This window comes from Carica papaya, chromosome 9 (genome assembly GCF_054855325.1).
Source record: "Carica papaya isolate Zhongbai chromosome 9, ASM5485532v1, whole genome shotgun sequence".
Classification (NCBI taxonomy): domain Eukaryota; kingdom Viridiplantae; phylum Streptophyta; class Magnoliopsida; order Brassicales; family Caricaceae; genus Carica; species Carica papaya.
The window spans coordinates 8254425-8325448 of NC_142317.1; the positions used below are offsets into that span (position 1 = coordinate 8254425).

The following is a 71024-nucleotide window of genomic DNA, read 5'->3' on the forward strand; positions in this document are numbered from 1 at the left end:
TTAAATAAATATTAATATTTAAATTTACTTTATATTTAAAAATAAAATAGATAATTATTGTAAATATTATCATTTAACTATGTATATAGTATATTAGAGTATTCAATTACTTTGCATAATTATGAAAAAATTTATCGATCAATTATATTATTTTAATAAAACATAAATTAAAATGTATTAAAAATAAAACTATTTAAAAAATGGAAAAAAGTACGATTTTCCTTCTCCCTCTCTCTCTATATATATATATACACACACACACACATATGATAAAAATTAAGATACATTGGTGTCTTTTTCTAAGTATATGGTTGATTAATTTTTAAAAATATTTATCTAATAAGAATATTATATTATCTAGTCAAATACTTTTACAATAATTTTTATTATATGTTAGTGACCAATAAATATTATATCCATAATTATTATAATGGCTTTCTTTATAGTTTCGTACTTTATGCATATTAGTGAACAATAAATATTATAATTATTAGAATGCCTTTTATAATGTTTTGTATTTAATTTTGCATAAATATAATAAATTGTTTACATCTACGTGGATGCATTAAAATTTTGTTAATAAAATCAAATTGTAATATTATTATTTTAATAAATAAATAAACAATGTCGATAAAATTAAATTAAAAACATTATGTCAACCTTCTCAATTTAGAACATGAATTATATATTTATAATGTATCATATCTCAATTTATTATTATTTGTAATGTCCTGCACACTGACCCTCAATTGCAAGCCGTACATTCTCTGGCCATTGCATGATTTTTCTCTTCTTCTCGTTTTGCCTCTCTTACGGCTCAGACTTTCTCTTCTATCTAAGAAAACCATAATCATGTTTCCTTAACTACCCCTCATGTTAACCGTTGAATCCCCATTCAACAGATATGGGTTGTTCATTATACCTCTTCATTTTGGTCATTTAATCCTCATACAGATATGCGGTGCAATCCTAACTATTCATTTCTTCGTATTTTCTAACTGTTATATTTTATACATCTCAACCATTCATTCACACATCCACTTAAACGATTTGTGTGGCTAAAATGGCCCCATCTTATTGATCCGTTTTGACACCTCATCGTTGAGGTGCCAAAACTTCCAGAAATTCAATTATGAACCCATTTTGAATATTTTATCCACTTTAGTCCTTTTTAATTGCAGAAAACCTTTAAAGATTTATAATTTTCATGTTTAATTTCATTTTATGAAATTTTATCACGCTGTTATAATTTTGATTTATTCATATGTGTTATAAATCTTTCCCTTAAAATAATTTAATCATCCAAATTGCACGTGCCAAAGAAATGGAGATATTTCACTCACCTGGGAGATTTTCTCCCTCTTGGGGGGTTTTCCTCCATTATGAGGGATTTCTCCAAGTTGGGAAATCTCCATACTAGGGGATTTCTTCCTTTAGAAATTTTTCCTCCTAAGGGATTTCTTTATTTAGGGAATCTCACAACTATAGATTTTTTTTTCTCTAGAAAATCTCCTTCCAAATAGATTTATCTCACTTAGGGGATTCTGTGACATCTCAAATGCTAATTAAAATATAAGGGTGCAAGATACAGAAACAGATTACAAGTGCATAATAGTTAAGTGTATGCAACAGAACAAATAATTATAAATCTCTTACAAAACATATGAGTTTTTAATTCCATATATAATTGAGGGTAGAACGACAACAAAATACAAAAAATGTCACTTTTATCATTATATAAATGGACTCATCAGAGTCCGAGATAAGTCATACACTCATAAAAGTTTATGAATCCTTAAGATCCTCAAATACTTCAAGGGGTAGGTCAGCGATCGATTCCTCATTACCTTCCTCATTTGGAGGGGACATAAAAAGATATGAGTTCTATATACTCAGTAAAAAAAATAATATTTAAATAACATCATAAGATTTTAAAAATAATTAAAAGTATCATCATTATTTACCATCAAAAGTCATGTCAATATCATTTACTAAATTATGAAAATAATTTATTTTATTCAAAGAAATCATTAACCTAAAGATATCATATCAACTAAATCAATCATGCTGAAAATAAAAAAAAACAAATAAATCATGATAGTGCGTCTTTTATGTTGTTCTTCGTGCGAAGTCATTCTAACTTTTATCTATTCAGGGCAATACGAATTCCTGACTACTCGTGTGGAATGACTAATTCATTTCATTTATAACAGTAATTTGCAGCTTGCCAAACCAATAACACATTTAAGGCTTGATAAATCATGACACGATCTATGATCACGACCGTGCCAACCATAGTGGTCCTACATGTTAACTATGGCCACAATTGTATTTCGTCAATGGTAATCCATACAATCATATCGCATCACCACTCTCTTCAGAGAGTACGCCACCATTCACAATAAGCGATCCTCTCACATCTTTTCATACCAGATAGGGGAGAAACAGAAACCTCTCAAAAATAAAAAGTCTAACGAAACACTATATGGATTATGCATGTCAATATTAATATATATTTCTCATGTTTATATATCATTTCATTTTTTTCACCGTCAATTGCATCACATATCCATATTTTTTTCGAGTATTAAATCATGTAAATTACACATGCAAATTAATAAGTTAATAAACGATCATAAAACATGCATCAAGACGTAAAATTACTTCCTTTAGGCATAATATTTAATCATGCAATCCTTAAATTTAAACTTTATAAATTTTACTCTAAAAATACTCATTAGGATATTCAAAAGTAAATATTAAATTCTTTACTAAAACCTCGATATTTTTCCTACGCATTTTCTTTTTCTCCTCCTCTCCCTATCTCTCTCGATCACTCATTCTCTCTATAAAGCTCTTAGAGGATAGAAGAATGAAAATGGAAGTGATGAGAAAATGGTGAAGGAAGAATCCCTATTTATAGAAAATAGGGACCGTCGTATTTGCGCTAGTGACAACATCTAGCAAGGAGAGAGAAAGTCAACGAAAAAGGTGAGATGTGATGATTGACGGATGGACAATACGACTTGACAGTAACACAAAAATCATAGGCACGCCACCCAAATGATGGTAGCACATTGCCCTAACGACGGTGGCACGCTGCCTAAGCCGGCGGTTCACAGGGCATTGTGCGAGATGAAATGAGATGCCCCGCGCGGACGGGACGTGCACACAGTATGCGTGCTCTGAGCTGGCTACGCGTGCGGCGTGTAAAACCCGTACAGGCAGGATCCTTCCCGCATGATTTTTCGTATTTTTCTTTGTTTTTTTTGAAATTTATTTAAATAATAAATAAAATATAATTTTCCTACGAGAAAATAAAATAATTAATTTTAAAAATCATTCAATCAAATAAAATACGAAATATGATACTCATTCAAAAAAATTAAAAAAATGAAGTATTAAGAAGTTTTAAACGACTTTAGGGCTCAAATAAATAGGGGTTCACATTACAAATTAAGCGCAAAAATTTTTGGAGTGTTACAAATTCTCCCCCCTCTCCTTCTTTTTAGGAAACTTCATTTCCCTAACTTGATGGAAATTAAATGTTTTTCTATGGTTTGTCCTAACAGTTGTTATGTTTGATTACTATTTTTGCATATTTGTAGATGTTTTAGAGGAGTTCCAAAATATCTCCTACAGTACTATTTTTAACCTCATATACTCGTAAACCTTATAAAGATCCTAAGTTTTATACGCAAGATATGGTTCTAAGGAACGGGTGCTCTGATACCACTAGAAATGTCTCGCACAATAACCCTTGATCACACGCCACACATCCTCTGGCCACCGCACGATCTTCCTCATCTTTTCGTGATGCCTCCCTCGCAGCTCGAACTCTCTTTCCTTTTTGGGTTTCCTTATATACCCCTCACACTAGCTGTTGAATCCCCCTTCAACGGATATGGGTTATTCATCGCACCTCTTCATTTTGTTCGTTCGATAGGCATCCAGATATGCTATGCAATCCTGGTCGTTCATTTCACAATGTTTTCTTACCATCAGATATGATAGATCTCAACTTCATTCACACATCTACTAAGGTGATCCATTGGCCAAAATGACCTCTAATTGGTCTGTAAATGAGATGTCAAAACTTCTTAAATTTCCACCATACACCCCATTTTTAAATATTTTATTTATTTTAGTTTTTTGTAATTGTAAAATGCGCTAAAAAATTTAATTTTTCTTTATTTAGGTCCATAAACCCTCAATTTATAATTTTTCGTGTCTAATTTAATTTTTTAAATTTTTTTTGTGGGTGTTAAATTTCTCCTCCCTAAAATAATTTTATCCCCCAAATTGCACATGCCAAATAAATGGGGATATTTCCCCGTCCTAGGGACTTTATCCCTCTTGGGATATTTTCCCCCTATTTGGGGGATTTTCCTCCCTCCTGGGGGATTTCTCCCATTTGAGAAATCTCCTTATTGGGGGATTTCTCTTATTTGGGGGATATTTTTCTCAATTGGGGGATTTATCCCTCTTTTTTTTTTTAGGAAACTTCCTTTATTTAACTCGAGGGAAATTAAATGTCATTCTACAGTTTGTGCTAGTAGTTGTTATGTTCAATTGCAGTGGTTACACATCCGTCTATGTTTCAAAAGAGTTTCAAAACATCTCCTACAGTATTAGTTTTAACATCCAAGGCTTCTAAACCTTATAAAGATCATAAACCTCATATACAAGGGATTATTTTTGTATTTAATTTAAATTGATTTTGAGAAAAAGGGGTGAACATTTGGATTCTATCGGTGTTTTTGAAAAGAAAATCAGAAATCGGGAGTCAAAACGCAATTTTAAAAAGTTGTACCAAGTCAGCAGTCCCGGCTAACTAGGACACACCGCGTGGCAAGGAACGCTGACGCGGGATGGGGCCACGTGGGTGCGATCGGATGGCCCAGATCCGTTCCCGCACGCACGGACGACCTAGATCTCACGCGTACGGACGACCCATATTCAATTAGGCACGAACAGCCCAGATCGCATCGCGATGGACGACCCAGATTTAATCCCAAATAAATCGTGATCGAACGGTCCAGATTAAATCTTGATGGACGATTGAGATTAAAAGAGAAAGGGTATAAATAACCTCACCCACACCTGACCACAAACCCTAGGCGCCAGTGCCTTGTTGGAGAAGAAGAACCAGACGTCGGAGGAGCTGGCCGCCGCCACCCGCAGCCGCACCGAAAAATTTTTTGACCGCCAAACAAGGTAAATTTTCTCCCCTTGGCTCGGTTTTCGATGCTGAATCCGTCTATGGCCAAATCAGAGCCAAACCACCGGCCAATTGGTCGGAAAACACCACTGAAGTCCAGCGGCACCGCGGCGGCTTCCCTCTGTTTTTACCTCCGATGAGGCCTCCGTTCGATGCAATTTTTATACCACTGTGATCACCGTTCTTTTCTCTACATGTTGACTGGAGCAAAACATCAAAACACAACTCGCGCCGGAGAAGCCACCGCACCCGAGAGCACCGCCGCCGGTAAATCTCAATTTTTCGTGATTTTTTGGTCTACCGAGGGCCCTAGGGTTGTTTTATTACAGGGACCAATGCAAGTTTGGCCGAATTCGACCGAAAACGGCCAACCCGAGGTGGATCGCCGCCAGAGCACGGCGGAGCCGCCGTGCCGGAATTCCGATATTGGCCGAAAGAGGCCCTAGGTCTAATTTGGAATTTTTTGGGACAAGTACAGGTATTGGTAGTGCGTTTCAGTTTTTCGGAAAAAAAATTAGGGAATTTAGGGACAACCCGTAGGTGGACTGTAGAGTCGATTTCAGACCCCGAAACAAGTAAGGATCTCTCACCCTACCTCCTATCACGGCATTAAAGCTTAATAAATAACTAAACGGTATTTTGTGACTTTATAGATATGTATAATTGATTGAAGTTACCAATGGAGCCCGAATCTGATACATTGTTGGTCAGTTGTTGTTTGATTTATTTTTCAGTATTAAATGCAGTATGATATTTGATGTATTTATTTTATGGTTTCGTATGCATGAATCATGGTTTCTTTTATTATGGTTTGTATTATGGTGAACCCGATACCGTATTATCTTATTTGGTGTCAATTACTGGTTTACATGTTTCTGTATGATTGGATGATTGAGACCAAGGAAAATGGCAAAAAGGTTATGTGGATTGATAAATGGATAATGTGGACAGCCTGATTAGATATCTTGGGAGATGGTGGACGGACCAGGTCCGTAGGGAACCCTACCGGGAACGTGGTCTCTCATACCGGACGGGGTATGGAGACCTTATGTGCTTTGGCGCCCATACTGGATGGGGTATTGGGACGGTCCGTTTCACCCTCATACCGGACGGGGTATTGAGGTTTATGGTTTTGGTGCCCATACCGGACGGGGTATGGGGACGACCCTATAATTAGGTTATTAATGTTAATGGTTCACGTGTAGCAGGGACCCCCTATGGATCCCCATGAATACTACTAGTAGGCTGGTAAAAGAGGAAATTTGTTGTCTGATTATTGAAGTGTAAAAGTATGACATGTGTTCTGTTACAAAGTCGATATGATTTTATGATGGTTATAATGTTATTATTTTCATTTGTTATTTTCATGAATCTCACCGAGGTAAGTGGACAGTAAAGGTTTTTATGTTAATAAATGAGTTTGTTATAAATTATTCTCCATTGATTGTTTTTGTTTTCTACCGATCTTTACTTCTATGGCAGTGAGATAGTGTGATGTCTTTACTGGGCTAGTGTAGCTCATTCCTTACTTAACCATTTCAGATCAAGAAGACGGGGTTCCCGAGCTCGTTCCGCAGGAAGATGGCGAGTTAGACGCCTAAAGACTTTATAGTTCTATTTATAGTTTTTATTTCGAGTATCTCTTTTAATTAGTTTATTCTCTCATGTTTTGAGTACGTTTTTAGTTATTGTATAAGAGATGTTAATCAAAATTTTTATTACACTTCTACATTTAAGATTTTTAATACATACATCTTCATTTAATTTCCGAGGCCATTACATCCTGCACACCGACCCTCAATCGTGCACCATACATCCTTTGGTTGCCGGATGATCTTCTTACTCTTCTCGCGCTGCCTCCCTTGCTGCTTAGGCTCTCTCACCTCTCTAAGGAATCCCTCATTTGTTTTCCTTACATACCCTTCACGCTAACTGTCAAATCCTCCTTCAACTGATTTGGATAATTCATCGCACCTCTTTGTCTAGGTCATTTGATCGACATCCAGATATGTGGTGCAATTCTAGTATGTTTATTTCTCTATATTTTCTAACCGCCAGATCTAATAGATCTTAATCATTCATTCACGCGTATAACTAAGCGATTTGCGTGGCCGAAATGACCCCTCTCTGATTAGTCTATTTTAACACCTCACCTGCCTAGGTTCAAAAGTTCACGACATTTCACTCATGTCCCATTTTGAATATTTTATTCAAAATAGTTTTTTTTTTAATTGCAGAAGACCCAAATTTTTTAATTTCCCTTCATTTGGGTCCATAAACTTAATTTATAATTTTGTTTGTTTAATTTATTTTTTCTAAAATTTTCTCGCGACCTCTATAATTTCGATTTATTCACGAGTGCTATATTATCAACTATTGATTTTTTTACATAATATCTATAAAATGCATAAATAATCAATGAAAAATGTAATCAAAAGTTTATATAATGCATGTAACGGCCCCAGAAATTTAAGTAAAATATATGTATTAAAAATGTCAAATGCGGAAGGGAAATAAAAATTTTGATTAACATTCCTTACACAATAACCAAAACGTACTCAAAACATGAAATAACAAACTAACTAAAAGAAATACTCGAGATAAGAGCTATAAATATAGTTATGGAGTCTTTAGGCGTCCCCTTCGTCGTCTTCCTGCGGAACGGGCTCGGGAACAATGTCTTCCTGATATGAAATTGTTAAATAAAGAATGAGCTATACCAGCCCAGTAAAGACATCACACTATCTCACCGCTACGGAAGTAAAGGTGGGTAGAAAACAAAAATGACCAATGGAGCATAATTTATAACAAACTTGTTTATTAATATAAAAACTTTTACTGTTCACTTACCTCGGTGAGATCCATGAAAACGACATATGAAAGCAATAACATTATCATCATCATGAAATCATATAAACTGTATAACATAACACTTATCACGCCTTTGCATTTCAATCATTAAACAACATATTTTCCTTTTTTACCAGCCTACTAGTATCCATGGGGATCCATAGGGGGTCCCCGCTACCCGTGAACCATTAACATTTCAACCTGATTCCAGGGCCGTCCCCATATCCCGTCTGGTATGGACGCCTAAATCATGAACCTCAATACCCCGTCCGGTATGAGGGTGAAACGCTCCGTCCTCATACTCCGTCTAGTATGGGCGCCAAAACACATAAGGTCTCCATACCCCGTCCGGTATGAGAGACCACGTTCCCGGTAGGATTCCCTACGGACCTGGTCCGTCCACCATCTCCCAGGATATCTAGTCAGGCTGTCCACATTTTCTACTTATCAATTCACATAATTTTTTTGCCATTTTTCCTTAGTCTCAATCATCCAATCATACACAACATATAAACCAGTAATTGACACCAAACAAAATAACACAGTATCGGGTTCACCATAATACAAACCATAATAAAAGAAACCATGATTCATGCATACGAGACTACAATATAATTACATCAAATATCATGCTGCATTTAATACTGAAAATTAGATCAAATAATAACAGACCAACACTGTATCAGACTCGGGCTCCATTGGCAACCTTAATCAATTATACATCTATAAAGTCATACAATACAGTTCAATTATTTATTTAGCTTTAATACCGTGATAGGAAATAGGGTGAGGGGTCCTTACTTGTTTCGGGGTCTGAATTCGACTCTACAGTGCGTCTACAGGCTGTCTCTAATTTTCTTGAATTTTTTTTGAAAAACTGAAACGCACTACCGGTACCTGCACGTGTCCTAAAAAAATCCCAAATCAGACCTAGGCCCCTTTCGGCCAATATCGAAATTTCGGCACGGCTGCTCCGCCGTGCTCCGGCGACGGCGGCGATTCACCTCGGGTTGGCCGTTTTCGGCCGAATTCGGCCACACTTGCATCGGTCCCTGCGATAAAACAACCCTAGGGCCCTCGGTGGGCCAAAAAATCACGAAAAATCGAAACTTACCGGCGGCGGTGCTCTCGGGTCCGGCGGCTCCTTCGGTGTGAGTTGCGTTTTGATGTTTGGCTCCGATCAACCTGTAGAGAAAAGAACGGAGATCACAGTGGTATAAAATTTGCATCGAATGGAGGTCGGGAAGGGCCTTATCGGAGACAAAAACCGAGGAGGGGCGCGGTGGCGCCGCTGGGCTTCGGCTGGGTTTTTCGGCCGTTTGGTCGGTGGTTTGGCTCCAGTTTGGCCATAGGCGGACTCAGCATCGAAAAACGAGCCAAGAGGAGAAAATTTACCTCGATTGGCGGTCGGAAACTTCCCTGGTGTGGCGGCGGGTAGCGGCAGTCGGCTCCTCCGGTGTCTGGTTCTTCTTCTCCGGCGAGGCACTGGCGGCTAGGGTTTCTGTGGTCAGGTGTGGGTGGGGTTATTTATACCCTTTGCCTTTTAATCTCAACCATCCATCAAGATTGAATCTGGACCATTCGATCGCGATTTAATTGGGATTAAATCTGGGTCGTCCATCGAGATGCAATCTGGGCCGTCTGTGCCTGATTGAATCTGGGCCGTCCGTGTGCGTGAATCAGGGCCGTCCGTGCGCACGTTTGATTTGGGCCGTTCGTGCGCACGTTTGATTTGGGCCGTCCGTGCGCGCGGGAACGGATCTGGGTCGTCCGATCGCGCGCACGCGGATCGCCTATGTGACCCGTCCCCTGGTCAGCGTTTCCTTGCCATGCGGCACGTCCTGGTTGGCCGGGGCTGCTGACCGGGCCGCTGACGTGGCTGCTGACAGGGTGCTGACGTGGCACAACTTTTTTAAATTGCGTTTTGACCCCCGTTTCTGATTTTCTTTTCAAAAACACCCTCATAATCCAAATTTTCACCCTTTTTTTTTTCCAAAATCAATTTCAATTAAATCCAAATAATATTTTTATCTAATTTTATCATTATTATTATTTTTATTTTTATAAAATTAAATTAAATTAAATCAAATTAAATTAATTAAAAATAAAAAAATTCAAATAATTACAAAATAAAAATAATAACACTTGGGTGTTACAATGCATAAGTTTTTTTTGTTTAATTTTTGAAATAACTAATTATTATATATTTATAATTAACTAAAATCTAAACTAATCTTTCCATATTTAAAGAATTTAAATAGACAACTTTTATCACTTGAAGTAAAATTTGAAGTATATAATTATTATTTTTATTTGTAATCAACTGAAAATTTAAATTATATTTTTACATTTAAAAATTTTAAAAAGATAATTATTATAAATATTATGATTAATTATATTTTTATATTTAGAATATTAAATAGATAACTATTAGATATATTATTATTTTAACTATAAATATAAAATTAAATAAAATAATTATTATAAAAATATATTTACGATCAATTAAAAATTAAAATTTAATTTAAAAATTTGAATAGATAATTATTATAAACATATTAATTTATTTTTATTTTTATATATAAAAATTATAAGTAAGATATTATAAGTTTTTTTATCAACATTTATACTAAAATTTAAAAAATTTAAAATTTACATGTAATTTTTTTTGGTTTATAAATAAATAAAATAGATTTGTTAATTAGTAAAACAATCAAATTTTTTTTTTAAAATATATTATATACTGTTCGAAAATATAGGAAAAAAAAAGAAGAGAAGTGCTAATTATTATTTTATTTATTTAGCTACAAGTATAAAGAAAAAAAAATAAATTATAGATATACCTCAGTTTTTCTTATAAATTATTTTGTCATCCTCTAATATGTTATTATTTTACTAATTGAAAAATCGGTGTGACAATTTTTTATATTTGTTTTATTTTCTATTTAAAAGCTTAATAAAGCAAAGCATTCCAAGAAACTTTTTATTTCCTTAAATTATAATGATCCAATTAAAATAGATATATATATATTTTAATTTCTAAGAATATGATATTTATTATTTTTTAGAAAAGAGAAATATGGGGTTAATAATAGAATAAATAATTCAATTAAAAACAATAAAATAAATAAGAAGCACAAATCTTAAAAGGAGAAAGAAGAAAGAAGAAAGAACTCTACTGGGCCCATTCAAATTATTTTAAAAGGAAACGTTTTCTTCTTTTCTTCAGTTTTGTTTCTGCTTCACAGAGCAACCTAGCAGGTGAGAGAGCTACCTCCTTCGCCATTTCTGTTTCTTCCTTTACTGTGTTTTTCATGGGAAAAATTGACGTGTTTGCCATTTCCGTATGTTCGGCTTTATTACGTGTTTGTTATTCATTGTTTTAGCATTATCTTCAGCGAATCTGTGGAGATGCAACATCGATGTGACAGCGGTGCTTCTTAGAAGTTAGATCTAGAATTTTACTGCTAGAAAGAGACGCTTTTCGTTAAAATGTTTCGTCATGGTCGTTTGTTGATCTGGTGTTTGCTTCCCCTTTTAACATATTTGGTGACGCAATTCTCGTAAAGAATTCAGCGAGGTTGTGTTAAGCATGTCTTGAGATTTCTTTGGAAGTACATGTTGAAGTCGAGGTAAAACTTTACCCTGTGTATATGCTGCTTTAGGGATTATTATCATGGGATCGAGAGAGAATAGCAAGTACACTGTTGTAGTCGCCGTTTCATTGTGACTGGGATTGGATTAAGAAGTTTGAGAGTGTCTATCTGTCACCATTATTCGTAATCTTATATGCTCCATCATCAATCCTAGTTTTCCTTGCGGTTATGGTTCAGTTAGGTTCTTCCTTAATTTCGTCGCTTTTTTTTTTTTCATCTTTTTATTTTTTCTGGTTTCTAGTGGTTTAAAAATATGATGTATGGCAGCTTTGGGCTCGTATTCTGGTAGTTATCTTATTTGTTGCTTTAATCTGTTGTGACAAAAACACCGAGTTATTGATGAATAATAGTTTGTATGCGGATGGTTATAAATGTTTGTAGTTTTTGATTGACACACTGCTGGGTGTTTCTATAAGGCTTCAACTTTAGAATTTTGGTTGAAGTTTATTACAAGTGGATCTAATAAGGGAAAAAGGCTGCAGACTCTTGTGTTCCTCTGCACTGGAGTTCAACTCGAGAATCATGGGTCGTGGCATCAGCAATGGTGGCGGACAGAGCTCTTTGGGCTACCTTTTTGGGAGTGGAGAAGCTCCAAATCCGAATCCCAACACAAACAAAACTGAGGCTCTTCAGAACCAGAAAGAGGTTGCAAAGCATGGACCTTCTCAGGATTCTAGTCCGGCTGTGCCACGGGCAGAGGTTGTGCCACGGGCAGATGTGGGCAAGGAGATTCCTGCTGGTGTTCCAGGCAACATGGTGAACAACTACTTTCGTGCTGATGGCCAGAATCGTGGAAACTTCTTAACGGTATGATTTTGGATTCTTTGTCAGTAGTCTCTTGCAATGGAAGCAGGGATTCTGATTTGATTTGGGTATAAAACTTTTCTCTTTTGTCTCTTAGAAAACGTAGTCTTTTTTATTGTCTCCGGAGAAAATATTTTCTACTGTCTTCCCAAAAAAATTACTGTTTCTATTTTGTCTTCCTATGCCACTAAACCATAGATTTCCAAATATAGCCTTTTGACATTGTTATTGCTAGATTATGTTGTAAATGCCATAACAGATCGGACTTTCGGATTTATCACCAGTCAGTCATTCTCTGCATATGAAAATCATTGCATTTTTTGGAATATCATCAGGTAGTATATTTTCATTGATAAATATTTCCTCATGCAATCAGGTTTGATGATATTTTTCTAGTTAACTAGCAACTAACTGTGTAACTCTCACTTGGTTCTATCTTCATTCAATTTTTTGGCTAATTTCTAGTTTTCGGATTTCACATTACAAAATTATTATTTTTTTTTAATTTGAGTTTACCCTAGCTAAGAAGTTCAAGATGGGGTTGGAGTAAATTGAAACATAAAGGATCATGTTGTGACTATATATATAAAGACTGAACTACAATTTAAAACTATGAATTAGCTAGGAATATAATGGGAAATGAAGAGAATATGCAATAAGTATTTGGTTAAGTGATCAATAAGTGTTATCAAAAGTGCCAAGCTTGACTAAATGTTAGGGCTTGATCACAAGGTTATGCAGTTTTATGAAAGCGCTTAAATTATACAATTGTGTGCTGTTTAACATTTCAAAATCAAGATAAATTCATCTGTTCCTTTTCTTGGTTTTTCCCTGATTTAACTTCTTTGGCAGAACACACCACAATAGCTTAGAAGTTTGTTTTCTTTTTTGGCATGTAGAAAAGCATCAAAATTGGGACTTGTTGAGCTTTGATTGCTGTTGGGGTACCACCCACTTCCCATATATGATATCCACCTATACAGGCCCGGAGTTGGACCCACATTAGCTTGCACCGATCTGTTCCCAGTTCAAGGTCTTTGCTGCTTTTTGATTTTTGTTTTATTAGCGTTGCACCAAGAATTCACCACCTATCTAGTTTGTGTTGCTCTACAATTTGGGGTCCACATTGTGAAGATGTGAGGAAACAAGCTCAATGGAGGACAATAGAATTGGAAGCAGGGAACATAAGCAAGTCATGGGGAGGAAAATGAAATCGGCAGTAGGGAACAAAGACAAGTTCATGAAGAAGGAAATGAATCGGGAAGCAGGGGACTAAAGCAGATAAGGGTATATAGATGAAGAGCCGCTGACAAACACGTGGCTCAATTTGATGCTTAAAAGGGGCATGTGTTGGCAATTGGCTTAAGCAGGGAATAAGTGGGTTCTGGGCTTCAATTGGTGAATGTTTGGGGTACATGGCAAAAATCCAGGATAGCTATTTAAGAGGAATTAGTGTTAGATAAAGGGTATCAGAGCTAAAGGATCATTTGGGTATTGAGTGGATAAGGTTTCATCTTTCCTCACTCTATTTCCATAGAGGGTTTTCAGGCAATATTCAAGATGATTCTAGCTTTCTTAGGTTTTAAGTACTCTGTATTCTTTGATCTATGTATGGTGAGTCTGAATATTAAGTATATCTTTTCGGTTCCAAGTACTTTCAAGTCTTCTTCCTCCCTTATTCTTTCCTTTTGCTCTTTTCTTCAATCCAATCATATCTTCTTCTTATTCTGGCACTCACAGTTACCGGGTACATTTCAAAAGTACTTGACAACTTGATATCAAATCTGATTGATTTTGCTGAGACACTTACCAGTTTTGTGACTATGGCAAAAAGGAAAGGGAAAGTAGTGGCTAATGAACCATTGAAACTGCAGACCTTGGAGGACAGTGTGAGAGAAGTTGACCAGAAGGGCTCTGACTTCGTGGTTATGATGCGCAGCGCCAAACCAAGGAGTTAGTTGACCAAAGATTTGAGCAACTCGCGGAGATGCAGTGAGTTGGAGCCAGGCTGGGTGAGTTGTCACTGCATGTTAATCATTCTTCTACTGTTCAGGCTCATGATCAGGGTATATTCCCCACCCCAAAGCAGCAAGACATTGAGGGTAGTTGCATGCAAAACCCACAGAATCAAACGAAAAACCCTACACCAAAGGTGGATATTCCCGTTTTCAAGGGTCAGAACCATAGATCTTGGATATGAAGATTTTTGAAGTACTTTAATGTGTAGAACATAGCAGATGAAAATAGGGTAGAAACAACAACACTGTACCTAGGTGATAAGGCAGAAATATGGTTCCATGGCTTGGCAAATTCGCCAGAAGTATTAGTTTGGGATACCTTGATAGAGGAACTATGTAGGAGATTTGGGGGGTTAACAGGAATTGATATAGTGGAAGAATTTAATAAACTTATACATGAGGATGAGGTGAGCAATTACCAAAGAGAGTTTGAAGAGATGAGATCTTTCTTACTCTCAGAAAACTCTGGATTAACTGAGAGGTATGTTATCTCTAGCGTTATTAGTGGTTTGAAGAAGGATTGAGACCTGTGATGAGGATGCATAAACCTCAAACTTCAAAAACCATGCCTTTGAGCTAGCCATGTGGCAGGAACAAGCAATAGAAGCCATGAAATGCAGCAAGGTATCTAAAACAAACAAGACTCCAACCTCCAGCTTAAGATCACAGCCTTCACCCTGCAGTCCCAAAACACCCTCACCCAACAGCAATCATGATTAAACACCCAAAAACAATTTCCAATCAGAAAATATAGAAAGGTACGTCCCGATACCCCCAAGAAAATAGACGAAACAATTCTTATTACCATTGTGGAGGGAAATTCTTTCCAGGCCACCAGTGTAAGTTGAAAACAGTCATAGTAGAAAATTGTGAGGAAGATGAGGAAGACAGGGAGGAGGAAAACCATGAGTTAGATTTACAAGAAAACAGAGATGACGCTGGAATCCTCTCATTACAAGCTCTTGAGGTATCTCCTCAGGTTGAACAGTGAGAATCTGAGAACTACTCAACAAAGAAAACCACATGATCGTTCTGGACAGTGGTAGTTCACATTCATTTTTGAACTCTGTGGTTGAGGGGCTACAAAAATGTAGTGTACCATAGGCCTCTCATGGTGGTGGTGGTGGCTAATGGTCACAAGCTGACTAGTGAATGAGAGTGTGTGGGAGTCCAATGGAGGATGGAAAATAATGTTTCCCGCTACAATTTTTGAATAATTTAAGTAGGAGGTTATGATATGATTTTAGGGGTGGATTGGGTGAGGATGCACAACCCTATAGTTTTTTATTTTGCTGAACTGATGGTGAGTTTCAAGATGGAGGGAAAACTAATAACATTAGATGGACCAAATCTTTGGGAGAAAAACTTAATAAGATGGTAAAAGGTGGAGACAAGCATAGTATCGGGACAGTTTATTGTCTGTGGTCTATAGAACCTGACTCAAAGAGAGTCAGGGAATTTCCCATGAGGATGGAAAACAAATGGAGCAAGTATTGTAAGCCTTCTGGGATATTTTTGAGGAACCAAAAGGACTCCTACCCTCCAGAGGCTTTTTCATGTTATTCCCCTGGTGAATGGCAGTTCTCCAATTAAGCTGAGGCCCTACCATTATCCACATTTCCAGAAAAAGGAAATTGGACAGCAGGTTAAAAAAATGTTGGATGCCTCAATCATCTAACTGAGCATTCTTCATTTGCATCCCCAGTCTTCTTAATCAAAAAGAAGGATGAAATTTGGAGATTCTGTGTGAGTTATAGGGAGCTCAGCAAGATCATAATCAAGGATAAACTCCCAATCCACGTCATTGATTTATTAGATGAATTACATGGCACAAAAATATTCTCAAAGATTGGTTTCAGATCGGGATACCACCAAATAATAATGAATGAGGAAAAGATATCTATGAAACAACATTTTGAACTCATCATGGGCATTATGAGTTCAGAGCCATTTGGTTTGACCAATGCACCCGCTACATTTCTGTTTGTCATGAACCATATATTTGAAGTTTATTTGAGGGAATTTGTTCTGGTTTTCTTTAATGACATTCTGGTATAAGGTCTTCACTGGACCAGCACAAGACCACCTGGAATTGGTGTTCACCCTACTTAGGTAGCATAAACTGTTTGCCAAACAGTTCAAGTGTTGTTTCACTAAAAAAAAAAAATTGAACACTTATGGCATATCATCTCTAAACAAGGGGTTAAGACCAACCCTAAAAAATTAGAAGCAATGCTGGTCTGGCCTCTTCCAACTACCGTAAATTGTCTTCGGGGGTTCCTGGGGCTCACAGGTTATTATAGGAGGTTTGTTCGCAATTATGCATAGTTACAAGCCCTTGACAGATATGCTAAAGAAAGTCGAAGATTGTTCGCAATTATGCATAGTTACAAGCCCTTGACAGATATGCTAAAGAAAGATGGAGTCAAACGGACGGAAGGAGCAAAGAATGCTTTTGAGATGCTGAAGGAAGCAATAACCAAGGCACTAGTGCTGCGGTTACCTGATTCTCCAAACAATTTATTCTTGAGGCAGACACTTGTGGAGTGGGGTGGATGTGTCGTTATGCAAGAAAACCAACCTGTTGCTTGTATTAGCAAATGGCTACACAAAAGGAATCAAGCGTTGTCAATTTATGAGAAGGCGCTGTTGGCCATATATATGCAGTAAGTAAATGGAGACACTACTTGGAGGGTGCTTCCTTCCTCATAATGACAGATCAAAAAGGTATCAAGCATTTGCTGGAGAAAAGAGTAACTTCCATGCTTCAACAGAGAAGTATTGTCAAAATGCTAGGATCGAATTACTCCATTCAATATAGAAAGGGTGTGGAAAACAAGGTGGCTGATGCACTTTCTAGAAGAGAAATTGACAACTATAAGAAGTAAGAAGGAGAGGCTACTGTAACAGCTGTTACCATCATTACTCCATCCTGGATTTCAGAAGTATTGACCAGCTATTAAGGAGGTTTATTCACTGAAGGACTAACAACAAAACTGTTAGTCAAAACAGATGGCAAACCACACTGCTAACTCAAGGCCAGGGTGTTAGGAGAATTAAGGAATAAACTAATACAAGGATGCATTGATACTGCAGTAGGAGGCCACTAAGGAATCCGAGGCATTTATGAATGCCTCAAGCGATATTTTTTTCTGACCGAGCATGAAATAAAATGTGGTGTACTAGGTGCAAAAATGTCAAGTTTGCCAAAGGTGTAAGTTCGAAAGAATGTCACTATCTGTGCTATTACAACTATTCCATTTCCCAAACCAGGCATGGTTGCACATCTCCATGGACTTCATTGAGCAGCTTCCAAAGTTAGGGAATAAAGACACAGTTATGGTGGTAGTTGATCGACTTACTAAATATGGTCACTTTATAACACCTATGCATCCTTTTACAGCCGTGAAGATAGCCCAACTATACATTAACAACATCCATAAACTCCATGGTATTCCCAAGGTGATGGTATTCAGTCCTGACAAAATTTTCACCAGTCTAGTTTAGAAAGAACTCATGAGATTAATAGGTACATCCTTGCATTATGGCTCTTCCTACGATCCAGTTTCTGCACTTGCGAGTCTTTCTTTTGGATACTTTACCCATCATCCCACTAGTGAAAATATGGCATCTATGCCTTTTTGGGAGGTAAAAGCTCTCCTAAGGTTAAGATGTTCATACGGACTGGTATTTTTTGAGCAGGTTAACACCAATTATCTGCTTTAGGGCAGCAGTTCTACTATGCACTTTAAGAAGCTTGAGTTCCGTGCCAATCTGCTTCATTGCAACTTGGCTTGGAGGCTAAGTCCGCAGCCCTTTGGTTTTTTGTGTGAGATGGGTTCTGTCCCACTTAATCTGAAGTTTCTATCACCTCTTCTCTGTGTGGGTGTTGAATAAGAAGCAAAAGATGTTAGAGACTAGTTTATGGGTTTTTGTTAGTGGAGATAAATGTAGTCTTTAAGAGTTGGCATCAACCTCTCTTGTTGTTATAGGAAAGGTTGCTACTTCTGAATTTGCTCTTCAGTAAGGCTGTTCGGAAGAAATTCTTTAGTTAATATTCGAAGGGACTGGACAACTATTTGTCAAGTGAAGTTTCTATAGAGAACCTGTTCCAAGTTAGATTATTTTGTGGTTTTCTATTTTCTATACTGTGGGACGACTGTATATATATATATATATATCTCCCCCTCTCCCCTCCCCCACCCCAAATAATATTTTTTCTTTTCATAAAAAACACAGGAAAAATAATGATAACAGCTTTTATGTAGTGTTCCCATAAAGCAATGGTCGTTTTCTTTAGTTTCAATTAATGTTGTGAATCAGCTGAGCACCTATTTATAGGATTTAGCTGAGAGTAGAGTTCTGGGCAACTAGAATTCTTCAAATTGCATTGGGGCTTTATTTTAATTTGGAATTTTAAATTCTTTTCCGATCAACTGGTTGTGGGAATGAAGTGATCTGGGCACTCTTGATTAGATGGAAAATGATTTATTCCATACATGGTGCATTCTATTCAGAAATGCAGGCCCTGAATAGGAATTTGCATTCAAATTTTTTATGTTGTTCCTTTTTTCAATGATGATGAGTCCCTATTGATTGTACAGGATCGTCCTTCAACAAAGGTTCATGCAGCTCCTGGAGGTGGATCTTCCCTGGATTACCTGTTCAGTGGTGGCGGGAAGTGAAGCCATTAAACTTTTGAGATTTGTAAGCGGCGATTTCTTAATACGTTAAGGATGAAGGAATTTGTATTTGAGTAATATGTGGGATATGGTGGGTGGACATCTAGGCTTTGAATCCTCAACTAATGTCTGATATTATCAAGCTATTTGTATAATGGATCCTTGTGGCCAGACTCAGCAGCTGCATATTGTTGGAACCTAACAACTCTTTAATGTGAAGTGTCTTATGAGTTACTACTACGCCTTGCATATTTCTTCAGATCTATTGCTCCTATGTGGTCTATTTAAAGAAAAATCATTTAGAGATTGAATAGTTTGTACTTTCTTTATTTAAACAAAAATTGTAGGTTTTTTCTATCTAATGAATTTTTATTAAAAATATATTTATATTTATATATATATTTTTTTTAAAAAAATTGTTTTTGAAAGGAGCTTTGTTTTCGTGGGGTTGACTTAGATTTTGACAAAGAAAAAGATCATTTTGATTCTTAATAATTTTCTTTTTTCAAAAAAGGAGAAAGAAAAACATTATATTTTGGTGGTTGATTAACTGGACTCAAAAAGATGTCGCCACAGTTTTAAAATCTGATAGAAAATTCATATTTTTGACTACTCTAATCAAAGAAAATTCACCACTGACAAAATTAATTATATTAAATTTAAATATATTGTAACTATTTCAATTGTTTTTTTTTTTAATATCATCGAATCAAACATATACATCAATTACCACCGATTCATACAATATAATTAACATATTGGTAATCAGAACGTACCCCCCTTGACATAGGCTTAGTGTTTGATGTTTGAAAAACTATAACTGTACTTGTAATTTTTCTTCTAAAATCTGAATTGTTGAACAATTTATGAATATATAAATTAAACAAATTGATAAAAGTTTCATATAAAATATAATTTTTAAAAGAGTATAAAAAATAAATTATTTATTTCAAACACACTCTATCCCAACATTTAGTTCTTTTTCCGATTTAATTCCTCTAATTCTTTACCAGTCATCGGGAGTCATAATAAAAAAACATGGTGTATAAAAAAAGGGAGAAAAATGAGAGAAGTAAGCTAATTTCCTTTCTTTCCCTCGAGCAGAAGATGACATACATCAAAAGAGTTACGAGCCTCAAAACCATCAAAATTCTTTTACAATCCACTTTCCATGGATGGAATTTGCATGTCATGATGGGTAAAATGAGCATATACCGTCCTAAAATCTGATAGAAGACCATAATGATGCATCTTTCTGTAAAGCTACCGAGTCTTTTGCTACATATGAAACATATAGTATATATGCTAATATGATCCATGGAACTTGCCAATAAGCAAAATCTTTCCCCCCTCATTCTACGAAGCACCTCAATCTGAAAACGTAATATCACTTCTAACATAACTACTGCACACAACTATGTCAATCATGCTCCCGGAATGGACAACTAGTGGCCGATGGAGGAAAGGAAAACGAAATCAAGAAACAAAATAGTTAGACTGGGTAAATGCATCTATAACCACTTTGATACGGCAAATGTACAAATGGCTTGTGGATTGTAATGTTTCGAAGTCATCCTGAACAGTCAAGTTTGTTTACCAATCATATTGATTTTGCTGGATCGTTGTGCTGTTCACTGCCTGCTATTCTCTCATCTGCCAATATGTTAAAGCAAGAAATCAATCAGTCTTCTACATGAATGCTTTAAAACTAGAGACTGTATAAATACCATAAAGAAAAATCCATAGGAAAAGAGATGGTAAAAAAATCATATCTCCTAGGAAGGGAAGCTGGATTTCCTCTGAGCCTTATAGCATTTAGACAAGTCCATTGACAGGACAGTTCTTACTTCTCATTAGACATTCCCTTTAGCAAACGGGTCGGAAGAGTGACATAAATAGTTGGGATAAACAAACTATTACATGATCTAGTCCAAAGCCTGAAATGATACGCTCGCATGCAAAGCAATCCATCTGTTGGACGGTAGAGTTCTGGTTTGAGATGGTTGGTTTCTCTCATTTTGGGTTCCCCTTTATATAGGCACCAACCAAACAACCAAAATTGCAAAAGAAAATACCAAATAGACTAAGATTTCATAATAGGAAACTAAGCTAGAAGACAAAAAGAAATAAATTTAATAATTCTTAGATCACCTTAACTACTAAAAAATACCTAAATAAGCTAGAAATTCCTAAAAATATATAAAGCATTTATGCAACTAAAAATCTTAACAATCACATTGCTAAGTTCAGAAAAGCAGTTCCTTTTCTCATAGGGATTTTCCCATTGCAGAGATGAAGAGAAAAAAAAAAGGAGCTTTTTATATCCCTTTTCTACTCCATCCAAAAACACAAATGGATGTTACTTCGGTTCATCGAGCTTTCTTGAGCAAGGCAGCTGATAAATCATCAAAAGCCAACTGAGAATAATGGAATGTCAATAACTAATTGTTTAAAACTTTCCCCCAGAAACAAACACAAAAATCAACAGTGAAGAAATATGATCTCTCTATATCAAAATATCAGTTGAAAAACAAAAATAAGAAGAAAATTGATAAAATACCCTGTAAGAAGGGTGGAGAAGAACCACAACAAAATGGTACTACCAACTTACAAGTGCTTTGCCACTCTTATGCACCTGTGCATTTTGCAGAAGATCATACAGAGAGAAGATTTAAAGAGAAAATTGTACTTTCGATCTGAAGAAGTATGCCTAGGCAGCTCCTTTAGTTAGCATGGCAACAATGTACTTTAGCATTAATTGGCAAGTGGAAACATTTCTCTAGAAGTGGAAAGGCCATCGGCCAATGCATAAAAATTACTCTAGGATAATAGGCTGATCTTTCCCAAGAGCTTGCATTCATGGGGAAGGTTTGACACACATCTGTGTCAACTTTTTGTCCCTTGGGGTTGTAGACTTCTCCAAAGGTTGGGTTATTAGCCCATTAAAGAGGTAACTAATTTGAGTTCAAAATTTTTCTAGATAGTTCAGTGGAGACTTAGTATGGTGAAATTAGACCATTAAGAGGATTTTTCCAAAAGAAATGAGAACGATGCACATACATGTACTAGTTTTTGTGCTTACAGTAAACGTTGGGTAGCCAATTGTAACAGATAATTGCTGAATGCATCTAGGTAATAAAACCACTGCACAACGAGTGCTCTCCTCATGATTGCATATTTTACAAATCTAGCTAAGTCGGGGTCTAAGCATAGGAATATTTCTTAACATTACAATCCTTTAATTTATTGTTTTCCTATTTTGTATTGTTCTCCTATCTGGTGAAAGCTTGGAACACACGGTTGAACATGGAAGATTTCAATTACATTAGGGCTTTGATAATATGTCTTAACATTGCAATCCTTTAATTTATTGTTTTCCTATTTTGTATTGTTCTCCTATCTGGTGAAAGCTTGAAACACAGAGGTTGAACATGGAATATTTGAAGCTAGCTAAATATGTGATTTTCTAGAGAAAACCAAAATGGTACCAAAAATGTGGATTTTAAGGAGCACAACTGAAATATGCAAGACAAAAGCAACATGAGTAAGAGTTTGCACACTTCAGCTATCAACATTTGATGCTGAGATAAATTTGGCTAAAATGATGTTTGTCACCCCTTTTTTTGTATATAATCCTTGCAAAAAACTTATCATCAACATACAGATATCTCCTGGAATTGTGCTTCATTTGCTGGCAGTTTGAGTTCACTAGACGTGTGATTCTTTACTTCGGAATTAATATGTTTGCTTGCCCTGAGGCATTGAATTTTCAATACTATCTTAGATTTTTCAAACAACTCTTTATGCTTGTGTTTTGATCTGTAGGATCCTCATTCCTCAGTATTATCTCCTAAAGTTCCTTGTTTGTACTTCTTAAATATTTTTGTTAAACTTCTTCATGATAATTTGCTCTGGGCTTCATTTCTATGTAAAACATTCTTAAGGGGCCTCCAACTACTTGATAATTTAAAAAACATGGTGCGTAGCAGGACAGTCAACCCATGGTAAATGAGAAACATGGGGCCATTCAAAAATCAGCTTCACATCTCTTTTTTGATATCCAAAATTCAAAAATAAAATTTCCTAAAGAGAAATAAGAAAATCAGACATCGAATTGGAATTGGCTTAGATTAGTCTAAATTGGATCAGCCTGAATCTGGCTCAATTTTGATTAAAATGGGTGAGCTTGACTTGAAACTATGTCTTTAGCTTGTCAAATAGCCTTTCCAAGTTATTAGGGAGTTTCTCATGCTCTAGCCTCTGATCACCATAAGGAGACGGGTTCTTGAAAAATGATATCTTTGCCAATTGTGGTTCCAAATAAGTGATTGAATTACAAAGGTTTTGCTAGTATTGGCATGTGTTATGTCCAGTCAAAGGTGAGGCATTTCCTGATTAGACACTGGCGGTTAAGCCATTGACTGTTCCAATAAAGTTGACAGTTTTGGGCATTCTTTAGAGACTAACATTACAAAATTCTTACTAAATCCAAAGGACATGAAACTATAACTAGTAGCATGATAAATTGATCATATTTTACCTTTTGAAACTACCAGATATAGGATAGAGTGAAGGTAAAAGGAAAAGGATAAATTAAAGAACAAAAACAAGAAAGAGAGATCGTACATCTCAATAATCAATTTAGTTTCTCATTAACATTCAATAGTAAACATACTAGGCAGGTGAATAACATACTAGGGAACTATCTTTTACGGGCAGTTGGGCACCAACCATACCAAAATAAGAAAAGTACCTAGCATAATGTGATTTCACAATAAGAGAATAAGCAAGAATGTAAAAACTAGATAGATTTCCTAAATAATTCTTGAGCTTATAAAAACTAATAAATATTTTCTAAATAAGCTATATATTCCTCATAATTATCCTTTCATCTTAGTGTCTTCCAGGTAATGGCACGGTTTATACTTTTTAATGCTTCTTATGTTCGTACCTTGGTTTGGCGTCAAATTGACAATAGCTGAAATAACATCAGCTGAAACTTCAAAGCGAGATTCTGGAGCTTCATCTGGTCTATCATCGTTCAAGTTCAGAGGAGCCAAAAATGCCTCATCGTTTGCAGGTTCCTGCATCAAACCAAACACTCTAAGAATTAAATAAACAGAACATTGTAAAATGACCCAGGGGAGGGGGATGACATTTTGGACAACAGAAACTAGTTAACGCAATCATTCAATAGCTGCAAAAAAGAGTTACTCACAAAAAGATTTATTATTATTTTTACTTTTTCAGAAAAGAAGGGAATATCATTGACAGACACCAAGATGAGACATGAAACCAGCTCATCTGTAAGTGGTTTATACTGAGTGACCTCGACTGGTACATCACTTCTGGTCTGCGTATTAGCCAAAAGCATATGTCATCACTGCAGATTAACCTAATTAAGCAGACTTTTGGCCAAGTCTCTTGCTGTTTACAACGAGACATTAAGCTATACCATGGCATTAACCATGTTATATGCTCTCTTTTAAGCAAATTTCAGGTACTGCCTAGGGAGGAAGCTCATCTATAATGCAAACATGAAGCAAGGTATGACCTTATTGGCCTGAGGGATGATGTCATCAGATATAATGCAAATATCTGCTGCTTGGTAATGATCTGCAGAGTTCTCCCTGACAATTTTAGAAGTTTTCGAATTTCTATTGCAATACCCATTGAACATGATGCCTGTCTCCCCAGGAGCCCTTTTCCTGATATAATGTAACCGAAGAATAAATTAAACCTATTTTAAGAAATGGTCATTGAGTAAAACTGCCAAACAAAAACATAAGCCAAAAAGACATTAACCTCACCTACTAGAATTGTGATTAGTTGCAGGGAAAGCGCTTGGCATGTTGGCAAACAATATTCCACGAAGAGGCTTCCCATCTATGATTGTCTCAATAGTATATCCATATGGAAGGGTTTCAGTAACCTTTGCTTGAAATGGTTTCTTTCCTTGAACCTGGGGTTGATTTAATGGGAAATTCTCTCTTCCTACATAGAAAGTACTAGAAATTTGAGTGATCTGCTAATCCCTGCACAAATGCAAACCTACTAACAATGCCAATGCTCCCCTAGTTCTTGGAATAACAATAGCAACAACATCAACAACAAATATAAATTGAGGCTATGCTCTAACATGATGCAAAGTTGATAATTAACAAAACTTCAATAAAGCAAATGCACTCTGGAAAGCATCTTTTTCCAACGGAAAGAAGTATACTAATAACCTGTGCATAAAAGAATGGGTTGCAGGTTAGTCGAAATGTCAATCAAGCCCAAGATTTTCTAAGAGAGGGGGTAACTCTTGAACACAAAGAAAATGGTGTGCAAAAACAAATCTTTCAAGGGGAATAAACCCATCAAAAGCCATTCTACTGCCCTCCAGCCCTCCACTTTGGAAAGCTTAGGCAGTAAATTAAAGCATTAACATAGAAATTAGACCATAAACTCTTCCACAAACCTTCATGATTTATTTTGATTTCTTTCTTTATTAATGCTAAATCAAAAGGGCTCAAGGGTGCAGCAGCACAAGAAGAACATATAATTCACACCAGAGAGACTTGGGTATTCCTCCCTGGTTGACATATTTCCTTCTGGGTATCCCCAATTTTAGTCTAATCTGCACTGTAACTAATGCTTTATGATACTGTGTGCTTCCCTGAGTCTCATCTGGCAATCTTTTGGGCATAAGATAAGCATCCTAATTCTGTGCTTTCTCAAAATCAGGATTACTTTACCACATACTTCTCTCACAAACAACCAATTGAAAGAAAGTAATGCTCCATCTCGTACATGAAAACACCTTCTAATTTTCATTTTCTAAACTTTAATGTGTTTATTCATGTCTATATATGGAAGCATAAAAGAGTTGTATATTTATGGAATAAATTAAAACACAAACGAAATAGCTTTTCTAGAACATTAAAACAACATTTCAAAATTTTCGAATTTCATCATTATTTTCAGTATTTTTCTCTTCATTGTTAACTAGCTTCCATTTTTTTTAAATGAATACAGATACAGTTCGAAAGTAAAAACAAAAAAACCGTTTTCATGTACTAAATAGAGACTACATTTATCCTTTTCAGGTTAAAGTTCTCCTATAGATATTCTCTCTCTGGATGAGCTTTCTGAGTGGTGAGTTTGGCACTGCAGAAATGATAAATTTAGTTAGAGATAGCACTGGGCTGAGCGAGCATGCATCGGTTCAGACTCAATATGATCAAAACTTGAGTGAAGAAGGTTTGACTTAAGCTGAGATCGAGTCTATTTTTAGGAATAATATTGACAACAGTCTTGCACTTTTGCTTTTATATCAACTTGGAACATATACTTTAAATTGTATCAATGTAAACGTCAAATAATCATATGTAAGAAATTATGCTTTCTATTAATAATTTTCGTAAACACTACCAGCAACTCTATTTTTATTTTATTTTTTTCTCTTTTTCCCTCTTCCTTCCACTCTCCCCTGCTGATGTAACTTCTTTTTCCCTTCTTTCTCCTCCCCTTCCTCTTCCTTACAAGCAATAATTTCTATTAATATCTTTTTGTTTCAGTATTTTTTTTAAAGGAGAAAAAAATCCAAAAGATAAAAGTCCAGATGGAGTCTTGAAAGTATAAAAAGAAAGGTAGGTAAAGAGCTATGACAATTTTTGAAGTCGAATGAGATAAACTGGTGGTTGAAGACCCTAATGAAGCTACTGTCGTGTGCATTCCTTTTTTTTTCCCCGAACAAGCATTTCATTCCTCAACAAGATGCATTAACCCGTATTCTAATTTTTCACATTTTCATTTGTTGGTAAAACCACAAGTCACTCACAGTACGAACTTTCTAATACTCTTTCTTTCCTTCTCTAAGAATTTCTAGCCCTTCACACAACTTTTCACCGGCAAACATTCATCTAGTTCACACATTTTTCACAGATTAATACATATTATCAACTAAAAGTCCAATCGGATATGTTGTGATAGTTTTAAAGTGCACATTGATATAGCTAAAGATGTAAGGTGCAATTTGATAATGAGACACAAAGTGTAACGATGTTTTTTGATATTATCCCCTGTTTTCAAGCTTGGTTTTACTAGGCCGAGCTTAAGCTCTTAGTTCTCAGCTCAAAATCTCATGAATATGTTGGTTTAACTATTAAAAAGTTAAGTAGAATCTTTGTATTACATGATATATCATATCATTTACATATATTAATTAATATCATAATATTATTATTATATTTTAAAAATTAAAATAATATAAATAAATACCTTCAGATTTCAAGCTCGAGGTCAACAGACTTGAATGTGTTTTTGAGATAATGTTTTAAATTTTTTTTGAGACAATAATAGACTTGAATTTGTCAAGCCTACTATATGTTATTTGAGCTGAGCTTTGGGCTCAAAAAGTGGCTTGAACTGAGTTTAGTCAAGCTCAAGCTCAAGCTCAATAAATTTGAAACTGAGCTCGAATAACCAAATAATTTGGTTCAATTTGGCTCATCTGCACACCACCTATAGGTTTTTCCCTTTTGCACCTTTTCCAAAATTGATTCAGAGGAATGAGGAAAGGTTTAATGCCAACCAGAAAGAAAGACAAACAAGAAAGACCACATCTTGACATTATTTTTTCTTGCATCATTGGGGATACCTACTAATCCATTAGAATATTCTCTGCAGACAAAATGTAAAGCGAAATAAAATTCAAGGCAGGCATCAATGCACAAATATCTCTTCATTGATATGCAAGGATGGTAACATTTGTAGGATGTGATCCCAGGGAAACAAGCAAAATTCAAAAAACAATTGGCCACATATCAACTGAGATATAGAATATCTAAGGTTCAACCAAAAGTATTATCTTCAATACTTCCTGAAATGTAACAACCTCTAAAGGAAACTCATTTTAAAAAATTATCATATAGAAACTGAAACAATGGTGGAACTCAAGAGTGGCAAAGCACTTTTGAAAATTGAAAGATAACAAAGTGAAATAGTCCTTACTAATTGGCAAGCCGTAACTTAATGCAGGCATTTGTTGGTCAATTCTAACCAATGCTTTATCATGTATCGGACTAGAAAGACTTTGCTCTTGGCATTTTAGCTTCAACTGTTTCCTCAGAGATAACTTCTCCAACTTCTGTAAGTCCTGTGCATTTTCGCTTGCAAGTCCTGGCATCAGAAAATAAGACTAAATTGAACAGCCTAGAATAAGATTTAGACTCAATAAGATTTACAGATTCTAATTCATGGAAAATAAGCTGTTTGTACCAACCTGTGTATAGAAAGTACATATCATCAAGAGCCTCAAGACTCTTATTACAACCACCTACAAATACAAGAACGCCACCCTTAAGAGGATCTAAACAATCCCCAGCAACAGAAAATCTAGCAGAAGGCCCTTCTCCAGTAGTCAAAATTTTGGTCCATATGCCCGTATCTGTACCAATACTCCGGGACGAAAGAAATGGATGATGAGAAAGCCCCATACATTATTACATCAAATACCACAAATATAGGGAGATGGAGGATGGAGATGACAACATAAGAAAACAGCGGTGGTGAATAGCACTTGCAAGCACGTACTCTGATTAGGACAAAAGATAATCACACAACACTAGAAAAACAAAAAGGCCAAGAGACACCGACAAGCATTGGTTACAACAACATAGGAAAATTTCAGGCACAAAAAAAAAAATCACCAGGAAATTTTCTGGAAAATGGAAAACGCATGCAACATATCTCACAGTTCCCATGTATGGAGACTAATAATAAATATCACTTACGTTCTTGAATTTCAATCATTTGATAAACAATTTTTCCAATCAAATTTTCATAATAAATAGAAACTTGATTGAGAATGCAGACTGGAGCCACTGAAAATCGGCAAGTAAGATGAGTGCCTTAAAAAGTCAATACATGCTTGCCCATGATTTGGGCACTCTACTTTCTGAGTTCGAACTGATAAACTCAACATGACGGTATACTTTACTCAGAGAAGAAAAAGAAATAATTTGAAAGACACTAGAAAAAATAATACTAATAACAAAACACGTACCAACATCGAGCATATAAAGGTCATCATATAAATTCTGGGCATCTGTAAACCCCCCAAAAACAAATAAGTTCTTGCCAAATGAAACTGTGGAGTGACCAGCTCGAGGTGGTAGCATCTGTCCAGAAGTATTCAGCTCCTTCCATGTGAGGGTATCTAATGGGTAAAGGAATAGCAAAATATAAAAATTAGAGAATAGAACATAAAATTGACACTTGATACAGTACCATACAAGATGCAATCAATTTTTACATGGTTAAAATGTGAAACCTGCATCAAGGATATGGACATCAGACAAATAATAATCATGTCCATCTTCACCACCAATTACGATGATTTTGCTCTTCCAAGAAGAGCAAGTATGGCTATCACGTGCAGATGGTGGACTGCCTGTTGTTGTAGCGCGTTTCCATACAAAAGTCTCTATAAGAGGAAACAAAATATGAGTGAATAATATCCTTATATCAGGACAGCTTCGAAATTAACCTAATAAGGCCAACTTGAATGTCCATAAATATGACTTTTTCCAAATCTATCTCATTAGATATTCTATCTCATCAGATAAACAAGCTAAGAAAAAGGTTCAACACTGTCCGATTCCACTCCTCTGATCTGGAAGGAGTCTATTCTTGATGCATAATTCAGCAGCAAACTGAATCAAAATAAGAGCAATGAGTAATAGCCTTGCGCATAGAAATTACCCGTATTCAATATGTAAAGATCATTGTAGTATACTTCGTCATTACTACCCAGAGACTTTCCACAACCACCAAATATGAAAAGTCGTTTGCCAACAAGTGCAGCGCTATGACCTTCCCGTGGTTCTGGTCCATCGCCTCTAACACTAGGGGATATCCATGTATTTGAAGCTGCAATTATTAATGGTTAAGAAAGAAATATGGTCTCGAATGCAAGATAATGAGACAAAATAATGCATGATTTACTGCTCACCAAATTAGCAAATGCATAAAATAACATAAGCATGAAACTGAGTTTCAATTCCCGGGTAGTCCCGGAACATAAAAGAGAAACATTATTCACACACTGATATGACAACAAATCAATTGGAGTCCGGCATACAATAGTCCAGGAATATTAGCACAGCAAATAAAAGGCAAACAGTCAAATAACTTACAAGTATCTAATATATGCAAATCCCTTAGAGGATTCGTCCCATCAGTTCCCCCAAAAACATAGAGATTATCTCCAACGGTAGTACAACTGTGACTGTCCCTCGGAGTAGGGGGTGTGCCCTTTATCACAGGCTGGCTCCATACCTGCGTAGCTGCAACCAGCAATCAAGAATGAGAGAACGAACAACGTCCCATATCCATACAAACAGACAGGAAAAATGTAAGTAACTGCATAAGCATAAATAATCAAGAGTTCTTCTATTTAAAGAAAAAGAAGCGGCAATCAACTTGCAATTACAGGGCATTTCCTTTACTCCGAATATAAAAGAAGAAAAACTCTTATGCATGTGTAAACATGATATATGGATAAATGAATTAGAGCTATTTCCAAAAATAGATCGTGGTCGGAGAGATGTATGGAAGTAAAGTCAATGTATCTATATATTTGAACATATCTATAGGGGATATGTGAAGAGAATGTTATTATGTTAGATCTAACTAATTCTATGAATTATATCTAAAGACTCACGTCAAAATAGTGCTAGTTGATGAGAGTTACTTTGGAAACAAAAAAAAAAAAAATTTTGGTTAGTCTCTCAATTGCAATAAAATGCAACTGGATCTAATATGTATGAGTTGGCGATAATAATCTAAATAGATAGAATTTATAGCAGGGTCTCGAAAAACAAGTAATTTCTGCTGGGCCTTTATCCCTGTTTTTTAAGGTTCATTAGGATTCTTATTGGTTGGAACTTCCAGTTATCTTAGTAGAAATTTGAAATCTTTATTTCCGTCTAGGTAAATAGTTTCTTTTTTTTTTTCAACAAATACAGAGCATTACTTAACAAAATAAATAAATAAATAATATTTATAAACCGAGAGAATGGAAATTTTTGTTGATTAACAGAAAAGGAACAAATTAAAAATATAGAATCAGAAAACAAAAAAATGAACGAAACCCTTATTAAGCAAGTTTACAAGACCCATTAAACCACTAAGTCGAAGATTAATGCAAACAATAAACCCATCACGACATTAATTTCCAGCAACAAACCCACATAAAATGCTTTGAAATCATCATAACAACAAACCCTAAGAATAAAAACACAACGATTAAAGTTCAATCACGAAATCACATTCGTAAAGATTCGAACTTTTTTCTCGATATCGATCATACCCACCAAAAAGAGCCGCAAAACGTAACACATATGTCTACAGAGAGAAAACAACAAGAGATAAAGACAAACCCAAGAATCTAAGGAGGATTTCGAAAATGGCGTACCAGTATCAAAAACATGTACTTGGTTGGTTTGGCAATTATCTTTGCCATAACCACCGAATATGTAAAGAAATCTGCCCCCTTTGATGGCGTTGCAGGTGTGTCCCCATCTCTTGCCTGGCCCAGCAGAAGACACCTCACCCAAACCAACTTGTTGAGCTAGTGGCGGTTGAGCGTGGAGGTGGACCCTTTCCCACCTCATTTTCTCGGAAAATTTTCAGTGGGTAAGAAACTGCGGGTTGAAAGTTTCGATTTTCGCAAGAGAAACCAGAATGAAAAGAAAAAGACGAAAGATTCTTCTTCTAGTTACGAGTAGATTTTGAGTTCATGCAAAACGCAATATGTAAAATAATTTTTTTAAAAAAATAATAAAAATAATAGAAAAACAGAAGCCTGATCAAGCGTCATAGGAGCGAGAGAAAAATACTTATAGAGGCAAAAAACCTGAAAGAGGGCGGAGAGGACACGTGTCAGATAAAAGCTGGGTTAGATGTGGGAGCCACAAAGACTAAGTGGGGTCCAGGGTGGTCTCTTTGTGGGGTCATTGGGTGTGAGCCCATCATAGGTTATGGGCCAAGTTGGGTGAAGACAGGAGAGAAACTAATCCATTTTCAACGGCGCAGATTCATTTGATCGATCAAATAAATTATGAGGTTTTGACTTCTTGTATGTCATTTTGTTGTGTGTTGTGCAGAGACAAGCCAAAAGCTTATTAGTGATTTGTGATACGAACAGCGATTGTGATTTTTAACACATCAATCCACTTCTCTCTATATATTTCTCTGTATCAACTCATTATTAAAATATTATTAAGGAAGTGAATTGTGAATTAATTATATTTATAAAAAAAAAAAAGAAAAAGAAAAAGAAAAACACCCTCGTCGAGTACCTTTAGAGTTGAGAATATTTATTTCTACAAGAGAGAGATAGATTTAATAATTAAAATTTTTAAATAATAAAAACTTTTTTATTTTTTATTTATATTGAAAAAATAATAAGAACGAGAAGTTATCATCCTGACATCATTACGATAGAGTTTAACCACTGAGATCGGAGATGGACTAATCTTTCTTCTCTATATTTAAAAATACTAAGAATATCGAACCATGAACAAAAAAAGATAGGTGAAAAAAGCAAACTGGCCAGTGATTGTAAGGGTATATATTAATAACTGATTGGTACATTATCAATTTATCAAATTTCATTACAAAATTATTATAGAAGAAGACCTTCAAGAAAACACAAACTTTCCCACTGAACCCTAAAAATATGTGATGATTTACAAAGAGGGTAGGTAGTTGAATTTATTGATAACTGAGAAGAGAGAGGCTGGCATTTTTCCTTTGAACATTTTGATGGATATATTGCTCTTAAAAAAAATTAATTGACCCAAATCCAATGTGCATTCATCAAAGAGTCTCCAGTATAAGTCCCTGCAGCCTTCCTGCATAGGATATAGGAAATTTATTGTGCAGGGAAACACTTTATTTTCAAAAGCTCATGGCAAATGTCAGACTTGCTTTTTTAAACATAACACACAATATAACAATAGCTCCAGATTTTATTTTGTAAAACATCTGAGGGTAAAAACTGTGGAAGACATTTGAATATAATCTTTTTATTCTTTTTTATCACAGCAAAAACATGATTAAATAAAATAGGTAATGTTAAAACATCACAAACCAAATATTTGATTCCCATTATGAACAGATAGATGGGTGTTGGAATATTATGTTTTTGTTTACTGGTAAAAGAATTCCAGATAGTGAAATGAAAATCAGAATTGAAAAGTTAAGAAACAGACTTTGCAGATCTGTTGCTCTCACAGGGTATGCCTAAAATTGAGTCCCCTTAAACAAGCCAAGAATTTAAGGTAGATTTACAATAAGCTGGCAAAAGACGTTCTATTCCCTCTCTAATCCAGCCAACTAACTATAGAATAAAGATGAATATTGAGTTTGATTTGAATTCCAATCTTATAAAACAGTAACGAGAATAAAATTGAAATACGATAAGAAGTTTCCAAATAAAAAAAAAAACAATAGTCAAATTCAAGTTGTTTTCATGTTGAATTCAAATTAATTGTTTTTCTTTATCTTTCATTAAGGACGAGAACACGGAATTAGTGGCATATTTGTTCTCTTGATAAGTACTTATATTGTTAGTTATCGGCTTGCTGCAAGGAGAGTTCAACCTAATGAAGAAAAAGTAATTGTATGAACCTATCACCACCAGTTATGATCAGATAATCCAAAAAAAAAAAGTAACAAAGACCTGCGAAATTGAACCAGCGATTGATTGAGATATGCTCAAATTAGTTCTGTAATCCAATAAGAATTCAGAAGCGTCCCCGCCTAATCCGAGCCCATGCTATAGCTGCAACTGCAACACCCCCTAAGTGAGCTGATCCCGAAATGTGAGTATTACCCTGCATGCAAGCCACAATGATAATAATCAGACAGATGAATGATGAACATCATTCGTTCTATTGTTCGACATAATCCATATGTCATGTACTATTAAAGCTCAGAAGAGATAAGTTGAAGCTGCAACTTACATAGTCCACCTTATATGTTATGTGGATCGAGTTATAAGCTCCAAGACAGTAATAATTCAAATTATCTATTTGTAATAAAATGTGTTGCCACAGAATACTATGAAATATAAGTTCATGCCTATGGGTAGAAATTCATTATTCCATTTAAAATAACTTGATAGAGAGCTATCTAAGGCTATTTATAGTAAAAGATAGGAACAAAAGTGAACCTATTTACCTCTAGAATCCTCAGCATATCCTTCCCAATGAGAAATATTCCCTGGAAAGAAAATTATCCTTGGTAAGGATTTGTTCATTAACCTCAATCAATGTCTTAGCTAAAAATAAATATATTGCATGCTTACCAGTAGAATGGCAGGAACTGGTATTATAAAATCAAAATATAGAGTAGCCCTTGGATTCAGGAATATATCAAGCAACATAATAGCATTAACAGCCCCACTTGCACCCTAAAAGGAAAAAAACAGGTTCATAAGTAAAATAAATGTCAGATTTAAACTATTTCTCCCTTTCCTTGCCTAGAAGATACATAACGATGATATACTTGAATAACCCTATTCCTTAAAAACTAATTTAATGCTTTAATTGCTCTTCAACCACCTAGGCAGAAGTTAAGCATCTGGAATGATTTCGTGCAAAATATAGCAAATTAAAGTAAGTTATCTTTCCATAAAGAAGGAACTTTTAAATTGACTACAAAAATTCAGTATATTAATAAAAGATTCTAGTGGATCGGGAAATACGAAAAGAAACATCAATACGTTCCTTATTGCACTTTTTTCAGGTAAACTTTAGTTATTGCACTTCAGAGAAATAATGAAAGGGTAGAGAATTCACGCATGACATTTGGTGACAAAAGCTGAGACATCTTCAAGAAAGATTTTGTTCCAAAGTTGACTTGTCTCAAGAATTTTAAATATCTATTGAACTTTTAAGTATAAAAAAAAAACTACCATAGGCTGAAATTCCACACAATACAGAACAGTTCTCAAACCTAACTCACAGAAGAAGAGAAAAAAAAGCACTATCAACATTCACTAAAACCTAATCAAATTGAAAGATTTGAGCAGGTTGTACATAAAGAATCAAAGGCATACCAAGCCTGGAATCCTTGAAGGGTCCATCATAAACATTCCTTGGCCCTGTTGATAGCAAAATATGGTTCACCAACGGGTCAGCAAGTCTTTGGATGCCACACAGTACAAACAATTAGAAATCACCGAAAAGATCATACACAAACTTTATATTGGACTTTACCTACAAGTCACTACCTAAATCGCTTAGTTGATATTAAAGTTCTTTCCTGGATTTTCATTCTACCTTGGACGAAGAAGCCATAAGGGCATGATGAATCAAGTAGAAAACTGAGCCACCGATAGCCCCAGCTAGATATAACTTCAACAAATATTCAGGACCAAAAGCTCTTCCAATCTGCCAACATGGACAAATTAAAAGATAAATTAGAAAAAAAGGAAACAAATCAGGGAGCTGGCTGAAGAAATACACGATGGGAAAACCAAAGCATAAATACATACATAAATGCACAACTTTACCGCTCAGAAGCCACAGAGATTGGTAATGGATTCAGGATTCATATGAAAGCATAACTATATCAAATAACATCAACTTCAAAAGGAATTGCTCATTGAGTTTCAAATCAAACAAATTTCCACAAGATAAATATATATGTATATATATATATATATAATTTATGGCTCAGGAGGGATTCCCCCAACTATTAAAAAGAAAATCATTAGAACAGTTTCAGCAACAAAACAAGTACATGCTTTTTTCGCCACCATGCCAGTTCAGCACAATCCAAGACAAGAAGAAGTCTACTTACGGAAAGCCTAACTAGTCAATGACTGAAATATGTCTTTCAACATTGACTAGGTTTCTCTGTTTCCTTAAGAACTAAAAATGACTTTCAACAATATTTTTAATAGAGAGTCCAAGACCAGCAATCAAACCTTCTATACATGGCCTCACAGTTTGTGTGAATGGTTATATCCAATAACAAACCAACTGTTACCAAGTCTAGCTGCACATATCAACTTATGCTAGAAAAGAAATTTGAATAACAAGAGAAAACAAAAACAAATTATTGAAGGCAGAATCCGAGAAAGAAAAAAGGTCTACATAGATAGGTGCAGAGAAATAATAAAGGACTATTTCCCACTTTTCCACACTGATAAAAAGCTTCAGAAAATATTTCTGGATCACAAGAGTTTTCAAACATAAAAAACCAACTTAAAAGAAGCACCTTGTAGGATCTCAGTACCTAACAGCAAGAACACATTTCACTTAAACAAAATATCCTGAGGCATAGAAGAATACATTCATTCCGAAGAAATAGAGCCCAATCATGTTAGATATGATATGCTCTCCATCAATGTGACTGAATGCAGAAGTTATCAATGTGTGCAAGCGTCCACTTCTAAAATTGTCTAATGAAACCTGCACCAAGAAAATCAATAAATTATTAACACTAAAAAGGATGAAGCAACAGTACTTAATAGATTTGTCTTTCGGGTGAAAGATTAACTAAATAGATAAGGATTAAAGTCAAGTTATTCAAAAAGGAACATTCTTCATTGCATCCAGCTGGTTTCTCATCATCCTAGAGAACCATTCAATGATTCACAACAACATAAGATTGCCATTTATATAGCAAAAGCTTATTCACGCAAGAAACTTAACTTGTAAATCTAAACACAATTTTGTCTTGTCCTAATAAGCTAAAACTAATATCTAATCCAGTTTCAGTCCTGTGCTATCTCTGAAGCGGGACACTCTAGCAAGATAAAGGACAGCTCCGGCGATCAAAACACACATTTGGCAGCATAAAACAATGTTTTAAAATCTGCAAACTCACTGTAAAGTTATTCATCATAAATCTCTGATCTGCCACCCGCCACAGCAAAAAAATGGCAACATTAGTTATTATGAAGCCCAAAACCACGTCACCAGCAGATAGGCGCTGAAACCATCTTCTCCTGCAAATAGGATAAGATTTATTTTGATAATAAAAACACTACAAAATATATTACTCTGAGATAGCTAGTTTTTTAATAAAAGTAGATAATATCACAATGAAAGAACTTCCATGCACTCAAACAAGAAAAATCATTGTGCAGTCATCAAATTTCATATGACACAGTAATATCCTTCTCTGCTTCCCTGCTAGTATTTGAGTTATCTCTGACTTGTCAAATCATAAATAAAAAAGTTATCTCAAAAGAATAAGCCTGGTAAATGGTATAAGCTCTTTCATTAGGGAAAAATTGAAGGCCATGAACTCTACTAAATACACAATTAGCAAAGGTTTTTCTGACAACTGAAGAGGGAAAAGAAGTGAATCTTAGTTAGTACAGATATCAAGATAATAAATTTTCTCCAAAAACGAAATTCCAACCAGCTGATAATCCAGAAGAAAAATAAGGGACTGCAAAAGATTGAATTCGTTAAATCCCAAGTTTTGCTTACTTCCTCATGATTACCAAACAGACCAAAAAAAAAAAAAAAGAACAGAAGGCAAAGACATTACCAGCCACCACGTCTTTGAAACCCAAAACCTGAATCAAAATCGAATCTCCGTTTAGGAAACTGAGCTCCGAGGAACCATAGTCTGCTGCCCACGAGACTTTGACTCGATAATCTCGTCTGGGTACTCGAGAAATTCAAGATCAACTGCTTCGCAAGCACTGGATTCCACAGGCAATGATGATTTTTCCCTGGAAAACTGTGTTGCGCCCGCGTCGATAGAAAATTATGAAAAGAGCGTGTGAAAGTAGAGGATAGCAAGTTGGTTGGATACTGGCTTTGTGTTGGTTTGGCGAGTGAAGTGAAGGGTTTGTAATGGTGAGAGCTGGTGCTGGCTGTGAACCTTTTGGTGAAAATTGATGAAGCAACTCTGGAAGAGAAAATTCTCTGCATCTTTTGTTGGTGGGAAGATTTGTTAAGGAGTGTTTGGAATTTGGAAAATGCAGCAGGTTCTTGATGTGTTTACAGGAAAAAATTGTTTAGGTTGAAGATGAAGGGGAAGATGGAAAATCAAAATGGGACCAAACAGGGGAATTTTGTTTTAATTTATTAAAATATATTATTAACTTAAAACTAATATTAAAATATTTGTTGTTTTAATTTCGCTTCTAATTAATATGAAAAATAATATTAATATTTTATTTTAATTTCTACAAAACTCAACATGTTTACTCTTAAGTATTCATTTAAAAGATATTTTTTGTTTTTGTTAGAAGAAAAAAGTAATGGCAGACGAGCCAGTTATACTGACATTTTCTTTAGTAGAAATCTACTGCTCATTGTTATTCTGAGTGTAGATGATGATGATGATATGGTTAAGGCATGCTTCAAGAAGTGATTTCCTGTGCGTAAGATTTTTCTTAGCACCAAGCTTGAGCAGTATCATCTTCTTGTGAGGATCGCAGATGAAGAAAACCCAAGACATGGCGTTCAAATTTGTTACCAGATTCACTCTCCATCGCTTCACATCAATCCCTAAGCAAGTCCTTTCAATCTCACCTCACAAAATCCAATCTTTATCCACAACACCCGACTCTCTGTTCCCGGTTCCTCAGAATCAATCCGACTACAGGAAAAGTATTTCTCTTGCTAATCTCCTGCAAAGGTATGGTTTCCCTCCTTCTCAACTCCCCAGCTTTCTCTCAAAATACCACTTTCTGTTGAATTCAGATTTGAACGAGCTCGAGAGGTCTTTGGCTGTTATTTTATCTTTTAAAATTCCGCAGAAATCGTTCGTTTCACTCATACACAACTGTCCCGGGATTTTAGATTCCCAGTTCTTGCGGAAATGGAAAGAGAGTGTTCCGAAATTTGAGGAATTTGGTCTCTCACCATCTGTTATTACCAGTGTACTTGAACATTGTAGGAGATTCCAGATTGACCCGGATAGGTTTTTCGAGAGAGTGGTTGTTTTAGAAGGTTTAGGGTTTAGTGACAGTACGGTGAATAGGGTTTTAACAGAGTTTCCTAAGGTGATTACGATGAAGGAGATTGAAATCAACAGGAGAACTGAATTTCTGGTGGGAATTGGAATTAGCAAGGACGTAATTGAATGGGTTTTCAATTGGTTTCCGGGAATTTTAGGATTCGGCGTTGAAGATAAGCTAAAGCCATTGCTTGAGGAGTTTCAGAATTTGGGTTTCAGCAGAGATGAGATTAGGGAAGAAATTCTTAGAGAGCCCAGAATTCTTGGTATGGAATTAGGGGAACTTTCACGGTGCTTTCAACTGTTGAGGAGCTTGAAATGTCGTGAACCTATTAAAGAGAAGATTTTCAATGGAGGAGCATTTAGAGCTGGGTTTGAAGTGAAACTAAGAGTTGATTGCTTGTGCAAACATGGGTTGATCCGTAGAGAAGCCTTTAAGGTTCTGTGGAAAGAACCGAGATTGATCATATATGAGATAGAAGAAATTGAGAAGAAGATTGAGTTTCTCTTGAATAGGATGAGATTTGATATTGGTTGTTTGGTTGAGGTGCCAGAGTATTTGGGTGTCAATTTGGAGAAGCAGATAATTCCTCGGTACAGTGTCATTGAATTTTTAAGCTCCAAAGGTGGACTTGGTTGTGATATAGGATTGAAGGATCTGATAAAGCTGAGCAGGCTTAGATTCTACAATTTATATGTGAAACCGTATCCTGAGTGTGAAAAACTTTTTGGAAGGTTTGCCGGAGATGTTGTAATCCAGAGACAACGGCATCCAGATGGGCTGTGGAAGCTTTTTAAACCACCAAGCTACCCACAATCAAAAGAAGATGTCAAGAATATCAGGTGCTTTGTTGAGTCACTGGTTTAATGAAGAATGACTGGAGACTGGACGGGAGATTTTGTTGGTTCACTTGGATATCAAAATGGACCATATTACATTCTTCGGAAGAGAATGATAGACCATATGTGCAATGAACTGGATGAATGACCATTATCATTGTTGAACAGATGATGAATCACAAGCAGGTGAAATGATGGTGGAAGTTCATGGTTGTTCATGATTTTCTCCTTGTGGAGGAATACCGGGTGGGCATTTGGCACCTGAACTAGCAGTCGGCACTGACAGTATTATCTAAGTCGTGATTGAATGTTGCAGCTCTTCACTGGAATTGAATTAGTTCCTTGCTGATCTGCATCTCCACCAAGATATTCTAAGCCAGGTTTAAGCCTGAGAGTTTTTTAATCCAACTGTAAGGTGCTTCAGGCATTAGATCATACTAGTCGTACCCAATGTAAGCTCCTGAGAAACATATTTATGTTTATGTAATATAGGTTTTGTCTATACAATGAAGCATTACTGAAGTTCCTTTTGCAGATTTGTCAGCTGCTAAGTTGGTAACCTAAGAATTGTTGTATCAGGTTTTTTCCATACTAAACCCAGAAATTTTGTGAAATTTATCTGTCCATTCCTACTTAGTTTAACTGGAAAATAATAAAAATTGGAGGTTAACGGTTATGACCTCGAATCTGGGAATTCGAGGAATTTTAACTTTTTAATTCAATCAGAGTTTGAGTTGTTGTGCCAACTGGAACAAAGCAATAAAAATGAAAGCTAAGATTTCTTGCATGTAAAAGAAATCATCAATGCCAATTTCTTAAAAAACAAAATCAGACATATTACTTATTATCACATGATAACTGTCTAAAACTAAACTTTAGTCTTTTGTTTTTTGGAAGAACTAAAACTCAGTTTTCGATCCTTCTATTTGTCTCCTCACTAGTGAAGTGTATACACCATCTCTGCTGAGGAGCTCTTCATGAGTACCGCTTTCAACAATCTGGCCATCAGAAATAACTGCAACAGTGTCTGCACTTTTCACAGTGGATAACCTATGAGCAATAACCAGCACAGTCCTTCCCTTCATAAGGGAGTCCATTGCATCCTACATGATACGCAGAGGAAGAACTAATAAATCTTCTGGGCTGGAAATATCAAGTTGTGTTTCAATGAGATCAATAGAGAAATCTGTTCTCACCTGCACTAGGTATTCACTTTCAGCATCCAGAGCACTCGTGGCTTCATCAAGTAAAAGAATCTTTGGATTCATCAGTAATGCTCTTGCAATTGCTACTCTTTGTTTCTGTCCTCCAGAAAGCCTTACCCCACGTTCTCCGACAAAAGTTTGAAATTTTTCTGGAAATTTTGATATAAAGTCATATGCATTTGCCATTTTCTGCATTCCGGCATTAGAAGCACAGGAGGTCAATGTTTACTCTAAAATGATATCTAGTGCATAAGCAAAACTGTGAATCTTACTGCTGCATTTTCTATATCACTGCTGCTGACTTCACCATCACATCCATATGCTATATTCTCTTCTATGGAGCAATTGAAAAGAACTGGCTCTTGGCTCACTATACTGATCTGTACATTAAAGGTGAGAGTTACTGTGCTTTGGAATTTGTGAGCCCCACTAACATCCAAAGTTACAAAATCAAATTGAAGAGTAAATGTAAAGTTGCAATCTGAAGCATGAATTTTGCAGGCATTTTTAAGTTTGAAAGGATATAAGAGTACCTTTCTGTGCAGATGCTCATGTGATACTTCGACCAATGGAACTCCATTTAATAAAATTTTCCCCTTGATTGGATCATAAAATCTTTCAATCAAATTTGCTATTGTGCTCTGCAGTCAACAAAAGAAAAACAGAAGGAAAAAGGGATGAGCCTCATAAGGACTCTGGAATGTCCTCTCATTCACAATTTCTTATTCACTAGTTACTTCTATGAGTTAGAACTAATAGAAGCATAAACTGTTGTAAAAAGATAATTTTACTTTTCCTCCACCACTGGGGCCAACAAGAGCAACTTTTGAGCCTGGCTGAAGTTTCAATGTTATTCCCTGAAATTAATTGTGTAACTCCCATTAGGAAAATGACCGAAATTTGGCAATCTGTAAGCACCGAGTAATAAAAGAATAACTTGGTAAACTTACCTTGAGTACCATATGGTTAGGGCGAGATGGATAGGCAAACCAGACATCATCTAATTCCACTTCTCCATCTTGTTCACTAAAATAAAAGAGAACTTCTTATCAGGTTAGACATGAGCTTTATTTTTTGGCTTCATTATGCAGACATGAGCTTTTACTTACGGTTGAAGGGGAAAGAAAGGAACATGAAAGAAAATATACTGTTGAGGTGAACACTCTGGTATGATACGGTAATACATACATTACAGATTTAGGGGAAGTTGGAAACTAGTGGCAGAAACAAAAACGAAAGCGAGGAGCTTGTTAGATTCTCACTAAAACTATATGGTGATAAGCCTGACAGATATATGAACAATTGAAGATCGTGATATTTAGTCAATATGGAGTCCTCTGCTTAGACAGGGTCAAGTTATGAAGCAGAAACTATGTCTAACCAAAAACTATATGATAGCGTCAGTAGTTTGAGATAAATCATAGGTGGTTTATAGTAGGAGCAAGCAACAAGTATGCAGTTAAGGGCAGGTGCTAACAAAGGGAATTTTTGTTAAGAATTAGCATGGGCTCCACTCAATAAACAAGTTGATTCAAATTGGCATTATGTTGGAGCATCATTCAAGCACCTGAGAGCTATTATGGGTAACTAACAGCTCTACCTTGTTAGAAAGATATTTCATAACCAGCTTCATAAGTGGATTGAGGACAAAGCTGCAACCAATGATAAGGTTGCTTAAGCCTATGCTGAATCAGGCTTTCAAGCAAGCTCATTTCCGGAAGCAATCAATTATAGAAATGGCTTGAAGCTAGCACTACTAGCAAGCAAAGTGTGCTAAAAGGAAGCAGTCAGACGAATTCCCAAGAGAAAGGAGGATCTGCCAACTCCTTTTCGAGGAAGAAGAGAAAGAAAGAAGAAGGAAGAAAAACTTCAAATATTAGCTACAGATGTGGAGAGCGCTATTTCTCCGGTCAGGAATATAAAGCCAAAACTGTAAAGACCGTAGAGGAAGTTGTGAACCCGATGAAGTGGAAGTGTTAGGTCCCGCATAAGAAGCAAACATAGAAGAAGAAGATACGAGCACTTTATCCATCCAAGCTGTGGAAGGAATCACAGCTAGTGGAACTTTCAAAATTCACAGCCAGTTGGCAGAGAGACATGTGATCATCTTACTAGACAGTGGGAACTTCCACTCCTTTTTGATGTTGGTATTGTGAAGATTCTTCCTAACAAGAGTAAAAGTAACCGACCATTCACTGTCATGTTGGAGAATGGTAAAAAGATCACCAGCCATGAAGAGTGACTAGGGCTTACATGGATTATGCAAAATTGTAACTTTTCTTACAGCTTCTGGGTGTTGAATTTGAGGGGTTGTGACATGATCCTCGGCGTGGATTGGATGAAGTAAATCATCCCATGATGTTTGATTTCACTCAATCCACTGTTGCTTTCAAATATAATGATATGGGGATTATCTTGAGTGGAGCAACGAAGACCGAAAAAGTTGGCACAACTTTTGAAAGTTGGGGGCCATAAACTTGTCAAACAGAAGCATCAGGTTGACAGTGAGTTGGCGTTTTGTCTTATGGGGTAGAAGTGCAGCATGATATCTTAATTTATAGCGTGAACTCTGCAGGTCATTTTTTATAGTTGGAGAAAGTGTTGACTTTGTTGAGAGTTCACAAGCTTTTTGCCAAGAAATCCAAATTTTTTTTTGTAAAAAGAGGTTGAACATTTGGGACATCTGATTTCTGCTGATGGGGTTCCAACAGACCCACACAAAGGTGAGACAATGCTCAACTAGCCGCAGCCCACAATAGTTAAATCATTGCTGGGATTTTTGGGCCTCATGGGGAATTACAGGAAATTTTGCAAAACTATGGCATAATTAGTAAGCCACTCAATGAATTGCTCAAAAAGAATGCTTTCTTGTGGACTAAGGAAGCTACTTCAGTCTTCCAAACGCTCAAAAGAGGCAATGGTGGCTAGCCTTATCTTGCGCCTTCCTGACTTTTGTATGGCATTTATAATTGAGGCAGATGCAAGCGGTACTGGAATTGGAATTGGGGTTGTGCTGATGCAGAAGGGGCAACCAATTGCCTTCATTGGCAAGACCTTAAATTATTGCAACCAATCTAAATCAATGTATGAGAAAGATCTTCTGGTTGTCCTATATGTCGTTTTCAGGTGGCATCACTATTTGGAAGGGGTTGTAATTATGATTAAATCAGACCAGTAAAGTCTCAAGCATTTTCTGGAACAGAAGGTAACCACCATGCTGCAGAGAGTTTTGAAATTGATAGGACCAGATTACTTCATCCAATGTGAAAACAGGGTTGTCGATGCCCTGTCCCACCATATGGATGATGAGAATACGGCCTAGATGCATGTTGTAGCCGCTAATGCAACTCCAGCTTCTGTGACCAAGATGTGGAATAGTCATAAGAAAGATCCCTCCCTTCAGATGTTGTTACAAGAATTGACACCGGCCTCTGCTAGTCAACCTCCGTTTTGTGTAAACAATGGAGTACTGAGGTACAAGGTCAGGACAATCATAGGAGTCAAATCTCTGAGATAGGATATTGTAACAATGTCATAACTCGGTGATTGGAGGATACTCTGGGGTTAGAGCCACTTATGAGCGTTTAAAGTAACACTTTTACTAGCAAGGGGTTAAACAGCAGGTATTGGAAACGATTAAAAGTTGTGAGATCTACCAACTCTGCAAAACAGAGAGCATGCCTTTACCGGAGTTATTACAAACCCTTCCAGTTCCTGCATAGGCTTGGACACATGTCTCACTGGACTTTGTTAGGCAATTACCTAAATTGAAAGCTAAAGACTCTATATTGGTGGTGGTTAAATGTTTCACCAAGAAGGATCACTTCATGGCTTTGAAGCACCCTTCTCAGCCCAGTAGGTCGCCTGATTCCATTTGGAGCAGGTCCACAAGCTCCTTGGAATCTCTAAGGTGCTGCTTTCTAATAGGGATAAGATATTTACAAGTCTTTTTGGGAAGGAATTGATGGGGCTCCTGGGAACACAGCTACTCATTTCAATTTGACCTACCACTTATAAATGAATGGCCAAACTGAGTGCTTGAAACGTTGTCTTTAGATGTATCTGCAATGCATGGCATGCTAGAATCCTCGAGAGTTGGCAAGATGGCTTGCATCGGCCAAATTATGGTACAATACCACCTATTCTTCCAGTTTAAAGATGTCTCCTTTTCAGGCACTATGAGTGTGCCTCACTGCAATTCCTAGACACGTGGGCACCTAAACTCCCAAACCCCATCTCCTACGGCGGAGGATTTGTATGGGAGAGGCAGTGCGTGAGCAGGGTGATCAGACAACAATGATTACATACAGCAAAGAATTGAGCAATTTGCAGAAACAACACATTGAGAGGTGATTCCAGAAACAGGAGCTAGTGCTTGTAAAGCTATAACCTTTCAAGTAAGGCTCAGTGCGCCAAGGGACCACCTCAAGTTATCCCCTCAGTATTACAGGCCTTTTGAGATTTTGCAGAAGATCGAATTTGTGACATACAAGCTACAACTTTCGGAGACTTACCGCATTCGTCCTGTATTTTATGTTTCTCAATTTAAAAAGTATGCACCTGGAAAGCAGCGCTATCTCAAGGAGCTTCCCACCATCAATGCCGAGGGCATTATGGATGTAACTACAGATAAAAGTTTGCACGAAAGGACCATTTTCAACATGGAAAGGCTGTGACACAACTCTTGGTTTGTTTGACAGGCACCGACTCAGATGGTTATACCTGGGAAGATCGAGAATCCCTTTGTCGACAATTTCCACACCCCCAAGGTTGTTGTGCAAAGCGAGGTATGTGAGTAGCCAAGATAAACCATTGAAGGTTTATAGTAGGCACAAGCGACAATTGTCCAGTTAAGGATACATGCTGTAAATGTTAGATTCTTACAAAGTGAATTTCTATTAAGAATTAGTATGGGCTCCTCTATAAATAAGTGGACTGAGTGGATTAGATCTATGCTGATTTCCAAAATAATGAATATTACTCTTCTCAAACTTTCTCAAATTCTCTCTCTCTTTCTCCTTTCTTTCCCTCTCCTATCTTTTAGTCTCATTCAAATTTTCTCCTGTCGAAGCTGATGTCCAAAGCTCTTGACATAATGATAGTTAAAATGATCCGATAGACATATCAGTCATCATAAACTCATATTTGGTTGATGTAAGATTATTTCTTAATAAAATAACCATGTAAATAAGCATATGATGATGACTCAGTTTGATTTAAGGTCAAGCATGTAAAAAGAAAAAAAATCAAATTCGTATACTATCATATTGATGCCTAATACCAATAATATTTTTTGTAGCACGGCAGCAACATATATTGAAGGCAACAGAAAGAGAATCTGCTAACTAACCTTATAGGACACTTATTTCCTGACTTTGTCATGGATGAGATACGATCTAGGAGCTGAAAAACCCGCCTGCTAGCTCCTGCAGCTTTCATTGCAACTGTATATAACCCTGAGAGTCCAGATACAGAGGATCCAACTGCCAAAGAAAGTTAAAGTAAACTGGATTAGAATTTAAATTACTAAAGCAGAGTACCATGAACATTACAGTTCTTGCAGGCATGGAATTACCTGTGAGGCTGTAAAGAATAAAAGATGTAAGAGCACCAGGGGACATGAAACCCGTGATTGTTAATCTGGCTCCATATAGCACTACTACGATAACTGCTAGCGTTGATGCTGCATTTAGACCTCCAAAGAACATTCCAACTACTTTCTATAGCATCAAAAAGCCCAGTTAGATACTTTTCATATGTACTTATATATAAATATATGTAAAGAGAGATGGAGATTGAGTGATGTTAGAAAACTCACAGCTTGTTTGAGTCCAAGCTTTAGTGTCTCATTAACTTGCTTGGAGTAGCGTGATACCTCACGACCTTCTTGTGCAAAAGATCTCACAGTGCGTATAGCACCAAAAGATTCCTAAAGAAACATAAACTTAAATTCCACCCATATGTATCTTATTGTAGCTGTCTTTGTGCTTATACAGATATTATAAAATTGAACACAAGACATATTATGAGCGTGAACAATAGGTTTTGTATACAGCATACGAATGAAATATATAAATTACTGGTAGTATTTGAACTAATATACCCTTGCATGACAAACACAGAAAATTTGGTTTCAATCGGTTCCATTTTTCCTTAAAGCAGATAATTAATTTCAATTATGCAACATGACCTTGTAACAAGAACCTCAGAACATCTATGGCATAATAAGTCAATACTCAAATGAATTTGAGAACCAACTTTTAGATAGGAACCAAGCAATAGAGTTTAATTGGATGAATATCCAAAAGACTTATCATGGGATAATTTTTTTTAAAAAAACATCCTTATCCCTTCAGGACAGGCATACCTCAGCAATTGAAGCAGCTGCTGCAGCTGCAGCTTGAGTTTTATGTGACAGTTCACGAAGGAAGCGACCAAATTTACGTACAGCAATAGAGATACCGGGCACAACAAGCAAAGCCAGCACTGTGAAAAATCAATGATCAAATGAAAAAATGAAAATTTCCAATTTGTACTCCTCAGAAGGGCAATAAAGTTCACATATGACAGCTTAAATAATCATATACATACATGTTAATTTCCATGATGTTGCAAACATAAAAGCAAGCCCAATAAAGGCAGTTGACAAGTTTTTTAGGGCCTCAGACAGATTAGTTGTTGCAGCATTTTTAATGATCTGAGTATCTTCTGATAGCCTGCTCAAAAGCTCTCCTGTTCTAGTAACATCAAAGAATGCTATTTCCTGCAAAACTCATTGCCATCATTCACATTATGATCAAAGAAAGATAAATTGCTGTTATTTCTTCAAATTTCAAAAGAAGCAAGACCAAAGTATCAAAGGAAAAACTCCGATAACAACGTTTTTACCTGATGAATGAGGTGAGTAAATAAGTTAGTCCTCAACCGAGCAACCACCCTTTCACTGGCAGAAGAAAATAACCATGCCCGGAGTGCTGTGCAAACTGAACTGGAGGGAGAAGAAAGATCCATTAGATTCAACAAACTCCTTGACATGTTAATGGATTGGATTAGAAAGAACTATTCTTGTTGCATGGATTCAGCCACTTGGCAGATTTAATCATCCATGAACAGGAAAAAAAAAAATTTGACCCCAGTATGGTTTTCAAACTGAACTACCAAGGGCAGAAATTGTTCCCCGTTGATTAAACAGGTGATGGATCAGAGCCTGAGGAAAATTAATGAAGCTGCGGACATACCCAACTACAACAATCAGAAGTATATATAGTACAGTGTTCCAGACAGCAGTTAGTGCTTCAGCTTGCTGTTCAGGTGTGCTAATATCTCCTGATACAATGTCAATAATTTTCCCTCCAAATTTTGGCTGGAATTAAAATAGTTGAAGATTTATTAGTCTTAGAACTAAAACACGATGGCTTGACAGCCGAAAATTAACCTTAGAGAGAAGAGAAAAGTAGGGTCGAAGGAACACCTACAATCAGAATGCTTGTTGTGGATGCAATCAAGAGTGCTATTGTAGCAACTATCAGCTTTCCTGCGTCAGGCTTTGCCTGTGATGATATAATATGCTCACAACTTTCAATATTCTCAACAATCAGAGTCTACTTCCCACAACAAACCTTAAAATTGAGGCACTTACCAGTGAAAGTACTCTACAAAAACCCACATTTTCTGCCTGAAAGTTTCGAAAATGAAGTCATTAACTCTTTATAAATCAGTATTAAGGATGATGCAAGTATAAATTGGCAATATAAAGCAAATACTGCATTTACCGGTACTGCATCGCCATGTTCAAGATCTGTCAAGTGACCATCTGCCAAGGTAACCTTCCTCGTCCTCTCTCCCTGAGTTTAAGCACCCGATAAAAACTAAAACTATAAGACGACCAATAATTGAGGCCAGAACCAATTGCAAACAAAATGAGCACCATGTAAACTTAAAGTTCTGATAGCAAAGCCAGAGGAGGAAATACACAAACACTTTACGGGTACTAAAAAGAGGACCATCTATTCATTATTACACAATCTATACTCAAATGCAAGAAGTCATTGGAAGACACCCAGAAACTATTCGAAGTTACAGAAACTAAACAAGGAGAAAATCAATGCTTATGAATTAAATTAGTTAAGAAGGGAATAACAAGGGGATTAAAATGAAAAGTAGTAATCAGAAACTAGAAGAAGTTACAAGCGAATAGATATTATCTATACATAAATGTCCAAATTAAGCATGTTAACCCATCAATTAATCTCGTCTAATTATTATTTTTTTTAAAAAAAAAACCATCAATCAAAACACTAGAAAAGGCAAAAACTTCTTCAAATGGGCAACTGTAAAAACCAAAACTACATAGCTGGAATGTAAAATTAACATAAGCAGATAAAAGGGTTACCGTACCCCTCTCTCTAACAGAGGAGCTCTCTCACTTCCAAAGCCATTCATCCTTGAAAACTGAAAACCTGACCAGTACCAATTAATTGTGAGTCTGTAATCCTCGGTTATAAAGCATGGCAGAGAATAAATTAAAAAGAAAATAGCGTTAATTTGTCTAGACGGTCAAACTTCCATTAGCGAATTAAAAATTGAAAAAGCTTTTGTCTTTACTTTGTAGAATCAAGAACGCAGGTCTTTACCTTTTATTATTATTATTATTTATTGTTGTTGGAGGAAATGCGAGAAGGAGACTGCCTTGTCTTGGTCATTTTATAGTTTCGTGGTGCCTTCTGAGTCCTTAATCCTTTTGGCATATTTGTGGACAGTTTTCGTCGTCCCTGTATCTGTGACGAACTCTGAAAGGCTGTAAACCTCAAAAGTAAAAATAAAAATTAAAAAAGAAAAATGTTTGATCCCAAAACTTACTCCATTGATCCATCAGCTAATTACATTTTTGGATCTTATCTGCAGGGTGAGAAAAAAGAAAGATTTTTCTGTATTTCTTGAATTTTTTATGTCTTAAATTATTTTTTTTACTATATTCTTTGTGATATTTCATTTGGATGAATATTAACTATAATATATATTTATTTTAAGTTTATTAGTTAAAACAAAACGTCAGAAAAAGGAAAGAATTTCCCTTTTTTTTTTTTTTTTGTAACTCACTACAATGTTAAAGTAAATAATTCCAAGTTATAAGTAAAATATTTTTTTCATATCCATTCTTTATTATCTTTTACTCACTTTGGACGAGATAGATAAAAATATGTAATTAAATGAGATGTAAAACGAGTGTAGGTATAAATTCATAAATCGAAAACATATACTGATTTAATAATTTATATGTTTTGCATTTCCCTTTATTTCTGTCCCGCTATATATATATATATATAATTAACAATTTCTAATTTTATTTTAATTTTACAAATTATTTGAATTCTTGCTAAAAATATTTAATGTTATATTTTTATAATGTAATTTTAATTTATTATGTAATAGCCCGAATTCTAATATTGATAGGTACGGACGTTAGTACAATATTTTTAACTAGCGGAACATATAAATATTAAATATGCAGCAGAATTATATTTTAATACACATTTATTGTGACAGAATAATTATTTATTTACAAATGATTAATACATCTAAATTAATTTATAAATCTAAAATAAAAATTAACAAGGTTTTTTTCACCATCTTCTATTGATATTAGACTTGTTTCTCTTCTCCTCTGATCTGAATAGAGGTGAATTGAGGTGAATTTCATGAGGTCAGTAAAAAGAAAATTTATAATAGAAACTTACGTACATATGTTCACGCAATATATAATATCTAATAATTTTTATCATAAAAAAAAATATCGAACAAGTATCATAATCAAAATACACAACAAAATAAATCATCACACAAAATATATTCTAATTTTCACTCATATAACCTAATTCTTGTTCTCCTTTCCAATCACACTCACACTCGAAATATCACAATTACTCGAAATATCATATCTAAGGTTTTATCATGCGATGTTGTTTATATTGTCATCTAGTAGAGGCGAAATAGGTCCTCCCATCGCATGGATAGCACGCACACAAAATCTTACATTAGCCATAAGAATTACGTTTGCTAGGTGACCCACTCACAAATATCTATCCACGTATGGAATAAGTTTTAAACTCTATCCATGTGCAGGTTCACCATACTCGCTAAACTTCAACTACACACGCACCCTCCTCTCCTCGATTCAGACTAAATGAGTAGGTATTCAGGGTCCTTACACTTTACATTCTTTCCAAATCTTTCTCATTTCTAGTTCATTTATTTCATACCTAAGATCTTAATTTTTATGCGTAATTAAATACAAAGACACACACACAAAATACACGATATCATTACGTACATAAGGTTTATATGTTTCAAATTATTTTCTGAATTATCCTGTACTTGATCATATAACAAGTACAAGATTCTCATATTCTTCGTGCAACTGTATTAGATCACACAGCAAGTACAGTGCAATGTACATTTGCACCAGATCACACAGCTAGTATAGTGCACTCAAATTCCACACGTATACACACTAGTTATACATTTCACATGCATAACAAATATACACACATTTTAATACACACACATATATTATAATATAGACATGTACCATCACTACATGTCTCATACATAATATATATTTATATTCACACACACATAATCTCTAATGATATACACACATACCTTTATGTTTAAACACATATTCACAATCACACACAACATAACATATATATATATATATATTTATTCACGCATTTATTCTTATCAGTTCTATTCTTATCAATTCTGTTCTTATCCATTCATATCACATTTATCGTATATTTTTATATATATACACACACATGCATAACAATATATATATACACTATATAAACACAAACAAATACAAATTAGACATATTAATTATATTCTTATTATATTATACATACATTTAAATATTTACACACAATGTACTATACATATACACATTTACATAAACATATAATTTATGTCTCAGTATGGAATACACATAATTCTTACTTATAGTGTGATCAGGAAAGCTTTGTAAATCCTTACTACCTTGGTCTACGGTCATCTCGGAAATTCAAATACTGTTTGGATAATTTTTCTCGTTTATAATAGAAACATATATATTAAATTATATTATGTGAAATTAAGAATAGATTTTACCTTTGGACACGTGGTCCCGATCGCTAGCACCACCATGTGTCATCATACGCGTGTCACTGAAAATGTCAAGCGCTGATGATTGCGCGCGTTGTCACATGCGGTGCACCAACATCATATTTGGTCGCCACCCCTCCATTTTTCTTACTTAATTAATTTTTTTTTCTTTTTTTTTCATCATTTATTCATTTTTTTCTCTTATTTTTTCTTTCTTTTCTTTCTCTTTTTTTTTTCTTCCTTTTCCCCTTTTTTTTTCTTTTCTTCTTCCTTCCTCTTCCCCTGGCCTTTCCCTCTCCTCTTTTTTTTTTCTTCTTCTATCCCTTTTTTTTCATTTCTTCTTCTTCTTTCTTTTCTTTTCTTCTTCTTCTTTCTCTCTCTCTCTCTCTCTCTCTCTATCTCTCTATCTATCTATCTCTTTACCCGGTATGATTCTTCTCTCTCTTCTTCTCCTTATTCTTTTTGGCATTTTTTTTCGTTTCTTTCTTCTTCTTCTTCCCCCCAGCTGCTTCCTCTCTCCACTGTCGCATGCGCCATGGTCGTTGTGCCTCATTTCCTTTCTCTCGGCTGCTGCGTCGTGCAACACGGTGAGACCCTTCTATCTCGGTCATCGATGCCGCTGACCCTCTCTCCTCTCACAGCCGCATCTCTCCCTTCTCGATCTCTCAACTCTTTTTTTTTTCTTTTTTTGTTATTTAATTACACACATATATACATATATATTTACCGCGTGGATATTACATACATATATATATATATATATATATATATATATATTTTGCTGCCGCTTGGATGTTACAATCTCCTCCCTTAAAACAATTTGGTCCTCCAAATTGCACGTTAAGGAATTGAAATTGGTCATCTCCTTACTTTGAAAATTTTTGTTAGGAGAGATTTTTCTCTCACTAGGAAGATGCCTATGTAACACCCAAGTGAAATAAAATTTTATTTTATTATTTTTATTTTTTATTTATTTGATTTTTATGTAATTTATTTTAATTTGATTTAATTTAATGAAAAATAAAAATAATAATAATGATAAAATTGGGTAAAATATTATTTGGATTTAATTAAAATTGATTTTGGAAAAAATGGGTGAAAATTTGGATTTTGATGGTGTTTTTGAAAAGAAAATCGGAAACCGGAGGTCAAAACGCAATTTAGAAAAATTGTGCCACGTCAGCACCACGTCAGCGGCCCGGTCAGCAGCCCCGGCCAACCAGGACGCGCCGCGTGGCAAGGAAACGCTGACCAGGGGACGGGCCATGTGGGCGATCCGCGTGCGCGCGATCGACAGTCCAAATTCGTTCCCACGCGTACGGACAGCCTAGATTCACGCGCACGGACGGTCCAGATTTAATCAGACACGGACGGCCCAGATTGCATCGCGATCGAACGGTCCAGATTTAATCTTGATGAACGGTTGAGATTAAAAGGCAAAGGGTATAAATAACCCCACCCACACCAGACCACAAAAACCCTAGCCGCCAGTGCCTCGCCGGAGAAGAAGAACCAAACGCCGGAGGAGCCGGCCGCCGCCACCCGCCGCCGCTCCGGGGAAGTTTCCGACTGCTAATCGAGGTAAATTTTCTCCCCCTTGCTCGTTTTTCGATGCTGAGTCCGCCTATGGCCAAACCGGAGCCAAACCACCGGCCAAACGGCCGGAAAACCCAGCCGAAACCCAGCGGCGCCGCCGCGCCCCTCCTTAGTTTTTGCCTCCGATGAGGCCCTTCCCGGCCTTCATTCGATGCAAATTTTATACCACTGTGATCACCGTTCTTTTCTCTACAGGTTGATCGGAGCCAAACATCGAAGTGTGACTCACGCCGGAGGAGCTGCCGCACCTGAGAGCACCGTCGCCAGTAAGTTTCGATTTTTCGTGATTTTTTGACCCACCGAGGGCCCTAGGGTTATTTTATCGCAGGGACCGATGCAAGTGTGGCCGAATTCGGCCGAGAACGGCCGAAAATGGCCAACCCGAGGTGAATCGCCGCCACAAACGGCGGAGCCGCCGTGCCAGAATTGCGATATTGGCCGAAAGGGGCCCTAGGTCTAATTTGGGATTTTTTGGGACACGTGCAGGTACTGGTAGTGCATTTCAGTTTTCCGGAAAAAATTCAGGAAAATTAGGGACAGCCTGTAGGCGCACTGTAGAGCCGTATTCAGACCCCGAAACAAGTAAGGACTCCTCACCCTATTTCCTATCACGGTATTAAAGCTAAATAAATAATTAAACTGTACTTTGTGACTTTATAGATGTATAATTGATTAAGGTTGCCAATGGAGCCCGAGTATGATACAGTGTTGGTCTGTTATTGTTTGATCTAATTTTCAGTATTAAATGCAGCATGATGTTTGATGTAATTATATTATAGTCTCGTATGCATGAACTATGGTTTCTTTTATTATGGTTTGTACTATGGTGAATCTGGTACTGTATTGTCTTGTTTGGTGTCAATTACTGGTTTACATGTTGTGTATGATTGGATGATTGAGACCAAGGAAAATGGCAAAAAGGTTATGTGAATTGATAAGTGTAAAATATGGACAACCTGACTAGATATCCTGAGAGATGGTAGACGGACCGGGTCCGTAGGGAACCCTACCGAGAACGTGGTCTCTAATACCGGACGGGGTATGGAGACCTTATGTGTTTTAGCGCCCATGCCGGACGGGGTATGGGGACGACCCGTTTTACCCTCATACCGGACGAGGTATTAAGGTTCATTGTTTTGGCGCCCATACCGGACGGGGTATGAGGACGGCCCTGGAATCAGGTTGTAAATGTTAATGGTTCACGTGTAGAGGGGACCCCCTATGAATCCTCAGGGATACTAGTAGGCTGGTAAAAGAGGAAATCTGTTTCCTGATAATTGAAATGTAAATGTGTGATATATGTTGTGTTATAAAGTGTATATGATTTCATGATATTGTAGGGTTATTATTTTCATATGTTGTTTTCATGGATCTCGCTGAGGTAAGTGGACAATAAAGGATTTTATTATTGATAAAAGAATTTGTTATAAATTATGCTCCATTGGTCATTTTGTTTTCTACCCATCTTTACTTCCGTGAAGGTGAGATAGTGTGATGTCTTTACTGGGCTGGTGTAGCTCATTCCTTATTTAACTATTTCAGATCAGGAAGACATTGTTCCTGAGCCCGTTCCGCAGGAAGACGGCAAAGGGGACGCCTAAAGACTCCATAGCTATATTTATAATTCTTATTTCGAGTATCTCTTTTAGTTAGTTTGTTCTTTCATGTTTTGAGTACGTTTTAGTTATTGTGTAAGGGATGCTAATCAAAATTTTTATTACGCTTCCGCAGTTGACATTTTTAATACATATAATTCTTTTAAATTTCCGGGGTCGTTATAGCCTATTTTTATTAGAGAATTTTTGTCACTTAGAAAAATTTTTCTCGTGTCGGAATCTCCTCTCCTCCTGAAATTTTGGTGCCCAAATTTTCATTTGTGAGTTTAAACGGGATGGAGCCTTAATCAGATTTTCTTAAGAACAGTTAGTATAATTAGTGAAGTATTATTTTATCTAAAGTCATATCGATCCTTAAGTTTCAGGTGTCTAATTTAACTTATTACTTCTCTAACTTCTAACAATTAAGGTGTGATTGAAATGGGCTTAGAGAGTTATGGAATCAATGATTATCCTTGAAGCTGATTATGAATTCTTTTAGTAACAAATTTAATCATTAGTTTTGCTGCAAACAGTTACATTTAGTTCTAATTCTCGCAAGTACACTCTATGTTCTGAAGAATTATGTGACTACTCTTAAGTATAACCTTAAGATATAAATCAACGTTTACTCACATAATCCATTTACTCTTTTTAGTTTAAAGAGAAAAATCACCTAGATGTGGTGATTATGGTTTATCACGCTTTCGCTGCGCTACTTTAGTGAGTTGTTAAAAAATTGCTAATAGTTGGGTGTGAGGACAACTCTTACGACCATATCCCTCACCTATAGAATTTTTCTTTATAAGAGTACTATAACTTATAAATAGGAGGATTCTAGTTAGGTCTTATTTGATCTTAATTCCTCGAATGATAGTTCTATTTTATGAGGATATAGTTATTTGTTTTCCTAGGATTCGGAACCACTATTGGAGTCTCTAAACATAGTTGAAAAGAATTTTAGAATATTGGAGGTATTTGTTTGCCTAGACAGATACAACATGAATTCTTAGAAAAATTTAAATTGTCATTTAGCTCCTATCATGCTTAAAATTTATTAGGTGGAGTATATCTATTTGAGGATTTCTCTCATTTTGATAACTTCTTCAATTGAAAAATTTTCTCACTCAGGGGATTTTCTTTTCACCTAAGGAATTTTTCTTATTTAAAGAATGTTGCTCTCATTCAGAAAACCTCCCTGCCAGGATTTTTTTTCTTTTTTATTGAATCCCAAATTTGCTTGGAGGTATCTTTGCGTAAGATAGTCCCCAAGATCGAACGATCAATAGCATAGAATAAGTAATTCTTGCTTTGAGGTCCTTCAACTTCAATCCCTCAATTTCTGTTTTCTGCATATCAGACACAGTTGTTCCACTTGCTGGTTCTGGAACCCCTTCCAAAATAACTTGCCAGTACTCTTTATATATGAGAAAATTTTCCATCAACATACTCCAATAATCATAGTGACTATCAAAACAGTTGTATAAAATTATCAGATGCCATTGACAATAATAATTTCAGCAAAATAAAAGCTACTACTTTTCTTATAGGAACCAAAAACTTGTTACTCTAATACCATTATTGACTCAAATTTAATAGATAGCAGAAATATGATTGATAGAATAAGAAGACAGAAACTAAACTTAAAAGTTTATCTAAAGTGATAATAAATTAGCCTATAAATAGACATTACAATTAGTAAATAGCCAACCCATAATTCCTATAAAATATGAAGTAATAATCCCACTAACATAAACTGAAATACTAAAACTTAGGAACCATCAAAGCATTAACCATAAAAATCTATAAAAATAAAATATTTTCAGTAAATAACTAAGTTATTATTAACACGATCAACTAAAAACGTAAGGATAAGGAAGGAAGCCTCTGGTTTAGGAATAAATGGCGATGAAGAGGTATAATCTATAGGTGATGAAGAAATGGATGAGGCAAAAGACATGGAGAATGTTGTTACCGAAGAAGAAGATTGTGTGGAAGCATAAAGAGAGGGAACGGAGGACAATGGTACCTGGAGTCATGAAAGAGTCTCATTTCAAAATAAACTTACAAACACTAGGCATTCTAAGAAGAAAATAAAAGATCTTGAGATTAAGGATGAGGATGTGGTTATCAATTTAGAAAATGGTCTCCCTACAATTTCATTCCCTGATAGAGTTCATAACTAAATTTCTCAATCCATGAAGAACAGTGTGATTATATGATTCTTGAGCAGAGCCATTAGCTACTGCGCCTTACTTGACTGCCTCTAGAATCTTTGGAGACCAACAGGAACCTTCCAACTCATTGGTATGAACAATGACTAAGCAAAATTCACTGACCCCAATGATTTCATGCATACACTCACTGGGGGTCCATGAGTTACCTACGAACACTACCTAATAGTGCAATTATGGACATCGACTTTTTCCATCAACAATGATATGATGATCTTTATGGTAGCATGGGTGAGATTCCTTGGGCTTCCACTTGAATGGGAATTTATCTCCCAGTCGAGACATTGGCTCCCATGGGAAAGTGTTTCTCGTTCTTGGAAAATTTTCTCTCAATTGGGAGATTTCTCCCCTCCCCCCCTCCCCTATTAGGAATTACTTTCTTATCTTAAAGGAAATTAGATGTCCTTTTCTAAGAGCTTAGCTACTGTCATTTGACTCTATGGGGTCAGTAGGTCAATAAAAAGTTAAGACTCTGATGGTTTTCCTTAACACCTGTGAAGTTTGATGACGATGGTTGGTTAAGTATCATCATCTGTTAACTTCGTGGTGAACCCCTAATTGGTTGAGTTCTAAATTTGCCAGAAAATAACTTATATAATTCCTATTATTAGGTTTGTAAAATACTATCATCGTACTTTTTATGTTGAAAAATATTTCAAAGAATGTCCAAAGCATCTCTAACTCTTAAGTTCCGCAGGTCTTAGACTTCCTAAAGTTTTTATGCCTCATGTTATAGGGGATGGTTCCAAGGAACGTGTGCTCTAATACCACCTGTAATAGCCTGAACCTCAATGTCGGTGGGTATTGACGTTAGCATAATATTTTCAACTAACGGAACATATAAATATTAAATATGCAGTGAAACTACACTTTAATACACATTCCATGTGATAGGATAATTATTTATTTACAAATAATTAAGGTATCTAAATTAATTTATAAATCTAAAATAGAAACTAACAAGGTTTTCTTCACCATTTTCTATTAACATTGGACTTGTTTTGTAATACCCGAACTCAGAATTTAGTATTGGATTAATTTTAACATAAAAAAAATGTGTACAAACCTATTTTTTGAAATTAAAAAATTTTAATTTAAAGTGGAATTATGGAAAAAAAAATAAGTTGAGGATGAAATTGAAAACAATTTTGGGAAAAATGGGTGAAAATTTGGGTTCATATGGTGTTTTGAAAAGAAAAATCAGAAATTGGAGGTCAGAATGCAATTAAGAAAAATTTTACCATGTAGAACCGTCCAGCTAGTAGCCTCGACAAACCAAAGCGCGCCGTGTGGCAAAGCATGCTAATTTGGTGCCACGCGGGAGGCCACGCTGGCGATCCGCATGCCCTGCAATCGGACGGCCCGGAAGGATTCCCACTGTATGGACGGTCCTAATCCGTTCCTTCCTCAAGTGCAATCGGATGATCGCGATTAAACGCAATGAATGGTCCATATTCATTTTTTCTTTAAACACGATCGGACGGTCAAGATTAAACGCGATAAATGACTCAAATTAGTGTGAGATTAGTATAAATATTTCGTATCACACCGAACCTAAACCCTAGCCGTCAGCCTCCCGTCGAAAAAGAAGAACCAATCGCTAGAGAAGAGAGCCGACCGACGCTCGCCACCACGTCAAAGTCACCCCAAACGCCAAAAAAGGTAAAAAGTCTCCTATCCGTTCGGAATTTGATTCCGAGCACCCACATGGTAAAATTGGAGCAAAAGGAACAACGAGTGAGCCAAAAACCACGGACAAAACCCGTCGTCGCTGCCGCAGGAAAAACCCACAATCATCTCCAATGAGCCCCTTACCGTTTTTCATTTCATGCGATTTTTTCACCATTGTGTTCACCGCTTTATTTTCTACAGGTTGACCAAAGAAAAACGTCCAACTACGAAGGTGAGCCGACGAAGCTACTGCATCGAAAAATTTCGCCACCGATAGGTTTCTATTTTTTGACTTTTTTCGGCCAACCGATGCCTCCTAACATGTTTTCTCGCAGGGATGGGTATAAAACCAATCAAAACTGGCTAAAACAGGCCGAGGCACACCGCCAATGTAGGTGATGGTGCCGTCATCAGAGCACGGTGGTGGTGCCGTCATCGGAACACGGCAGTGCCGCCGTACTAGAATCCCGACATTGGCCGAAAAAGATTTTTTTTTTACTGATTTTAAGTTTTTGGGGCTTTTTTTAGGTACGTGATGTGTGTTTTAATTTTCGAAGAAAAATTCAGAAAACCTTGGGACCGCGAGTAGGCGCAGTAAAAAGTTAGGTGTTTCGGATACCGATTCGGGTAAGAATCCCTCACCTTATTCTCTATTATAGAATTGAAACTTAATAATCGATAATATGATATTTTGTGTAATTTAGAAAACTTTGAGAATAATTATAGATCACTAATAGAGCCGTAACTGTTTGTTCTGTTTAACTGATTATTGAATTTACAGCTTTAAATACATGATGATATACTGGAATGATTAAATGATTCAATTATGCTTTCTCGATATATATATATATATTGCATGTCTTACGTGATTTACGGTTGATTTGTGAAATTAAAAATTAATATACAAACTGAAAATTATTTGGTCATGTAAATTAACGAATGGTAGTCTTACTGGATATTCTGAAAAATGGTAGACGGACCAGGTACATAGGGAACCCTACTGTGAACGTTGCCTCATACCGAATAAGGTATCAAGAAATGGTATTTTAGTGATGAGTTATATTTTTGACACTTATACCGAACGGGGTATGGGGACGGCTGGTTAGTCGATATTGTTGTATATTGGTTCATGCGTAGTGGGATATCTCCGTGGACCCCTAAGGATACTAGTAGACAAACAAAAAAGGAAAGTTGTTGTTCTTACTCACTTGAATATGAGATTAGAATGTTATTTGAGTTATTGTCTCTATAGGTAATCTCACAACGTTAAATATATGCAATAAATAGTTTTCCTTATGATAAATGAATTTACTTAAATCAAGAATTCAATTGATTGTTTTTATGATTTTTATCAATAGTTTCTGTATCGGTGAGTAATGTGATAATTTTACTAAGTTAGTGTAACTTACTCTTTCATTAACTATTTCATATCAAGAGGATCAAGACCCATATCCCGATTAACAAGAGGATTGTGAATAGTTCACCACCCAGACTCCCTTCAAAAACTAGTGAAAGTCGTCCTAAAATGCTCAGCATATTGTCTTTTGTTTATTTCTTTGATTTTCGTTTGTTTTTTAAAATGGTCATTCTCATAACCCTATTGAGTATTCTAAATTATTGTGTAAGAAATGTAAACCATAAACTCTACTATTTCGCTTCCGCACTTAATTTATGACTTTATTTCCTTTTAAGTTCGAGGCCGTTACATGTTTCTCTTCTCCTCTTACCTGGATGTGGGTGAATTGGGGTGAGCTTCACGAGTTCAATAAGAAAAAAGATTCTATAATGGAGATTTACGTACATACATTCATGCAATATATAATATATAATAATTTTTATCATTAAAAAAAATGTTAGACAAGTATCACAATCAAAATACACAATAAAATAAATCATCACACAAAATATATTCTAATCCTCAATTTTATAACATAATTCTTGTTCTCCTTTCAAATCACCCTCACATTCGAAATATCACAAAACACTCGAAATATCACATCTAAGGTTTCATCGCGCGATGTCGTTTATATCGTTGTCGAGGAGAGGTAAAATGAATCCCCCCATCACATGGATAACACACACATAAAATCTTACATTAGCCACAATAGTTACGTTTACTAGGTGACCCACTCACAAATACCTACCTACGTCTGAAATAAATTTCAAACTCTATCCATGTGCAGGTTCACCACACCCACTGAACTTCAACCATACACGCACCCTCCCCTATTCGATTCAAACTAAATTAGTAGGTATCCAAGGTCCTTACACTCTACACTCTTTCCAAATCCTTCTCATTTCTAATTCACTTATTTTCTACCTAAGATCTTAATTTCTATGCATAATTAAACACAAAGGTACACACAAAATACACGATATCATCACGTACATAAGGTTTATACGTCTTAAATCACTTTCTGAATTATCCTGTACCGGATTACACAACAAGCACAGGACCCTCAGATTCCTCGCACAATTGTAGCAGATCACACAACAAGTACAGTGCATCCAAATTTCACACGTACACACACTAGTTATACATTTCACATGCATAACAAATATACACATATTTTAATACACATGCATATATTATAATACAAACATGTACCATTACTACATGTCTTACACAAAATATATATTTATATTTATACGCACATAATCTCTAATGATATACACACACACCTTTATGCTTAAATACATATACACAATCACACACAACATAGCATATACATATATTTATTCACGCATTTGTTTTAATCAATTCTGTTTTTATCAATTCATATCACATTCATCGTATATTTTTATATATACACACACACATGCGTAACAACATATATATATATATATATATATATATACGTACTACATAAACACAAATAACTACAAATTAGACATACTAATTATATTCCTATTACATTACACATATATTTAAACATTCACACACAATGCACTATACATATACATATTTATATAAACATATAATTTATGTCTTTGTACAGAATATCCATAATTTTTACCTATGGTGTGATCAGGAAAGCTTTGGAAATCCTTTCTACCTCGATTTACGGTCCTGTTGAAAATTCGAATATCGTTTGAATAATTTTTCTCGTTTATAATAAAAATACATATATTAAATTATGAATAATTTTAAAAACTATATTACCCAAAATTAGGGATGGATTTTGCCTTTGGATGCATGGTCCCAGTCACTAACGCCACCACGCGACATCATATGCATGTCACCGAAAATGTCATGCACTGATGATCGAATCAGCGCGCATTATCACATGTGGCGCACCAATATCATATTTGGTTGCCACCCCTTTATTTTTTTTCCTTAATTAATTTTTTTTCTTTTATTCTTTTTATTCTTTCTTTTTTTTCTTCCTTTTCCCTCTTTTTTCTCTTTTTTTTCTTTTCTTCTTCCTTCCTCTTCCCCATGGCCTTTCCCTCTCCACTTCTTTTTTTTTCTTCTTCTTATTCTCTCTCTCTCTCTCTCTCTCTCTCTCTCTCTCTCACTACCCAACATGATTCTTCTCTCTCTTCTTCTCCTTCTTCTTTTCTGCCTTTTTTTTTCTTTTCTTTCTTCTTTTTTCCCGCAACTGCTTCTCTCTCCACCGCCGCATGCGCTATGACCATCGTGCCTCATTTCCTTTCTCTCTCGGTTGTTGCATCGCGCAACGTGGTGAGACCCTTCTCTCTCGATCGTCGATGTCGCTCGACCCTCTCTCCTCTCACAGTCGCATCTCTCCCTTCTCGATCTCTCATCTCTTTCTTTCTTTTTTTTTGTCATTTAATTACATACACATATTGTAGCACCCGGAAAGGAGGAGGAAAAAAAAAAAAAAAAAAAAAAAGGAGGGGCCACGTCAGCAGCCACGTCAGCAGCCACGTCAGCAGTCCCGGCCAACCAGGGCCTGCCACGTGGCAAGATCGCGTCACTCCGAAAGGAGCCACGTTGGCGATCCGCGTGGGTGCGATCCGACGGCCCAGATCAATCACGCGATCGGACGGCCCAGATTCAAACGCACGGACGGCCCAGATTCAATCAAAAACGAACGGCCCAGATTAAAACGAAATGAACGGCTGTGATCAAAAGGCAAGGGGTTATAAATAGAACCTCCACACCAGACCAAAAACCCTAGCCGCCAGCCGCTCGCCGGAGAAGACGAACCAGAGGCCGACCGCCGCCACCCGCCGCCACTCGCCGCCACTCGCCGCCGCACCAGGGAAATTTCCGACCGCCGATTAAGGTAAATTTCATACCCCCGACTCGTTTTTCCCCGCTGATTCCTCCTGTGGCCAAATCGAGGCCGAAATCCCGGCCAAACGGCCGGAATACGCGGCCGAAGCCCAGCGGCGCCGCCGCGCCCCCTCTCGGTTTTTGCCTCCGACGAGGCCCTTCCCGGCCTCCGTTCGATGCAATTTTTATATCACCGTGATCACCATTCTTTTCTCTACAGGTTGACCGGAGCCGAATCACCAAAACACGAACCTCGCCGGAGAGCCGCTGCACCCGAGAGCGCCGCCGCCGGTAAGCTCCGTTTTTCCGTGATTTTTTGGCCCCCCGAGGGCCCTAGGGTTGTTTTCTGACAAGGACCAATGCGAGCGTGGCCGAATTCGGCCGAAAACGGCCGAAAACAGCCAACCCGAGGCGACTCGCCGCCGCCAGCGGCGGCGCCGTCGCCGGAGCACGGCGGAGCCGCCGTGCCGGAGTTGCGATTTGGGCCGAAAGAGGCCCTGGGCCTAATTTGGATTTTTTTTGGAACACGTGCAGGTACTGTTAGTGTGTTTCAGTTCCCCGGGAAAAATTCAGGGAAAATTAGGGACAGCCTGCAGGCGCACTGTGAATCGTATTCGGATCTCGAAAACAAGTAAGGACCCCTCACCCTATTTCCTATCACGGTATTAAAGTTCAAAATGATAAAACGGTATTTCTTGAATTAACGCATGTGTGAAATTGCTTAAGGTTGCTAATGGAGCCCGAGTCTAGTGTGATTGATGATTTACTGTTATTTGGCATGTTTACAGCTTTAAATGCAAAATGAGGTTTGATGTGTTCATTTTACAGATTTGTGTGCATGTACTACGTTTTTATTAATTATGGGTTGAATGACTGAAAAACTGATATTGTATGTTGTCTGTTGGTATGAATTACGATTGGCTTGTTTAAATGTGAATTGATGATGCTGATTGAGGAAAAGGAAAATGAAAGATTGTGTAGACTGATAATTGTATTATGGGAGTCAGTCTGACTAGATATCCTGGGAGATGGTGGACGGACCGGGTCCGTAGGGAACCCTACCGGGATTGTGGTCTCACATGCCGGACGGGGTATGGAGATCTTATGGTTTTGGCGCCCATACCGGACGGGGTATGGGGACGGCCCGTTTCACCCTCATACCGGACGGGGTATTGAGGTTTATGGTTTTGACGCCCATACCGGACGGGGTATGGGGACGGCCCGTTTCACCCTCATACCGGACGGGGTATTGAGGTTCATGGTTTTGGCGCCCATACCGGACGGGGTATGGGGACGGCCCTGGAAACTGATTATGAATGTTAAAGGTTAACGGGTAGCGGGACCCCTAGGGACCCCCATGGATACTAGTAGGCTGGTAAATGAAAGAAAAAAAGATATGTTGTACAATGATTGAATTACAAGAGGCGTGATAAGTGTTATGTTTTACAGCTTAGATTATTCAATGATTATGATAATGTTATTGTTTTTCTCATATTGTTTTCATAAATTCCACCAAGGTAAGTGGATGGTAAAAGTTTTATTATTGATAAAAGGTTTTGTTGTAAATTATGCTCCATTGGTCTTTTTGTGTTTTTCTACCCACTTTTATCTCCGTGACGGTGAGATATCGTGATGTTCTTACTGGGCTAGTGTAGCTCACTCCTTAATTAACCATTTCAGATCAGGAAGACATGGTTCCCGAGCCCGTTCCGCAGGAGGACGACGAAGGAGATGCCTAGAGACTCTGTAGTCATACGCATAGTTTATTTTCGAGTTTTCTTTCTTAGTTAGTTTAACCTTTTATATTTTAAGTACGTTTTTGGTTTTTCGTGTAAGGGATGTTAACTGAAATTTTGATCTCGCTTCCGCATTCGATATATTTAAATACTCATTTCATTTTAATATTTTCCGGGGACGTTTCAGTTGGTATCAGAGCCGCATTTCCTCGGACCCATCCCTTACACTATAGTCCTTTAAAAAAAAATACTCACCGATGGGTCGTTACTCAACCATTCCTTGTAAATGCAGGTACACAGAAATGAGGAGAGGAAGGCCCCCACTAAACCGAGCGGCCCAAGATAATTCACTTCGGGAGGATTTGGACAGATTATATGAGATGGTGGAAGCTCTCGTAGCTGCCCAGCGAAGGCAAGAGGAGAGAAGGGAGTTACCCGGACCTCCTCCGCTAGCGCAGGTTGAGCCCCCGTTACAGCAGGCTGATCCCGAGCCACCCCGGCAGGAGCCTGTTCCTCCACAGTACCACCCGGCACCACAGCCGCGGTACGACCCGGTACCACAGCCACAGTACCAACAGGTACCGCCACAGCATATTCCAGTGCCCCCACCCCATCAGCAGGCGCCACCACAGGGTCCCCCAGTTCACCCTCAGCCGGCCCCAGTCCCTCTACCTCGGGACCCCGCTCCCTCCTTGATCGACCCCGGCTTCATAGAGAGGTACAGGAGACTGAACCCTTCTACTTTTTCAGGGGGATCCTCTTTCGAAGAGGCCCAATACTGGCTGGCGGAGACTGAGAGAGCCTTTGAGACATTGGGAGTAATTCCTGGGCAGAGGGCTGCCATTGCCTCCTACATGCTGGTAGGGGAAGCAGTACGCTGGTGGGAGCTCAAGCGGGCCACCCTGCCTGTACCAGTTACTTGGGAGCAGTTCCTAGCGGCTTTCCATGCGGAGTATCTCCCTAAACACATCCAACATTTAAAGGAAATGGAATTTGCTCAGTTGGTCCAGGGTAATATGACAGTGTCGGAATATGCCCGCAAGTTCCTGGAGCTGGACCGACATGCCCCGGAGACATTGTTGGATGAGGGCCGAAAGGCCAGGAAATTCCAGTGGGGTCTCCGCCCGGCGATCAGACAGCACTTGTTGGTGATGGAGCTCGAGACATATTCGGCAGTCCTGGCAAAGGCGCAGATCATAGAAAGGAGCTTCGACACCCGCCCTCAGCTAGCGGGAAGTTCCCGACCTTCAGCCCCGCTCCGCAGGCCAGCGCCTACCATGCCTGTCCAACCCAGCAAGAGACCCAGGCCTGCCGCTCAGGGCCCTCCTCAGGCTATGGGGGCAGCTCGTGGGAAGATCTGCCAGTACTGTGGCAGGGATCATGGGGACCGACCCTGCTACCGCCTCAACAACACCTGTCGCATATGCGGCAGTGCCCAGCACTATGCGAGGGAGTGTCCTAGGAACCAGAATCAAGGGAGGCCTCCAATCCAGGGCAGAGTTTACAACCTTACCCAGAAGGATGCCGATGCAGACCCGGACGTGGTACATGGTAAACCCAAGAAGGAAGTTTGTATCCAAGAGATTCCAGTAGTCCGAGACTTTCCAGACGTATTTCCTGATGAACTGCCCGGTCTACCAGGGGACAGAGAGGTCGAGTTCACCATAGACTTACAGCCAGGAACCCAACCCATCTCGGTAGCTCCTTACCGAATGAGCCGCATCAAAATGGAAGAGCTAAGGAAACAAATCACTGAGCTACAAAACAGTGGCTTCATTAGACACAGCATTTCCCCATGGGGTGCCGGGGTTACTTTTGCAAGGAAAGGAGATGGAACGTTGAGGCTGTGTATTGATTATAGAAGGATAAACAAGGTAACAATTAAAAACAAGTACCCTCTCCCCCGGATTGATGACCTTTTCGATCAGTTGCAGGGTGCACAGGTCTTTTCTAAAATAGATCTACGATCAGGTTACCATCAGGTAAAAGTGAGAGCAGAAGACATCCCCAAGACGGCATTCCGAACCAGGTACGGACACTATGAGTTCCTGGTTATGCCGTTTGGGCTAACCAACGCCCCGGCCATCTTTATGGATCTAATGAACAGAATCTTCAGAGAGTTCTTGGATAAATTTGTCATCGTGTTCATCGATGATATCTTAATCTACTCAAAAAGTAGAGAAGAACATGCTCATCATCTTGCCCAAGTCCTCCAGGTACTCAGGGAAAAGAAGTTGTATGCAAAGTTGAGCAAGTGTGGATTTGGGCTCGAGCAAAACGCCTTCCTAGGACATGTTATATCGAAGGAAGGGGTGTCGGTGAACCCCGAAAAGGTTGAAGCGGTACTTGGTTGGAAAAGGCTGACAACAGTTAAGGAAATTCGCAGTTTCCTAGGGATGGCGGGTTATTACCGCCGGTTTGTCGAAAGGTTCTCCAGTCTAGCGGCCCCTCTAACCCGACTCACAAAGAAAAATGCAAAGTTTGATTGGAATGAGAACTGCGAAAGGAGTTTTTCAGAATTGAAGAAGCGGCTGACTACTGCACCCGTGCTGGCTCTACCGAGTGGATCAGGAGGGTATACAGTTTATAGTGATGCCTCCTATCTGGGCCTGGGTTGTGTCCTGATGCAGCATGGAAAGGTTATAGCATATGGGTCTAGACAGCTAAAGAATCATGAGAAGAACTATCCTACCCATGACTTGGAGCTTGCCGCAATCATACACGCCTTGAAAATCTGGCGCCATTATTTGTATGGAGAGACCTTTCAGATCTACACCGATCATAAGAGTTTGAAGCACATCTTCACTCAGAAGGATCTCAACATGCGTCAGAGAAGGTGGATGGAACTCCTCAAGGACTATGATTGTGACATCCTATACCATCCAGGTAAGGGCAACGTAGTAGCCGATGCCCTCAGTAGGAAGAGTGCAGGCACCCTAGCCCATCTGATGGTTTCGGAATGCAGGTCCATTGGGGCTACGCAGCAGGTTCGACTGCAAGATCTGAAGAGGGCCACATGTTTGAGCCACCTAGCAGTCCAACCCGAGTTAATCCAAAGAATAAAGGAAGCCCAGTCAATCGACCCCGCCCTAGTAAACCGCAAGAAGGATGCAGAACAAGGATTGAACTCAGAATTTCAGATCTCTGCCGACGGATTGATTCGTTTCAAGGACAGAATGTGTGTCCCAGACGACAATGAATTAAAAAGAGACATCATGACAGAGTCCCATAGTTCAAGGTTCGCCATGCATCCAGGAAGTACAAAAATGTACCAAACTATGCGACCCCGATTCTGGTGGAATGGGATGAAGAGAGATATAGCCGACTTTGTATCTAAGTGCTTGGTATGTCAGCAGGTCAAAGCAGAACATCAACGCCCAGGGGGGTTGCTTCAGCCTTTTACCGATTCCAGAATGGAAGTGGGAACACATCACCATGGACTTCGTATCGGGACTACCCAAGGCACGATCGGGACACGATGCCATATGGGTAATTGTTGACCGACTCACTAAGTCTTCCCACTTCCTGGCCATCAGAATGACTGATTCGTTGGACAAGTTGGCAAGAATGTATGTCCGGGAAATAGTCAGACTGCATGGGGTCCCAGTAACAGTGGTATCCGACAGGGATCCCAGATTCACTTCTCGGTTTTGGAATAGTTTCCAGCAAGCTATGGGAACAAAGCTGTCCCTCAGTACTGCCTTCCACCCCCAAACCGATGGACAATCAGAGAGGACAATCCGTACGCTGGAGGATATGCTCCGAGCTTGTGTCCTTGACTCCGGAGGCCATTGGGACGACCATCTACCCCTGATAGAGTTTGCCTACAACAACAGTTACCAAGCAAGCATCGGCATGGCCCCATACGAGGCGTTATACGGGTGTCCGTGCAGGTCACCGATTTGTTGGGAGGAAGTGGGCGATAGAAGATTGTTTGGCCCGGATTTAGTGGAAGAAACCACGTCCAAGATAGTTAAGATCAAGAAGAACATCCAGACAGCTCAGAGTAGGCAAAAGAGCTATGCTGATACCCGGAGGAGAGACCTGGCCTTTGAGAAAGGTGACCGTGTGTTTCTTAAAGTCACCCCCTTCAAGGGAATTAGTAGGTTCGGCAGAAGGGGAAAATTAAACCCCAGATACATTGGACCCTTTGAAATCTTAGACAAGATTGGTACCACTGCCTACAGACTTGCACTGCCCCCTGAGCTCTCCCGGGTTCACAATGTGTTTCATGTATCTATGCTGCGCAAGTACAATCCGGACCCTTCTCATGTCGTGGCTCATGAACCGCTTTCACTCCGAGAGGACTTGTCTTATGAAGAAGTACCGGTCAGTATCACGGACCGAGAAAGCAGAATACTCCGTAACCGGGAAATATCATTTGTAAAAGTCTTGTGGCAGAACCACACGCCTAGGGAGGCGACTTGGGAGCTGGAATCAGAATTTAGGGCCCAATATCCTCATCTGTTTGATCAAGAGTAATGAGGCAAATTTGGGGACCAAATTTCTTTATGGGGGGGAGAGTTGTAGCACCCGGAAAGGAGGAGGAAAAAAAAAAAAAAAAAAAAAAAAAAAAGGGGGGGCCACGTCAGCAGCCACGTCAGCAGTCCCGGCCAACCAGGGCCTGCCACGTGGCAAGATCGCGTCACTCCGAAAGGAGCCACGTTGGCGATCCGCGTGGGTGCGATCCGACGGCCCAGATCAATCACGCGATCGGACGGCCCAGATTCAAACGCACGGACGGCCCAGATTCAATCAAAAACGAACGGCCCAGATTAAAACGAAATGAACGGCTGTGATCAAAAGGCAAGGGGTTATAAATAGAACCTCCACACCAGACCAAAAACCCTAGCCGCCAGCCGCTCGCCGGAGAAGACGAACCAGAGGCCGACCGCCGCCACCCGCCGCCACTCGCCGCCGCACCGGGGAAATTTCCGACCGCCGATTGAGGTAAATTTCATACCCCCGACTCGTTTTTCCCCGCTGATTCCTCCTGTGGCCAAATCGAGGCCGAAATCCTGGCCAAACGGCCGGAATACGCGGCCGAAGCCCAGCGGCGCCGCCGCGCCCCCTCTCGGTTTTTGCCTCCGACGAGGCCCTTCCCGGCCTCCGTTCGATGCAATTTTTATATCACCGTGATCACCATTCTTTTCTCTACAGGTTGACCGGAGCCGAATCACCAAAACACGAACCTCGCCGGAGAGCCGCTGCACCCGAGAGCGCCGCCGCCGGTAAGCTCCGTTTTTCCGTGATTTTTTGGCCCCCCGAGGGCCCTAGGGTTGTTTTCTGACAAGGACCAATGCGAGCGTGGCCGAATTCGACCGAAAACGGCCGAAAACAGCCAACCCGAGGTGACTCGCCGCCGCCAGCGGCGGCGTCGTCGCCGGAGCACGGCGGAGCCGCCGTGCCGGAGTTGCGATTTGGGCTGAAAGAGGCCCTGGGCCTAATTTGGATTTTTTTTGGAACACGTGCAGGTACTGTTAGTGTGTTTCAGTTCCCCGGGAAAAATTCAGGGAAAATTAGGGACAGCCTGCAGGCGCACTGT

General features: G+C 37.6%; 7 protein-coding genes across 14 annotated transcripts; 4 read left to right on the top strand and 3 right to left on the bottom strand.

The window, feature by feature from the left end:
* Positions 1-11191: 11191 nt before the first annotated feature.
* LOC110811136 (protein SPIRAL1-like 3) lies at positions 11192-19471 on the top strand. 3 transcript variants are annotated; one of them, XM_022037533.2, is made up of 3 exons: positions 11192-11332; positions 12210-12534; positions 19154-19471. In XM_022037533.2, exons 2-3 carry the CDS (start codon positions 12250-12252, stop codon positions 19232-19234), a joined length of 366 nt encoding a protein of 121 aa, XP_021893225.1. In that variant the 5' UTR covers positions 11192-11332; positions 12210-12249; the 3' UTR covers positions 19235-19471. The 3 variants fall into 3 exon arrangements, with proteins under 3 accessions (XP_021893225.1, XP_021893226.1, XP_021893224.1); XM_022037534.2 differs by having other exon boundaries at positions 11227-11332; positions 12203-12534; XM_022037532.2 differs by lacking the exon at positions 11192-11332 and adding an exon at positions 11357-11703.
* Positions 19472-20304: 833 nt separating this feature from the next.
* On the bottom strand, positions 20305-32097 carry LOC110811148 (uncharacterized). 4 transcript variants are annotated; one of them, XM_022037554.2, is made up of 11 exons: positions 31695-32095; positions 30415-30564; positions 29981-30148; positions 29550-29702; positions 29283-29435; positions 28500-28664; positions 28229-28396; positions 25042-25225; positions 24786-24939; positions 24183-24315; positions 20305-20884 (listed from the first exon to the last, which is right to left on the bottom strand). In XM_022037554.2, the coding sequence occupies exons 1-11, from the start codon at positions 31891-31893 to the stop codon at positions 20832-20834; spliced, it is 1680 nt and encodes a 559-aa protein (XP_021893246.1). In that variant the 5' UTR covers positions 31894-32095; the 3' UTR covers positions 20305-20831. The 4 variants fall into 4 exon arrangements, 2 of the variants coding, with proteins under 2 accessions (XP_021893246.1, XP_088067608.1); XM_088211482.1 differs by lacking the exon at positions 20305-20884 and adding an exon at positions 20899-21259 and having other exon boundaries at positions 31695-32097; XR_002539096.2 differs by lacking the exon at positions 24786-24939 and having other exon boundaries at positions 31695-32096.
* On the top strand, positions 21524-21962 carry LOC148239781 (Alpha-L RNA-binding motif/Ribosomal protein S4 family protein). The gene is given in 3 exon segments (XM_088211503.1): positions 21524-21591; positions 21593-21664; positions 21803-21962. Coding segments are annotated over 3 exon segments (300 nt in total).
* A 740-nt stretch (positions 32098-32837) lies between the features above and the next one.
* On the bottom strand, positions 32838-38328 carry LOC110811174 (RHOMBOID-like protein 12, mitochondrial). 3 transcript variants are annotated; one of them, XR_015816358.1, is made up of 9 exons: positions 37796-38328; positions 37124-37244; positions 36586-36705; positions 35569-35679; positions 35346-35390; positions 34593-34697; positions 34466-34507; positions 33966-34119; positions 32838-33135 (listed from the first exon to the last, which is right to left on the bottom strand). XR_015816358.1 is itself a non-coding variant. In XM_022037587.2 (8 exons), exons 1-8 carry the CDS (start codon positions 38182-38184, stop codon positions 34030-34032), a joined length of 1023 nt encoding a protein of 340 aa, XP_021893279.2. In that variant the 5' UTR covers positions 38185-38328; the 3' UTR covers positions 33814-34029. The 3 variants fall into 3 exon arrangements, 1 of the variants encoding a protein (XP_021893279.2); XR_015816357.1 differs by lacking the exon at positions 32838-33135 and adding an exon at positions 33734-33885; XM_022037587.2 differs by lacking the exon at positions 32838-33135 and having other exon boundaries at positions 33814-34119.
* Positions 38329-38457: 129 nt separating this feature from the next.
* LOC110811142 (Mitochondrial transcription termination factor family protein) lies at positions 38458-40591 on the top strand. Its single transcript, XM_022037548.2, has one exon. It carries the CDS (start codon positions 38697-38699, stop codon positions 40083-40085), a length of 1389 nt encoding a protein of 462 aa, XP_021893240.2. The 5' UTR covers positions 38458-38696; the 3' UTR covers positions 40086-40591.
* A 226-nt stretch (positions 40592-40817) lies between these two features.
* Positions 40818-50052, bottom strand: ABCB27 (transporter associated with antigen processing protein 2). The gene is made up of 18 exons (XM_088211481.1): positions 49896-50052; positions 49660-49721; positions 49035-49106; positions 48902-48937; positions 48738-48812; positions 48501-48625; positions 48151-48250; positions 47854-48025; positions 47630-47748; positions 47081-47191; positions 46838-46982; positions 46613-46745; positions 42213-42288; positions 42054-42119; positions 41796-41903; positions 41535-41642; positions 41254-41451; positions 40818-41160 (listed from the first exon to the last, which is right to left on the bottom strand). Exons 2-18 carry the CDS (start codon positions 49702-49704, stop codon positions 40957-40959), a joined length of 1893 nt encoding a protein of 630 aa, XP_088067607.1. The 5' UTR covers positions 49705-49721; positions 49896-50052; the 3' UTR covers positions 40818-40956.
* A 13290-nt stretch (positions 50053-63342) lies between these two features.
* LOC148239782 (uncharacterized) lies at positions 63343-67465 on the top strand. Its single transcript, XM_088212052.1, has 3 exons — positions 63343-64374; positions 65424-67406; positions 67462-67465. The coding sequence occupies exons 2-3, from the start codon at positions 65737-65739 to the stop codon at positions 67463-67465; spliced, it is 1674 nt and encodes a 557-aa protein (XP_088068178.1). The 5' UTR covers positions 63343-64374; positions 65424-65736.
* The last annotated feature ends 3559 nt before the right edge of the window (positions 67466-71024 follow it).

What these genes read in the sequence shown, in the direction of transcription:
- LOC110811148 (XM_088211482.1), bottom strand. Translation starts at nt 31,893, where the DNA reads ATGAGGTGGGAAAGGGTCCACCTCCACGCTCAACCGCCACTAGCTCAA. An exon ending in AGTACATGTTTTTGATACTG is followed by an intron (nt 30,565 to 31,694) that starts GTACGCCATTTT and finishes TGCTGGTTGCAG; the next exon opens with CTACGCAGGTATGGAGCCAG. An exon ending in TGTCCATATCCTTGATGCAG is followed by an intron (nt 29,436 to 29,549) that starts GTTTCACATTTT and finishes TTTACCCATTAG; the next exon opens with ATACCCTCACATGGAAGGAG.
- LOC148239782 (XM_088212052.1), top strand. Translation starts at nt 65,737, where the DNA reads ATGGGTCGTTACTCAACCATTCCTTGTAAATGCAGGTACACAGAAATG.
- ABCB27 (XM_088211481.1), bottom strand. Translation starts at nt 49,704, where the DNA reads ATGAATGGCTTTGGAAGTGAGAGAGCTCCTCTGTTAGAGAGAGGG. An exon ending in AACATCATGGAAATTAACAT is followed by an intron (nt 47,749 to 47,853) that starts GTATGTATATGA and finishes GATTTTTCACAG; the next exon opens with TGCTGGCTTTGCTTGTTGTG. An exon ending in GGAAATAAGTGTCCTATAAG is followed by an intron (nt 42,289 to 46,612) that starts GTTAGTTAGCAG and finishes CTTTTATTTTAG; the next exon opens with TGAACAAGATGGAGAAGTGG.
- LOC110811136 (XM_022037532.2), top strand. An exon ending in ATCGTGGAAACTTCTTAACG is followed by an intron (nt 12,535 to 19,153) that starts GTATGATTTTGG and finishes TTGATTGTACAG; the next exon opens with GATCGTCCTTCAACAAAGGT.
- LOC110811174 (XM_022037587.2), bottom strand. Translation starts at nt 38,184, where the DNA reads ATGCAGAGAATTTTCTCTTCCAGAGTTGCTTCATCAATTTTCACCAAA. An exon ending in CAGTTCCTGCCATTCTACTG is followed by an intron (nt 34,508 to 34,592) that starts GTAAGCATGCAA and finishes TTTTCTTTCCAG; the next exon opens with GGAATATTTCTCATTGGGAA. An exon ending in ATATGCTGAGGATTCTAGAG is followed by an intron (nt 34,120 to 34,465) that starts GTAAATAGGTTC and finishes GCTTGCATGCAG; the next exon opens with GGTAATACTCACATTTCGGG.
- LOC110811142 (XM_022037548.2), top strand. Translation starts at nt 38,697, where the DNA reads ATGAAGAAAACCCAAGACATGGCGTTCAAATTTGTTACCAGATTCACT.